General features: G+C 45.8%; 4 protein-coding genes across 8 annotated transcripts; 2 read left to right on the top strand and 2 right to left on the bottom strand.

Annotated features, from left to right (window-relative positions):
• Positions 1 to 16,045: 16,045 nt before the first annotated feature.
• LOC123060424 (PSME3-interacting protein) lies at positions 16,046 to 22,413 on the top strand. 2 transcript variants are annotated; one of them, XM_044483141.1, is made up of 7 exons: positions 16,046 to 16,257; positions 16,392 to 16,466; positions 16,568 to 16,625; positions 17,032 to 17,087; positions 21,050 to 21,112; positions 21,653 to 21,721; positions 21,907 to 22,413. In XM_044483141.1, the coding sequence occupies exons 1-7, from the start codon at positions 16,174 to 16,176 to the stop codon at positions 22,150 to 22,152; spliced, it is 651 nt and encodes a 216-aa protein (XP_044339076.1). In that variant the 5' UTR covers positions 16,046 to 16,173; the 3' UTR covers positions 22,153 to 22,413. The 2 variants fall into 2 exon arrangements, with proteins under 2 accessions (XP_044339076.1, XP_044339077.1); XM_044483142.1 differs by lacking the exon at positions 21,653 to 21,721.
• A 7,870-nt stretch (positions 22,414 to 30,283) lies between these two features.
• Positions 30,284 to 33,261, top strand: LOC123060422 (metacaspase-1). Of its 2 annotated transcripts, none has more exons than XM_044483135.1 (5): positions 30,284 to 30,477; positions 30,544 to 30,678; positions 30,763 to 32,143; positions 32,217 to 32,547; positions 32,661 to 33,261. In XM_044483135.1, the coding sequence occupies exons 3-5, from the start codon at positions 31,771 to 31,773 to the stop codon at positions 33,040 to 33,042; spliced, it is 1,086 nt and encodes a 361-aa protein (XP_044339070.1). In that variant the 5' UTR covers positions 30,284 to 30,477; positions 30,544 to 30,678; positions 30,763 to 31,770; the 3' UTR covers positions 33,043 to 33,261. The 2 variants fall into 2 exon arrangements, with proteins under 2 accessions (XP_044339070.1, XP_044339071.1); XM_044483136.1 differs by having other exon boundaries at positions 30,286 to 30,678; positions 30,763 to 31,310; positions 31,388 to 32,143.
• LOC123060423 (uncharacterized) lies at positions 33,142 to 36,269 on the bottom strand. 3 transcript variants are annotated; one of them, XM_044483138.1, is made up of 4 exons: positions 36,011 to 36,269; positions 34,134 to 34,224; positions 33,782 to 34,049; positions 33,142 to 33,462 (listed from the first exon to the last, which is right to left on the bottom strand). In XM_044483138.1, the coding sequence occupies exons 2-4, from the start codon at positions 34,215 to 34,217 to the stop codon at positions 33,314 to 33,316; spliced, it is 501 nt and encodes a 166-aa protein (XP_044339073.1). In that variant the 5' UTR covers positions 34,218 to 34,224; positions 36,011 to 36,269; the 3' UTR covers positions 33,142 to 33,313. The 3 variants fall into 3 exon arrangements, with proteins under 3 accessions (XP_044339073.1, XP_044339074.1, XP_044339075.1); XM_044483139.1 differs by having other exon boundaries at positions 36,019 to 36,269; XM_044483140.1 differs by lacking the exon at positions 36,011 to 36,269 and adding an exon at positions 35,787 to 35,809.
• Positions 36,270 to 63,440: 27,171 nt separating this feature from the next.
• On the bottom strand, positions 63,441 to 65,285 carry LOC123057991 (alkane hydroxylase MAH1-like). The gene has a single exon (XM_044480843.1). The coding sequence runs from the start codon at positions 65,249 to 65,251 to the stop codon at positions 63,695 to 63,697; it is 1,557 nt and encodes a 518-aa protein (XP_044336778.1). The 5' UTR covers positions 65,252 to 65,285; the 3' UTR covers positions 63,441 to 63,694.
• Positions 65,286 to 71,443: the final 6,158 nt, after the last annotated feature.

The following is a 71,443-nucleotide window of genomic DNA, read 5'->3' as shown; positions in this document are numbered from 1 at the left end:
TCTATCAGATCTCACTTTCGTAAGTGACCGTGAAGGGATTGACAACCCCTTTATTGCGTTAGTTGCGAGGATTTTATTTGTTTGTGTAGGTGCGAGGGACTCGTGCTTGGCCTCCTACTGGATTGATACCTTGGTTCTCAAAAAGTGAGGGAAATACTTACGCTACTTTGCTGCATCACCCTTTCCTCTTCAAGGGAAAACCAACGCAGTGCTCAAGAGGTAGCAGCCACCACGGAGGTGCCTCCCGAGCCTTTGTTCCAATATGGTGTAGGACCCCCTTAGGATCAAGGGTGGTGTGCTCTGCTGGTGTCAGGCAAGTTTCCTTGGCAAGGATCTTGCCGAAGCTGTGGAAGCCACCCCGACAAGAGTCTTGCTGAGGGAGTCCACCTCGCCTTCTTGCTTTCTTTGCGTCTTGGCGTTGCTTTGGTCGTCTTGCGCTCCGGCATCCCTCCTCTGCCCTGCTTAGTGTGGCCGTGGGCGTGGCTCTGACTACCCGTGCACAAGTTAAGGGGTGCAAAAGGAGAGCCCTTTCTTTTTTACACCGACACTGAGTATGCACCGTTGCTACAATTCATCGTGCCGAGACACCACGTGATGATCGGGTGTAATAAGCTCTACGTTCACATACAACGGGTGCAAGCCAGTTTTGCACATGCAGAATACTCGGGTTAAACTTGACAAGCCTAGCATATGCAGATATGGCCTCGAAACACTAAGACCGAAAGGTCGAGCGTGAATCATATAGTAGATATGATCAACATAGTGATGTTCACCGTTGAAAACTACTCCATCTCATGTGATGATCAGACATGGTTTAGTTGATATGGATCACGTGATCACTTAGATGATTAGAGAGATATCTATCTAAGTGAGAGTTCTTAAGTAATTTGATTAATTGGACTTTAGTTTATCATGAACTTAGTACCTGATAGTATTTTGCATGTCTATGTTGTTGTAGATAGATGGCCCGTGCTATTGTTTCGTTGAATTTTAATGCATTCCTAGAGAAGGCTAAGTTGAAAGATGATGGTAGCAACTACATGGACTGGGTCTGTAACTTGAGGATTATCCCCATTGCTGCACAGAAGAATTATGTCCTGGAAGCACTGCTAGGTGACAAACCCGCTGCAGGAGCAACGCCAGATGTTGTGAACACTTGGCAGAGCAAAGCTGATGACTACTCGATAGTTCAGTGTGCCATGCTTTACGGCTTAGAACCGGGACTTGAACGACGTTTTGAACGTCATGGAGCATATGAGATGTTCCAGGAGTTGAAGTTAATATTTCAAGCAAATGCCCGGATTGAGAGATATGAAGTCTCCAATAAGTTCTGCAGCTGCAAGATGGAGGAGAATAGTTCTGTCAGTGAACATATACTCAGAATGTCTGGGTACCACAACCACTTGACTCAACTCAGAGTTAATCTTCCTGATGATAGTGTCATTGACAGAGTTCTTCAATCACTTCCACCAAGCTACAAGAGCTTCGTGATGAACTATAATATGCAAGGGATGGATAAGACGATTCCTGAGCTCTTCGCAATGCTAAAGGCTGCGGAGGTAGAAATCAAGAAGGAGCATCAAGTGTTGATGGTCAACAAGACCACCGGTTTCAAGAAAAAGGGTAAAGGGAAGAAAGGGAACTTCAAGAAGAACAGCAAGCCAGTTGCTGCTCAAGTGAAGAAACCCAAGTCTGGACCTAAGCATGAGACTGAGTGCTTCTACTTCAAAGGAACTGGTCACTGAAAGCATAACTGCCCCAAGTATTTGGCGGAGAAGAAGGATGGCAAAGTGAAAGGTATATTTGATATACATGTTATTGATATGTACCTTATTAATGCTCACAGTAGTGCCTAGGTATTTGATACGGGTTCAGTTGCTAACATTTGCAACTCGAAACAGGGGCTACGGATTAAGCAGAGATTGGCTAAGGACGAGGTGACGATGCGCGTGGAAATGGTTCCAAAGTCGATGTGATCGTCGTCGGCACACTACCTCTACATCAACCTTCTGGATTAGTTTTAGACCTAAATAATTGTTATTTGGTGCCAGTGTTGAGCATGAACATTATATCTGGATCTTGTTTGATGCGAGACAGTTATTCTTTTAAATCAGAGAATAATGGTTGTTCTATTTATATGAGTAATATCTTTTATGGTCATGCACCCTTGATGAGTGGTCTATTTTTACTAAATCTTGATAGTAGTGATACACATGTTCATAGTATTGAAGCCAAAAGATGCAGAGTTGATAATGATGGTGCAACTTATTTGTGGCACTGCCGTTTAGGTCATATTGGTGTAAAGCGCATGAAGAAACTCCATTCTGATGGACTTCTGGAATCACTTGATTATGAATCACTTGGTACTTGCGAACCATGCCTCATGGGCAAGATGACTAAAACTCCGTTCTCCGGAACAATGGAGCGAGCAACAGAGTTATTGGAAATCATACATACTGATGTATGTGGTCCAATGAACATTGAAGCTCGCGGCAGATATCGTTATTTTCTCACCTTCACAGATGATTTGAGAATATATGGGTATATCTACTTAATGAAACATAAGTCTGAAACTTTTGAAAAGTTCAAAGAATTTTAGAGTGAAGTGGAAAATCATCGAAACAAGAAAATCAAGTTTCTACGATATGGTCATGGAGGTGAATATTTGAGTTATGAGTTTGGACTTCATTTGAAACAATGCAGAATAGTTTCGCAACTCACGCCACCTGGAACACCACAACATAATGGTGTGTTTGAACGTCGTAACCGCACTTTATTAGATATGGTGCGATCTATGATGTCTCTCACTGATTTACCGCTATCATTTTGGGGTTATGCTTTAGAGACGGATGCATTCACGTTAAATAGGGCACCATCTAAATCCGTCGAGATGACACCTTATGAACTGTGGTTTGGCAAGAAACCCAAGTTGTCGTTTCTTAAAGTTTGGGGCTGCGATGCTTATGTGAAAAAACTTCAACCTGATAAGCTCAAACCCAAATCGAAGAAATGTGTCTTCATAGGATACCCAAAGGAGACTGTTGGGTACACCTTCTATCACAGATCCGAAGGCAAGATATTCGTTTCTAAGAATGGTCCTTTCTAGAGAAGGAGTTTCTCTCGAAAGAAGTGAGTGGGAGGAAAGTAGAACTTGACGAGATAATTGTACCTTCTCCCTTATTGGAAAATAGTTCATCACTGAAATCAGTTCCAGTGATTCCTACACCAGTAAGTGAGGAAGCTAATGATGATGATCATGAAACTTCTGATCAAGTTACTACCGAACCTCGTAGGTCAACCACAGTAAGATCCACACCAGAGTGGTACAGTAATCCTGTTCTAGAAGTCATGTTACTTGACCATGATGAACCTATGAACTATGAGGAAGTGATGATGAGCCCAGATTCCGCAAAATGGCTTGAGGCCATGAAATCTGATATGGATCCATGTATGAGAACAAAGTGTGGACTTTGGTTGACTTGCCCGATGATCGGCAGGCCATAGAGAATAAATGGATCTTCAAGAAGAAGACTGACACTGACGGTAATGTTACTGTCTACAAAGCTCAACTTGTTGCAAAAGGTTTTCGACAAGTTCAAGGAGTTGACTACGATGAGACCTTCTCACCCGTAGCGATGCTTAAGTCCATCCAAATCATGTTAGTAATTGCCGCATTTTATGATTATGAAATTTGGCAAATGGATGTCAAAACTGCATTCCTTAATGGATATCTTGATGAAGAGTTGTATATGATGCAACCAGAAGGTTTTGTCGATCCAAAAGGTGCTAACAAAGTATGCAAGCTCCAGCGATCCATTTATGGACTGGTGCAAGCCTCTCGGAGTTGGAATATATGCTTTGATAGTGTGATCAAAGCATATGGTTTTATAGAGACTTTTGGAGAAGCCTGTATTTACAAGAAAGTGAGTGGAAGCTCCGTAGCATTTCTGATATTATATGTAGATGACATATTATTAATCGGAAATGATACCGAGTTTCTGAATAGCATAAAAGGATACTTGAATAAGAATTTTCCAATGAAAGACCTCAGTGAAGCTGCTTATATATTGGGAATCAAGATCTATAGAGATAGATCAAGACGCTTAATTGGACTTTCACAAAGCACATACCTTCATAAAGTTTTGAAGAAGTTCAAAATGGATCACACAAAGAAAGGGTTCTTGCCTGTATTACAAGGTGTGAAGTTGAGTCAGACTCAAGGCCTAACCACTACAGAAGATAGGGAGAAAATGAAAGGTGTTCCCTATGCTTCAGCCATAGGCTCTATCATGTATGCAATGATGTGTACCAAACCTGATGTGTGCCTTGCTATCAGTTTAGCAGGGAGGTACCAAAATAATCCAGGAGTAGATCACTGGACAGCGGTCAAGAATATCCTTAAATACCTGAAAAGGACTAAGGATATGTTTCTCGTATATGGAGGTGACAAAGAGCTCGTTGTAAACGGTTACGTCGATGCAAGCTTTGACACTGATCCGGATGACTCTAAGTCACAAAACGGATACGTGTTTTTATTAAATGGTAGAGCTGTTAGTTGGTGCAGTTCCAAGCAGAGTGTTGTGGCGGAATCTACGTGTGAAGCGAAATATATAGCTGCTTCAGAAGCAGCAAATGAAGGAGTTTGGATGAAGGAGTTCATATCCGATCTAGGTGTCATACCTAGTGCATCGGGTCCAATGAAAATCGTTTGTAACAATACTAGTGCAATTGCCTTGCCAAAGGAATCCAGATTTCACAAGAGAACCAAGCACATCAAGAGACGCTTCAATTCCATCCGCGATCAAGTCAAGGAGGGAGACATAGAGATTTGCAAGATACATACGGATCTGAATGTTGCAGACCCGTTGGCTAAGTCTCTCTCACGAGCAAAACATGATCAGCACCAAGACTCCATAGGTGTCAGAATCATTACAATGTAATCTAGATTATTGACTCTAGTGCAAGTGGGAGACTGAAGGAAATATGCCCTAGAGGCAATAATAAAGTTATTATTTATATTTCCTTATATCATGATAAATGTTTATTATTCATGCTAGAATTGTATTAACTGGAAACTTAGTACATGTGTGAACACATAGACAAACAAAGTGTCACTAGTTTGCCTCTACTTGACTAGCTCGTTAAATCAATGATGGTTATGTTTCCTAACCATAGACATGAGTTGTCATTTGATTAAACGGGATCACATCATTAGAGAATGATGTGATTGACTTGACCCATCCGTTAGCTTAGCACGATGATCGTTTAGTTTGTTGCTATTGCTTTCTACATAACTTATACATGTTCCTATGACTATGAGATCATGCAACTCCCAAATACCGGAGGAACACTTTTTGTGCTACCAAACGTCACAACGTAACTGGGTGATTATAAAGGTGCTCTACATGTGTCTCCGATGGTGTTTGTTGAGTTGGCATAGATCAAGATTAGGATTTGTCACTCTGATTGTCGAAGAGGTATCTCTGGGCCCTCTCGGTAATACACATCACTATAAGCCTTGCAAGCATTGTGACTAATGAGTTAGTTGCGGGATGATGCATTACGGAACGAGTAAAGAGACTTGTCGGTAACGAGATTGAACTAGGTATTGAGATACCGACGATCGAATCTCGGGCAAGTAACATACCGATGACAAAGGGAACAACGTATGTTGTTATGCGGTGTGACCGATAAAGATCTTCGTAGAATATGTAGGAGCCAATGTGAGCATCCAGGTTCCGCTATTGGTTATTGACCAAAGACATGTCTCGGTCATGTCTACATAGTTCTCGAACCCGTAGGGTCCGCATGCTTAATGTTCGGTGACGATCGGTATTACGAGGTTATGTGTTTTGATGTGCCGAAGATAGTTCGGAGTCCCGAATATGATCACGGACATGACGAGGAGTCTCGAAATGGTCGAGACATAAAGATTGATATATTGGACGACTATATTCGGACACCGGATATTTATCGCAGTGCCGGAGGGGTTATAAGAACCCCGGGGGAACTAATGGGCCAACATGGGCCTTGTGGGAGAGAGAGGAGAGGGCCCAGGGTTGCCCCCTCCTTGGGAGTCCGAATTGGACAATGAGGGGGGTGGCGCCCCCTGTTTCCTCCCTCTCTCCCTCTCCTTCCTTCCCCCTCCCCCCTTCCTAGTTGGAATAGGAAAAGGGGAGTCCTACTCCTACTAGGAGGAGGACTCCCCCTCTCCTTGGCGCGCCCCAAGGCCGGCCGGCCTCCCCGTTGCTCCTTTATATACAGGGGCAGGGGGCACCCTAGAACACCCTAGTTGATTGTTTCCAGCCGTGTGCGGTTCCCCCTCCACTATAATCCACCTCGGTCATATCGTAGCGGTGCTTAGGCGAAGCCCTATTCCAGTAGCATCATCATCACTGTCATCACGCCGTCGTGCTGACGAAGCTCTCTCTCGAAGCTCTACTAGATCGTGAGTTCGTGGGACATCACCGAGCCGAACGTGTGCAGATTGCGGAGGTGCCGTACCTTCGGTGCTAGGATCGGTCGATCGTGAAGATGTACGACTACATCAACCGCGTTGTCATAACGCTTCCTCTTACGGTCTACAAGGGTACATAGACAACACTCTTCCCTCTTGTTGCTATGCATCACCATGATCTTGTGTGTGTGTAGGAATTTTTTTGAAATTACTACGTTCACCAACAATAATGTAATGCGAGGGATAAGAGTTTGTGATGGGTACTTGGTATGTCTTGACTTGGCGTAGATCTCCCCGGCAACGGCGCCAGAAATGGCTAGTTGTCGGGAGATCAAATCTTGACTTGACTTGGTGCAAATCTCCCCGGCAACGGCGCCAGAAATCCTTCTTGATATCTCTTGAGCATGCGTTGGTTTTCCCTTGAAGAGGAAAGGGTGATGCAGCAAAGTAGCGTAAGTATTTCCCTCAGCTTTTGAGAACCAAGGTATCAATCCAGTAGGAGACTACACGCAAGTCACCTAGTACCTGCACAAACAAACAAGAACCTCGCAACCAACGCGATAAAGGGGTTGTCAATCCCTTCACGGTCACTTACGAAAGTGAGATATGATAGAGATAATAAGATAAATATTTTAGGTATTTTTGTTGTATAGATCGAAAAGTAAAGATTGCAAAATAAATAGTAAACTAGAAAATTGTAGACTGGAAACTTATATGATGTAAAGTAGACCTGGGGGCCATAGGTTTCACTAGTGGCCTCTCTCAAGATAGCATATATTACGGTGGGTGAACAAATTACTGCCGAGCAATTGATAGAAAAGCGCATAGTTATGATGATATCTAGGCATGATCATGAACATAGGCATCACGTCCATGTCAAGTAGACTGGAACGATTCTACATCTACTACTATTACTCCACACATCGACCGCTATCCAGCATGCATCTAGAGTATTAAGTTCATAAGAATAGAGTAACGCATTAGGCAAGATGACATGATGTAGAGGGATAAACTCAAGCAATATGATATAAACCCCATCTTTTTATCCTCGATGGCAACAATACAATATGTGTCGGGTCCCTTTCTGTCACTGGTATCGAGCACCGCAAGATTGAACCCAAAGCTAAGAACTTCTCCCATTGCAAGAAAGATAAATCTAGTAGGCCACACCAAACTGATAATTCGAAGAGACTTGCAAAGATATCAAATCATGCATATAAGAATTCAGAGAAGAATCAAATATTGTTGATAGATAATCTTAATCATAAACCCACAATTCATCGGATCTCGCAAACACAAAAAAGAATTACATCGAATAGATCTCCAAGAACATCAAGGAGAACTTTGTATTGAGATCCAAAGAGAGAGAAGAAGCCATCTAGCTAATAACTATGGACCCAAAGGTCTGTGGTAAACTACTCACACATCATCGGAGAGGCTATGGTGTTGATGTAGAAGCCCTCCGTGATCGAATCCCCCTCCGGCAGATTGCCGGAAAAGGTCCCCAAATGGGATCTCACGGGTACAGAAGGTTGCGGCGGTGGAAAAGTGGTTTTGTGACTCCCCTGGATGTTTTCAGGGTATAAGAGTATATATAGGCGAAAGAAGTAGGTCGGTGGAGCTGTGAGGGGCCCATGAGGGTGGGGGCACGCCGCCCTACCTCGTGGCCGCCTCGCTGCTTCCTTGACATCCACTCCAAGTCTCCTGGATTGCGTTTGTTCCAAAAAAGATCCTCGCGAAGGTTTCATTCCGTTTGGATTCCGTTTGATATTCCTTTTCTGCGAAACACTGAAATAGGCAAAAAAACAGCAATTTGCACTGGGCTTTCGGTTAATAGGTTACTCTCAAAAATAATATAAAAGTGTATAATAAAGCCCATAAACATCCAAAACAGATAATATAATAGCATGGAACAATCAAAAATTATAGATACGTTGGAGACATATCATAATGCTACCGTCATACTAAGCAAAATAAGATGCATAAAAGATAAACATCACATGCAATCAAAATATGTGACATGATATGGCCATCATCATCGTGTGCTTTTGATCTCCATCTCCAAAGCACCGTCATGATCTCCATCGTCATCGGCTTGACACCTTGGTTTCCATCATAGCGTCGTTGTTGTCTCGCCAACTATTGCTTCTATGACTACCGCTACCGCTTAGTGATAAAGTAAAGCAATTACATGGTGATTGCATTTCATACAATAAAGAGACAACCATAAGGCTCCTGCCAGTTGCCGATAACTTTTACAAAACATGATCATCTCATACAACAATTTATATCTCATCACCTGACCATATCACATCACAACATGCCCTGCAAAAACAAGTTAGACATCCTCTACTTTGTTGTTGCAAGTTTTACGTGGCTGCTACGAGCTTCTAGCAAGAACTGTTCTTACCTAGGCATCAAAACCACAATGATTTTTCGTCAAGTGTGTTGTTTTAACCTTCAACAAGGACCGGGCGTAGTCAAACTCAATTCAACTAAAGCTGGAGAGATAGACACCTGCCAGCCACTTATGTGCAAAGCACATCATTAGAACCGGACTCATGAACATGGTCATGTAATGTTGGTCCGGGCCGCTTCATCCAACAATACCACCGAATCAAAATAAGACGTTGGTGGTAAGCAGTATGACTATTATCACCCACAACTCATTGTGTTATACTCGTGCATATCATCTACGCATAGACCTGACTCGGATGCCACTATTGGGGAATGTAGCAAGCAATTTCAAAAAAATTCCTACGATCATGCAAGATCTATCTAAGAGATGCATAGCAACGATAGGGGAGAGTGTGTCCACTTATCCTCGTAAGCCAAAAGCGCAAGCGTTAGGTTAACACGGTTGATGTAGTCGAACGTCTTCATGATCCAATCGATCTTAGTACTGAACGTACGGCACCTTCGTGTTCAGCACACGTTCAGCTCGATGACGTCCCTTGAACTCTTGATCCAGCAGAGGGTCGAGGGAGAGTTCCGTCAGCACGACGGCGTGGTGACGGTGATGGTGATGTGATCCGCGCAGGGCTTCGCCTAAGCACTATGACGCTATGACCGGAGGAGTAAACTGTGGAGGGGCACCGCACACGGCTAAGAGAACAATTGATGTGCCTTTGGGGTGCCCCCCGCCCCCGTATATAAAGGAGGGGAGGAGGAGGAGGAGGCCAGCCAGGAGGGGGTGCGCCAAGGGAGGAGTCCTACTAGGACTCCTAGTCCTAGTAGGATTCCTCCTTCCTATTCTAGAGTGGGAAAGGGGAAAGGAGAGGGAGATGGAAAGGGAAAGGGGGAGCCGCCCCTCCCCTAGTCCAATTCAGACTGCCATGGGGGGGCAGCCACCCCTTGCGGCCCTCCTCTCTCTCCACTAAGGCCCATCTAGGCCCAATACTTCCCCCGGGGGTTCCGGTAACCTCCCCATACTCCGGTAAAATACCCGAATCACTCGGAACCATTCCGATGTCCGAATACTACCTTCCAATACATGAATCTTTACCTCTCGACCATTTCGAGACTCCTCGTCATGTCTGCGATCTCATCCGGGACTCCGAACAAACTTCGGTCACCAAAACACATAACTCATAATACAAATCATCATCGAACGTTAAGCGTGCGGACCCTACGGGTTCGAGAACTATGTAGACATGACTGAGACACATTTCAGGTCAATAACCAATAGCGGGACCTGGATGCTGATATTGGCTCCTACATATTCTACGAAGATATTTATTGGTCAAACCGCATAACAACATACGTTATTCCCTTTGTCATCGGTATGTTACTTGCCCGAGATTCGATCGTCGGTATCATCATACCTAGTTCAATCTCGTTACCAGCAAGTCTCTTTACTCGTTCCATAATGCATCATCCCGCAACTAACTCATTAGTCACATTGGTTGCAAGGCTTATAGTGATGTGCATTACCGAGAGGGCCCAGAGATACCTTTCCGATACTCGGAGTGACAAATCCTAATCTTGATCTATGCCAACCTAACAAACACCTTCGAAGACACCTGTAGAGCACCTTTATAATCACCCAGTTACGTTGTGACGTTTGATAGCACACAAGGTGTTCCTCCGATATTCGGGAGTTGCATAATCTCATAGTCAGAGTAATATGTATAAGTCATGAAGAAAGCAATAACAATAAAACTTAACGATCATTATGCTAAGCTAACGGATGGGTCTTGTCCATCACATCATTCTCTAATGATGTGATCCTGTTCATCAAATGACAACAAATGTCTATGGTCAGGAAACTTCACCATCTTTGATCAACGAGCTAGTCTAGTAAAGGCATAGTAGGGACACTTTGTTTTGTCTATGTATTCACACATGTACTAAGTTTCCGGTTAATACAATTCTAGCACGAATAATAAACATTTATCATGATTTAAGGAAATATAAATAACAACTTCATTATTGCCTCTAGGGCATATTTCCTTCAACATGAACTCCACAAACTACGGTCATCACCAAGAGTGGTCCCGACTAATGTCACTCTGGGGTTGCCGGATCATAACACATAATAGGTGACTATAACTTGCAAGATCGGATCTAGAACATAGATTTAATGGTGATAACATAAACGGTTCAGATCTGAAATCATGGCACCCGAGCCCAAAGTGACAAGCATTAAGCATGGCAAGGTCATGTCAACATCAATCTCAGAACATAGTGGATACTAGGGATAAAGCCCTAACAAAACTAACTAGATTACATGATGAATCTCATCCAACTCCTCACCAACCAGCGAGCCTACGAATGAATTACTCACTCTCGGCGGGGAGCATCATGGAATTGACGATGGAGAAGGGTTGGTGATGACGAAGATCGAAGATCCCCCTCTCCGAAGCCCCAAACAGATTCCAGATCCGGCCTCCCGATGAAGAACGGGAGGTGACGGCAGCTTCGTCTCATGGAACATGATAATTCTTTCTCCCTAATTTTTTCTGAAAAAATAGGATTTTATAGCGTCTGGAGGGGTCGCCCTGGTGAGTTGTGCCCACTCAGGTGCCCCCCTCCGGTGGTTCCTAGCTCCAGAAATTCTTATTTATTATATAAAAAATCCTCGCAAAGTTTCGTTCCATTCCTAGAACTTCTATTTCTGCACAAAAAATAATACCATGGTAGTTCTGCTGAAAACAACGTCAGTCCGGGCTAGTTTCATTCAAATCATACAAATTAGAGTCCAAAACAAGAGGAAAAGCGTTAGGAAAAGTAGATACGACGGAGACGTATCAAAGATCTCGGTGAAGCTGCTTATATATTGGGCATCAACATCTATAGAGATAGATCAATATGCTTAATAGGACTTTCACAAAGCCATACCTTGATAAAATTTTGAAGAAGTTCAAAATGGACCAGTCAAAGAAAGGGTTCTTGTTTGTGTTACAAGGTGTGAAGTTGAGTCAGACTCAATGCCCGACCATTGCGGAAGATAGAGAGAAAATGAAATTCATTCCCTATGCCTCAGCCATAGGTTCTATCATGTATGCTATGTTGTGTACCGGACCTGATGTGTGCCTTGCTATAAGTTTAGCAGAGAGGTACCAAAGTAATCCAGGACTGGATCATTGGACAACGATCAAGAACATCATGAAGTACCTAAAAAGGACTAAGGATATGTTTCTCATTTATGGAGGTGACAAAGATCTCGTCGTAAATGGTTACGTCGATGCTAGTTTTGACAATGATCTGGATGACTCCAAGTCACAAACCGGATATGTATTTATATTGAATGGTGGTGCTGTCAGTTGTTGCAGTTCCAAGTAGAGCGTCGTGGCGAGATCTACGTGCGAAGCGAAGTACATAGCTGCTTCGGAAGCAGCAAATGAAGGAGTCTGGATGAAGGAGTTCATATCCGATCTAGGTGTAATACCTAGTGCATCGGGTCCAACGAAAATATTTTTTGACAATACTGGAGCAATAGCCTTAGCAAAGAAATCCAGATTTCACAAAAGAACCAAACACATCAAGAGACACTTCAACTTCATCCGTGATCAAGTCAAGGAGGGAGACATAGAGATTTGCAAAATACATAAGGATTTGAATGTAGCAGACCCGTTGACTAAGCCTCTTCCACGAGCAAAACATGATCAACACCAATACTCCATGGGTGTTAGAATCATTACTATGTAATCTAGATTATTGACTCTAGTGTAGTGAGAGATTGAAGGAAATATGCCCTAGAGGCAATAGTAAAGTTGTTATTTTATATTTCCTTATTCATGATAAATGTTTATTATTCATGCTAGAATTGTATTGATCGGAAACCCAAATACATGTGTGAATACATAGACAAACACTGTGTCCCTAGTGAGCCTCTACTTGACTAGCTCGTTGATCAAAGATGGTTAAGGTTTCCTAACCATGGAAATGAGTTGTCATTTCATAACGGGATCACATCATTAGGAGAATGATGTGATGGACAAGACCCATCCGTTAGCTTAGCATAATGATCGTTCAGTTTTATTGCTATTGCTTTCTTCATGTCAAATACATATTCCTTCGACTATGAGATTTTGCAACTCCCGGACACAGGAGGAATACCTTGTGTGCTATCAAACGTCACAACGTAACTGGGTGATTATAAAGATGCTCTAGAGGTATCTCCGAAGGTGTTTGTTGGGTTGGCATAGATCGAGATTAGGATTTATCACTCCAAGTATTAGAGAGGTATCTCTGGGCCCTCTTGGTAATGCACATCATAAGAAGCCTTGCAAGCAAAGTGACTAATGAGTTAGTTGTAGGATGATGTATTACGGAATGAGTAAAGAGACTTGCCGGTAATGAGATTGAACTAGGTATGAAGATACCGGCGATCGAATCTCGGGCAAGTAACATACCGATGGACAAAAGGAATTGTGTATGTTGTCATAACGGTTCGACCGATAAAGATCTTCGTAGAATATGTAGGAGCCAATATGAGCATCCAGGTTCCGCTACTGGTTATCAACCAGAGAGGTGTCTCGGTCATGTCTACATAGTTCTCGAACCCGTAGGGTCCGCACGCTTAACGTTCGATGATGATATAGTATTATATGAGTTATGTGATTTGGTGACCGAATGTTGTTTGGAGTCCTGGATGAGATCACGGACATGACGAGGAGTCTCGAAATGGTCGAGAGGTAAAGATTGATATATAGGACGATGGTATTCGGACACCGAAAATGTTCCAGAGGGTACCGAGTACATATAGGGTCACCGAAAGGGGTTCGGGGCACCCCCCCCCCCGGCAAAGATATGGGCTTAATGGGCCAAGGGAGGGATAGACTAGCCCACAAGGGGCTGGTGCGCCCCTCCACCAGGCCGGCCAGCCCTAGGGAAAGGAAAGGGGGATGGCAAGTCCCTCCTTCCTTCCCCTTCTCAAGGGAGAAAGGAAAGGGGGGGCACCTCCCCCTTCCTTCCCCTGGCGCCTATACAAGGAAGGGGGGCGAACCAGGGCAGGAGCCCAAGTGGGATTCGGCCCCACTTGGGGCGCCCCTTGGCCTCTTCCCTCTCCCTCCCACCTATATATATGTGGGGAGGGGGGCTGTAACACACAACATTAATTGTTAGCCGTGTGCGGCACCCCCCTCCACAGTTTACACCCCCGGTTATATTCTCGCGGTGCTTAGGCGAAACCCTGTGTAGATCACTTCACCATCACCGTCACCATACTGTCGTGCTGATGGAACTCATCTACTACCTCGACACCTTGCTGGATCAAGAAGGCGAGGGACATCACCGAGCTGAACGTGTGCAGAACTCAGAGGTGTCGTACGTTTGGTACTTGATCGGTGGAGCGCGAAGAAAGTTCGACTACACCAACCGCGTTGTGAAAACGCTTCCGCTTACGGTCTACGAGGGTACGTAGACACACTCTCCCTCTTGTTTCTATGCATCTCCATGGATAGATCATTGCGTGTGTGTAGAAAAAAAATATTTTCCATGCAACGATTCCCAACATCCTCCTGGACAAAGGTCGCCTTATTGTGTACTCCAAGTCCTCCGGGTCCTTCTCTTGTTGGGCCCATAGGTCGGGCTAACGACTTAGGGCATAAGTGTACTTAGGGGCCTTAGGCCGTCCTACTAAGACCAACTTTCAATATGATAAGGCACCCCTGACCGTAACACCATCAAACATCAATCTACCTTCACCATGTAATGTGCGACACAGATGCATGAAACAAACCTAGGGGAAGAAAAGGAAAAGACTTTCTTATACTAAGAAGAAAAGTAGAAAATGCCAAAAGGCGTTAGTTTTGAATAATTGGACAACACTCACCTTGGGTTGAGATGACCAGTGGGACTCTAGAGACCTAAGTTCCAATCCCAAATAAAGCATGCAATTTTTCACTCAGAATTAATTCATGTACGAGTACCTGCAGTGGCGGAGCTTGGCAAGAATATATGGGGGGGCAATGACAAGACAAAAATTAACCAACCGCAACAAGCTAGAACTTGTAGCCTTCAAGCAAATTTATACTTATCCATATTGATGGCAGCACTTATCTATCAGCAGCCATATTTTACATAACAAAATTTACCGCATTAACCAACTTCATAAGACTGAATACAACCAACGTGTGAGAACTCCACCTAGTGTCCCCAGGTCTTTTAATGATCGAATCTGGTTTGTCGCTGCTGCCCTTAACCATGGTCACTTGATCTGTGTACTCAGGAGAACACATGCAAATTTGTGACCCAAGAAACAAGAAATCCCCAATTAGATCAGATGAACATGCATACTGATTGCTAAATTACCAATCAAACTCATACAGGAAACAACAAGAAATTCAAAATTTTAGTGATGCCCATGTTTTCCTAATTTCACTGTCCTACTCGTACATACGCAACACAATTTATGGGTGGGCGCATCCGCATAGAGCGTTAACAAATTCGTATTGAGAGGGGCGGACGGTGACGACGGGTGGCCGGCTGGCCGGTCGACCGGCCGGCGTGGACGAGCACCAGACCGGGGAGGCCAGTGGCAAAGAGCAGGAGACGACGGTCAAAGGGCTGAGGCGCACCTTGTTCCTCCCTCCTTAACGCCGGGAGTGTTCGCTGGCGGAGCGCACGGATCAGGGCAAGCTGCTAGTGGGCTTCGGCGCATCGAGCGAGTGCAGCGGCATGACGGCAGGTTGGCTGGTTCATGCATGGAAGCGAGCATGGCTGGGGAGTAGATGCGAACAGTGGAGGCGAAAACAGGTTGCCCTCTATGCCTGAAGTGTGTGTGCATGGCTTGATGGGCCTACAATACTACTACCTGGTGAAAAATATTCATCTGGGCTGGGGCCCATAGCCCCCTCAGCTCTCTACATAGCTCCGCCGTTGAGTACCTGGTAGGAAAAACCAAACGTGAACTGGCGCAAAAAAAGGGCAAACGGCACGCCGTGCAAAAAAGCGGGGCATGCAGGCGTGGAGTTTTGGATCTATTCCTAAATGCACACCGTTCGTCAATTACCTTTTCCGTATATATAAGAAAATCAAATACTAGAAAGTAAGCAGTGGCAAATTGTCAAAGTCCCAAGTAAAGAGTGGCAAAAAAAAAATCAAATGCCACTAGTTAAAAATGCAAATCAAAGAAGCCCTGAGATCGACGAGATCGTAATCCAACGGCTGTGAGTGAGACTCGTGATTCGTCTGGTTTTAGGGATCTCGCAGGCTCGCAGAGGCCTCGTCAGCCCGCGCGGCGGAGGAGAAGAGGAGTCGTCGCCGTCCGAATGAGTTGGGAGGAGACGTCGTCGAGCTCCAAGGCGGCTGCTCCGCCGGCCATCCGCCTCGTCAGCTTCGTCTCCGAGGAGCAGGCAAGGCTACAGTACCCTAATCTCCGCCTCTCTTTCGATTGCCCGCCTGCTCACTACCCTAGCGCGTAGAGTCGGATGCGGAAAACCTAGAAAAAATTGCTGAGATTTTGGCGGGGTGGGGAAAAATTTCGCAGCTCGACGAGGCGAAGCGGTCGAGAGGGGAGCGGGTGGAAGACGGCACCGCCCAGCGCGACAAGCCCCTCTTCCAGGTTTTTTTTTTCCTTTCTCGCCTTCGCTCCCATTTGCTTGTGTCAATAATCCTCTACCGGAGACCGTACTGATGGCTAGTGCTTATGTTCACGCTGTGCAGATCCTGCAGGAGAACAAGGATAAGAAGGATGCCGAGTTCAATGAGCGCTTCAAGCACAGTAAGTTATCCACCCACTGCACCACTTCCCATCTTGCGAAAGACTACGAGCAATGTGAAGTTTAATGCCCATTAAAAGGATGCAGTCAGTTAGAGCAAGTAAGAAGTGAGTTGCAATACAAACACTAAGCCTACGGCCCAAAGTGTTTATTGATAAGCAAAGCATGTCTATGCTAGTGTTAATCTACAGTTGGGCTTACCTGTACCTTTTCTGAAACAAAGAGGAGTATATCCTTGTTCTGGCCTGAACCTGGGATAAACTGTAAACATCTTTTGGTCTTGTTGGACAACCTTCTCTAACCTGCTCTCGGCTAGTTGCCGTAACTCCATTGAAAGGGCTAAAGCACAAGATTTAGGGTTTAGTTATTTTTTTTCTTGTTTTCTGATCATTTTATTGTTCTATCCAGGACCCCCAAAGGCTTTGGATGAGGACGAGACAGAGTTTCTTGACAAATTGGCTTTGGTAAGCATTTAACATATTGCTAGCACTAAAAATGATTATTCAAGCTAGAAAGTAGGAGCTATAGGTACATATCGTTGGCGATTTGTATGGCACTCCCGGAAGGGGATTTGGGGAATTTTTGTGGTTTTTTTGCTAGGGTTCTCGAGGGTTTCCGGCAAATGTGTATAGGGAAGAAAGAGACACGCTACAGCTAACTAGACTAGTTTAGCATCTCAATTCTTACTTCTCATTCACAGCCGAATCTATATATATGGTGCGGGTACATTAATCACTCAGATGAGCAGTGTGTAGGAGTAAAACAGTTACATGAATGGTAAATGATTCAAGATTAACCCAGAAGCTTTGCTGATGACACTCTTCTTGTCACACTAAAGGGGACAGCACACCAGTGCTGACGGTATATCTATCAGTTTCCTCTCTAGATTGAAATATTGAACCAATATAGGATTTTCTTTGCTACATTCTCAGTGCATTCATATAGCTGCCGAAAGCCTTTTTGCCCTTGGCCTTGGTACCACCTTAGGGATTGTTAGGTTCTTGGGGTTTGATTCCCCGGATGGAATCAGTACCTACAAGGTTTCAGTTGACCCCCTCGGCTCTCCGCCCGCTTTATATATAAAGCAACGACCAACATACAGCCAACAGTACAACACGCCAACACCACACAGACACCTGAGGCAAGATACAGAGGTGCTAAGGAGCAGCCACAATGCCCCATACAACTCCAAGTACACCACAGATAAACACTAAGCCTCACTATGAAGTCGAAGGAGCTCTCAACTGTGAGCAAGCCACTAGGAAGAGACGAAGCTACACACTGACGACCCATGAGCTCTTCCCCCCCTGGGGTTTCAGTTTCTAATCCGTGTGTAATCCTCCCATTCAAAATTTGTTCGGTTACCGGAGGTCAAAGTGGATTTGACAGTGGCAATGCTAAACAGTAATCATCCATGGCTAGCAATTTGAAAGTGACACCAGTCCAAATCATCCATGACACGTTGACACCTCCAGGAAAGATAAAAATAAGAATAACCTTCACGTTGATACAAGTCACAATTCTACACAACTCCATACACATAATTTGGTCTGAAAAATACGTAAGTTAACCAGAGAAGGGAATCTAGCTTCTCTAGTAAGAACAAAATAAATATCTCTGTCCACATCTATTGAGCTAATTTTAGTGCCAGATTACCGTTGTGCTGACATTTTTTCTGCATGAGAAACTACTGAATTATGTTCAACAAGTGTCAGCAAGATGAAAAGCAACTATATAGCCAAAAGCAACATACACCGCAGAGGTGCCAGGGTTTGAGTTAACTTGTACAACAAGTGAAACAGTTTGTACAACCATTTTGTCACCCAAGACCTTAGCTATGCATGCTTCCTTCCAATGGTAAGTTTTCCTAACCAACTGCCCGCACATTTTTAGTAAGGAGTGTTCCTCAGAACTAGATTTGATAAGATCTGATCTTAGTGAAACCGGGATAAGAAAATCTTAAGGTTCAACAAACTTGTTTTACTCTCAAGGCAGAGAAAGTAGACAAATTAGGGTGACCATACCCTTGCTGTTCTCATATGTAGCTTCTCAGCATCTCCTTACTCAAGGATCTTGAATTAAGTTTGTCAAAGACTTTCAGCTACAAATCATGAAAAATTGGCTCGATTCTTGCCATGCAAAGATAAACATGCAACTAGTGCTTCAAGGTTCGAAAAACTGGTGCAAAAAAGAAAGGAAACAAATGGTTATGGTACCTTTTCATGACCATGTATTGTGCAAACCAAGGATAATATTGTTCCTGAAGCACTTTATTAAATTCTTTTGCCTGGGCTTCCATATTATACTGCCATGATGGTCCAGAAGCCTAAATAAATCCAACCATCTCAATGAGGAAAAGGGATTAGGCAGCAGTAAAGCATATCAAAACAGTAAGCAAGTGGCAGGATCTTATTATCCTAACAAAATGCCAAACAATACATTCCCCAGGGCCATCCCACCTTCAGTTCCAATTTAACAGTTGCCCCAAAGATATTTTACGGTTGCCAAAAATTATTTACCCTTTTCTTCTTGTGACGAGTTACCTCCATGGTTTCAATTGATGAAAGCATGCTACTCTGTAGAAAGCAAGTTAACATTGGGCTCGTTTTGACTTGATGAAATCCTGGCAAAGGCTCCCTTGATTAGAGAGACAATTTCAGCATGAGTAGCTCGAAGATGTGAAATCTGCAATATGTGATTGCAGTACAGTGGCCACTATTACACGATTCATGAAGTGTTCCAGTGCTGTTGTACCAAACATAAACATCTGCATCCAAATAACACAACCATGACCGGGATGGACACAATTGCGGGGGAATAGAGGCTGGATGGGATCCTGAGAGGGATTAACCGAACATGTTTTTAGGTGTGAGCAGGGATACATACCCGGCGGGGCTGATCCTGGTTGACCCATGGGGATTGGGCGTCGATCCCGTCTGATCCCTGGGGATCCGAACAGGCCCTAAGAGGGTTGAGGCACACACGAATTGTGTGGCTGGATCCAGTTTATACTGTATTCTCTGATCATCGTGGTTGGCAGGCTTGTCTATATCTTTGCATCCATTACATATCTATTATCAAGACTATTTATTTACATAATATTGGTGTAGTTTTTTTGGGCATAATGCTGCTTTGACCTTTGCATTGCTTCGGAGAGGTCTGTTCCCCAGGGAAACAAGAGTCCACAACTAGTTGCATGCTTTGACTATCTCAAAACTGAAATAAATTATGGATGTAATTTATAGTATACCACTGTAATAGATAGTATGACCTTTATATATTTCCCCCTTCTGAATGAAAAGGCACTGCTCCTGCCGGTTGCTTGAAAAAAAGCAGTATAACATTATGTATTTGCATGTAAATATAAGATCATGGGTTGTGAAAAAAGGGACAAAATTGTGCACATATATTTACTAATTACTATACTAGTTCTTGAATTTTGTCTTTTTTTGTACAAGTCACAGTAAACTAGTCTGTCAATCTGCATTCCTTTCACCCTTCCTTTTACAATAGAAAGAGGGAAATAGCTTCCTAGCAGTTTTTCAAACCTGCAGGCCTACCCAACTGGAACAAAACTAATAAGAACTAAAAACATAACCATCTTAGATCCTAACTGAACTGAAAACAGGCTTTAGTTTAGAGTGAGACTGATTAAGCTTCATGTCGGTACCATTAGTGCCGTCATTATCCATTCTCTAGTGACCAGGTGTCCTAAGTTTGTGATAGCACACACTACATCAGAGAGCAAACACCTAAGGCACATCCTATATTAAGACAGAAGTACAGGATACCAGCCAACCACCTTAGGATTTAACCCTTTTTGCGTGGTTAGAATTAAACTAGCAACTACATTATTGAAAATAGTATTTTGTTGATCATTTACTGCAACCACAAATATTTCTTGAGTTTCAACATAAATCAACCACATATTCTTTAGAGATGAATTTGGTTTCTAAGACCAATTTAGTATTCACCTTCTTTGGGTAACCATGCTGAACATTATTAAGAAAAGGTAGCATTATTATTTGCAACTTTGGTGAATAATATTACAAGAGACCACGACTTCATTATTTACCTTGGGTACGATTTTGGGTGAAGGAGGTATGGAAAATATGTGCTGCTATTTTCCTCAAGAGGATCCTTCTTTCCAATTCATGACAATAATTGGTCTTCTGACTTAACAATTGTCATATGGAAATTCTTAAAACTGAAAAGTAGTGAATTGTCTGCAGTAAAATGGCTGAGTAGCTTGTTTATCATATTTCAAGTTAGTAGTACTCTAGTGCTGGTCTTTGGCTATTTGATATTTGAATAAATAAGAATTTTGGACATAAAACATGAGATTTCAAGTATGTTAACTGTTAATGTAGTCTGTATCTTGTGCTGCCATGCAACATCTTACTCTATTCAATTTACGATGGTGCAGTCAAGGAGAGAATATGACCAGCAGGTGGCCAATGAAGAAGCTGAACAACTCCGTAGTTTCCACGTGAGTAATATTACTAGTTCCTCTGTTCATTAATATAAGACATTTTTTAGACTTATGGTAAGTCTAAAAAACAATGTACGGAGGGAGTAACAAGTTGTGTGTATTGCCCTTATTTTCAATACTGCAAATGTTTGTGTCTTTCTGTAGAAAATACAATAAAACATGAAATCTGATTTATACGCTTTGACTGGTTGCATATGGGTGCATTATTGTCCGTCTAGCATTCATTCGTTAACAGATAAAAAAGACACGATGTGAATGTGGAGAAATTTTGGTCATGTGGGTATCTAGCTATCATCTGAAAACAGCAGATAGTGGAGCCTTTTATCATCCACACCTGATTCTATGCTTTGTCTTAATAAGCCTGTAATGTTCAGCAGTTGTTTCAACATCACAAGAATGTGGGTAGGCAGGATAGGAAGGCAGGCTTGCTTGCTACAATTAGGGTTGTAACTATACTTTGGTGGTATATGGTCTGCCAAGCGGCCCAAGCGTGACTCACTCACATGGCATACCTAACGAATGTGTTTTTCCCTTTAGGAGGCCGTAGCTGCCCAGTCCACTATTGCTCATGAACTTGGTGAGATGCCTACAGTCTCTATGCCTGAGGTAGGCTACAACACGAAAGCATATTTAATTTCATGCCAGGCGAAAATTACATTTTAGATATTGCACATGTAGCCAGTTGCTATATTTGCATTCCCTATCATGATGGCAGAGGCAAACGAAACATTTCTTCAACCAAATTGTCCTGGTTTTCATCTTTGTTTTTATATATATCCGCTCTTCTTCAGGAAAGCAAGCCTAAGCCACCTCCGAAGAGGAGCCAGCCTGAGTTCCTGAGAAATATTACAGTTTCCGTGAAGCCACGAGCCAAGAAGGCAAAATCTGACTTGGAATGTAAGCCCGCTCCCAAGGAGTTGGTGCCTTCGAATGGGCATGATACAAACCGTGAGCCACAAGGTGACACCAAGAGCAGCGTGCTTGGCTCTCTGGCTGCATACGGCGACGAGGACGATGAAAGTGGCGATGAACAATGACCCAACAGTAATATCCAAGATTTCTAGAATGCTCAGTGTTGCATACCAGAATCTCACTGCAACGCCGCAGCAGCCTGCAAGAGGGTTTTTCTTGGCGAGATGCAAAGGTTGCATCCATGATTCCATTGCAGTGTATGAACGTTTTGTCGAAAACGATGAGTTCTATCTGACAAAAGGATCTAACACCGTAATAGCAAGCGAAACGATTTTTTTAGTGCAATTATGGTACTATGCAATCAGAGTCAGTATTCACCTATCAAAGGCCACAGCCATCCATCTGATCATTGCACAAAAATCAGACTGGAAAGATCGTAGGTGCAGTAATTCCGAATGAAATCCATTCATGAGTGTCACGCTATTTCCTGGCTATTTTTTTTTAGCCAAGCTATTTCTTGCCTACTTTTTTTAGTCGAGGCTATTTCTTGCCTATTTACCCCCCCCCCCCCCAAAGAAATGTGTTTTTCTTATTGATTTTCATTGCCTTTCATCGGTTTATTTGTTTTTTTCTTTTTTCTTAGGTTTTCACGGGTTTTCCTTGTCTTTTCACCCCTTTTCCTTTTTAACACATGTCTACTATTCTTTTAATACACATAGTACATTTTTCTTACACATGTAACATTCTTTTATACATGTCGAGCATGTTTTAAATTACATGATGTACATTTAAAAAAAAGTTACTCTCTCTAATCCATATTAATTGACGCTCCTTTAGTTCAACTTTGTACTAAAGTTGTACTAAGGATAGGACGGAGTATATGTTTTTGAACATTTTTTTGTATACATGTTAAACATTTTTGAATGGCATGAAACTTTTTTCTAAACTATGCGAATTTTTATATTGTATACAGATTTGGAAAAATATTAGAAACAAAATTTTGAAACACGTAACATTTTTCATAAAATCTAATGTACATTTTTTCAAATGGTATGCAACATTTTTTTGAATTATGTGAACAATTTTTAAAATGTCACGGCATTTTTTGGAAACACATGATTTTTTAAATCTCATGTTCATTTCTGAATGGTATCAATTTAGAAATACGAGTAAGAGTAATGAAAGAATAGAAGAAAAAAACACATGCTGGGCAGACCCATTTAGGGGGCGCCTAAGGTGAGTGCATCATTCAGCTCACAGCAGGCGAGAAATAGCAGCGTGCTCTTCGAAGATGCCTTCTCCACTTCTTCATCTCCTTGTTCCATGGTGTGGTTCCTTCCCGATGCTTTCCCAGTGTCGTCATCACAGTACCTAAGCACACATAGAGCTCCGGATTGAAATTGCAACCATGTGTCATTCAAATGTATATGAAGAGCTCATAGATTCAGCAAACTGGACGTGGCGCCATGATGGTCAGCGAGCTCAGGTACAAACCTGAGAATACACCACTCCAGATGGTCAGCGAGCTCATAGATTCAGCAAACTGGACGTGGCGCCATGATCTGGTTCTTCAAAACTTCCTAGCACCGGATGCTGCAGCGATTTTAAACATTCCTTTGCGTACTGGTGGAGGAGAAGATTTTTTAGCTTGGGCCTTTGAGCCATCTGGTGTTTATACTGTCAAATCATCGTATCATGCTCTTGTGAATTGTAAAGAGCGTCTAGCTCGAGAGGAAGGAGCGGATACGGGGACCTCACAGACTGAAAGACAGCTATGGACATCGCTATGGAAACTCAAAGTTATCCCAAAAGTGCGAGTATTTTGGTGGCGAGTGCTTAAGAAAATTCTGCCAGTTGAAGATACTCTCAGGAGAAGACATGTAAAACAGATCAGTAGATGCAATGTGTGTCTTGTGAAGGACGAAGATCTCTTGCATGCGCTAGTGCACTGCTCGCATGCACGGCGTTTTTGGGAGGAAGCGCGGGCTCTATTTGATTTCAGACTTCCAAGGCTACACCCTGATACTTGGTCACGTGATATAGTCTGTGACCAACAGTTTTCTGATTATGAACGAGCAAAAATAGTCACAGCTATGTGGACTATATGGCATTCCAGAAACCGGTGGGTTCATGATCAAGACCAACTAGATCCTGCTACTGCTATGAGAAGGATTAGAGAGGACTTGGCACTTCTCGATCTTCCTCTCGACATCATGCGATAGTACTGCCTGGTCATGGCTGGAGACCACCAGAGGGGCAGTGGATCAAAATTAACTGTGATGGAGCGACAAGCATAGATACAGGCAGGGGTGGTGCGGGGCGGGGGGGGGGGGGGGGGGGGCGTGGCCAGATCTCCCACTTCCTTACTTGGTACCTGGTGCAAATCGTTTGAGGGGGTTCCAGATCCTCTGATCATGGAGGCGGAGTCATCTTTGCCAAGCTAAGAGGGCATACTCATGTCATATTTTAGACTGGCTGCTTGCAGGTGGTGAACCTCTGGAATTCTCGTCACACAGACCGTTCTGTTGTGGCACCTATCTTTGAAGAAATTGGAGAGCTAGCTTCAGATTTTACTGCTTTTGTAGTTCAACATGTATTTTAGGGCAGCCAACTTACCGGTCCACTTGTGTGCTAAACATGCATGCTCACTTATGGTCACCGAGAGTTGGTTGGACTCGATTCCTTCTTTCCTGATCAGTAGCCTGATGGCGGACTGTCCCAGGACCACTTTTGTTGAATAAAGCTTTCAAAATTTTCCCCGAAAAAAAAATTACTTATTCCGCAAAAGAAAAAAGCTATTTTACCAGTTTGTCCTTAAACTGTCTTCCCAACCGGCTTCTCAACAACGCCTTTTCTCTTATTAAAAAAATACAACATAGACGCATACACAGGCTTCTCAACCGGCGCGGCATGCCGCCGCGCCTCCGCCTTTTAGTTTATCTAATCCCATAAATTAAGTGAAAGCACTGCTAAATATTCAAATGGTTATACAGACGCATCACTGTGGATCATATATCTTACAAATTGCCATGTGATGCACACCGCTGTACAAAGAAAAAGTGGACCATATATCTTACAAAATGTAAAACAAAACTGGACTATATATTAGTAAGAAAGAGAAATAGAACAGGGGCTAAGATTAATATAACTTTGGAAACACATATATAATTTGAACCGATAACCTAATGGTAATTTGGTTCTTCTCAAAAAAAAAATCTAATGGTAATTTGCAGTGGCGGAGCTACGTTGGGGCAAAACCCGGCCATGGCCCGCCCAACATAGCACCAAATAGTGAAGATTAAGAGGCTCTTAATAGAAAAATTATTAAGGTTAGCTTTAATCTGGCCTGTTTGGCCCGCCCAAGGATTTTAGCGTAGCTCCGCCACTGGTAATTTGGTAAACAGTTTTGTTCGTTTGAACATGCACCAAAATTACGTGTTAAGAAAAATCTTGCATTAACAAAAAATATTTGTGTATAGATAAATGGCACCTTGCTTTGTCCATCACATTTTTGTCACTTAGCCTTCTCTCTTCCACAACCCCCTCTTTTCTTTTGCCTCTCTTACAATATTTGTAAGTACACACATATTTAGGTCAACAAAGCGCTTCCGCAGTACGCCTCTTGTCAGGTACCGCAACTTCCCCAGTCTCAGCAGATGGCTCTCCGCCAAACATATCGACAATCCCCTGTGTACCGAATCCCGTGTCCTCACTAAGCGCATCTTCAAACGGACGCGTAAGCCTCCCACAACTGCCTGGACCACGTTATCCGGACCGCGGAAGCCAATTCAATACCGACCTATATCGGTCTGCGGAGCGGTTCAGACGCAATGTCTCCTGCAAACCAGGAGGAGGGCCAGATCTAGACGAGCGTGCGATCGAGGAGGCCGTGGCGAACCCAAATTTCGTCGCGGAGCACCGTGCCATCTACGATGCCGTCCGCGCTCAAGCCGCCGCTCGTCTGGAAGCGACAGCCGTGGAGGCGCAGCAACAGGCGATTGTGGAGGAGAACATCGCTAGCTACGCCTGCTACACGCCGCCAACGAACCATTAGCCGGCCCGGTGGGACGACGACAGCCAAGGCGCCACCATTTCCCTCGTGGACCTCACGTCCACCGGCGACGGACAAGGCGCGACTTCTCCGAGGATGAGTAGGCCACATGAGGCGGTGGGGCCTGGTGTCCCATGTGGGCCGGTCTGTCTCTCGTGTTCTACTCTTCCTCGCCGGAGGCCGCACCTTCACTTCATCGGTCTTATCGTCGGTGCTCATAGAGACGGCGGAAGGAGGATGACATGGGCTTGGACGCCGGGCGCCGCCGCCATAGGGGGCAGGTATTTTTGGGTTCTAAATATAGTTAAATCCGCATGTTTGTATGAAATCCGTCATGTTTGTACGAAATCCGGCCGTATTTGCATGAATTTCATCCAATTTGTTGAAAAAAGTTTGAAATATATGCAGCAGCGTTGGATGTCAACCTCCCACATCCATGCCCGCGAACTGATCCCCCGTGTTCGCAGACGGATGCGGAAGGAAATTTGCAGGTTCCCACTGGAGATGCCCTAACATAGCAAGCTTCCTGTCATATCCTATCAGACTGTCCTCCACTTCATGATTCTCTTTATCTTCATTCCCAAAGTCCAATTTATCTAGAACCCCTTCATTTTTCTCTGTCATCTTCCTCGTAATTTGAGATATATGTCTAGGACAACCCTGCAGTTATTGCAGTTCTGGTAGACAAAACCGATTCGTCGCAATTTGTGTTCACCTTGCAGTTCTAAAATTCAGAACTTGTTGAGTAGTGATGTTGTTATTTATAAATTGGTGCAGAACTTAAAGAGATGGATAGAAAGATAAAAAGTGTGCACAAACGCAAGAGGAAGGGGTCATGGCCACAACAAAGAATAGGAGCACCAAAAAGGTTCGACACAGATCCATACCGGGAGGCTACCGCCCCCTCCCCCCGCACACCATAAACCCCGCAACCACCCCCCCCCCTCCCCCGCGCGCATCATAATTATGTTTCTTAGTCTCCATGAATCCCAAAAGCGCAACTTATATTCATGAACACAATTGATAACAAAATTCTTTTTTTCCAGGGTCATTGAGACCATATGAAAAACCAGATGAAAAAGCGATAAACAAAAAAAAGAGCACAACACAATTATATCCTTCTACTTCCTCTACCCGTACCTTTCTTACTCTCTACAGGAATTCTATGAACCCTTACTTCTACTCTACTGAATCTACCAGCGCTATTCCCTCCCAAACAAAAAATAATTCTAATCAAATTGTCGTCGTCGCTATCTTTGCAATCATATTCATGTTCACTGTCTTCAGGTATATCATGCAAAAGAGTACTAGAATTAGATTCTTCTACATCTCTACTACTTTACTGGACATAAATAGATCAATTCTAGATTGCTCCAATTTCCGAACCACATCTACTGTGGTATTTATCTCATTACTATTATATCCTAACTTTAGTCCCATTCTACCAGCTAAATCCACTAACAGTTTGTGAGCAGAACTTGTATAAAGGGATGGAGAGAAAGATAAAGATTGTGCACAAACGTGAGAGAAAGGGGTCATGGCTGCAGCAAGGAATAGGAGCGCCAAAAAGGTTCGATGCGTCCCTGGCACGGGGCGTAGCCTTTATACATTATATGAATTTGGGTCACAACTTAATAGCCCTCCTTAAGCCGCCGGCGCTGGCAAGCCGCCTGCATGGCGTGGCGATGGCCTTGGGAGTGGTCGTGGCGGTGGCGACGGTCATCGCTAGCGTGGTCTGCTGCCTTGTCCGGCACTGTCGCACCCGCCGGGCCCAAGCAGCCTGCGACCACTCGCCCCCTATCGCCGTGCCACGGTCCCAGGTGGTAGTGCAGCTCGCGATGGTGAAGGTGCACAGATGTTGCAGCGGTGAGATAGAGCGTTGTTGCTAGTAAGGTGTGGGGTTGTGTAGGGGTAACTGCACTTAGCCGATCCCCTCAAACTTTTAGAGGAGTAAAAGTTATCCTCTTTGGCCAGCCTAACTCTTATATATACTCAGATGTCCACCCACCATAATAAGTGATCCCCTTCACCGGCGGCCACACCCACCCAACCCCGCGCCGCATGCACTCCGGCCCTAGTTGCCTCCACTGGCCACGACATGCCACCGGCCACCCCTTGTAGCACCCGCCACATTCGTCCCCCACCCCGATTCGGTCGAGTTCTTGTCATTGGCGGCTATAAATCAGCGAATCTACGACCGCCGCCGGATTCGACGCACCTAGTGTCTATTATTCTTTCAATACACATTGTATACTCGTCTTATACACATGTATCATTTTTTGTACACGTTGAACATTTCTAAATTACATGATGTACACTTTTTAAAATATATATTTTTGAACATTTTTTGTATACATGTTAAACATTTTTCAAATACATGTTGAATATTTTGAATGGCATGAGTTTTTTTCATAAACTACGCAAATATTTTTTATATTGTATACACATTTTTTAAAACATCACAAACAAAATTTTGAAACATGTTACATTTTTCAAAAAATATAACATACATTTTTTCTGATCGGCATGCAACACTTTTTTTGAATTACATGAACAGTTCTTAAGATGTCACGACATTTTTTTGAAACGCATGAACTTTTTTTAAATGTCATGTTCATATTTTCAATTATGTCAATTTTTTTATATTGTGCAAATATTTTTTAAAAATGCCACAAATATTTTTTTAAAATGCCACAAATATTTTTTTTGGATGATATCAACACTATTTTTTGAATCATGTGATGGATGATTTTAAAAATTTATAAGAAAATATTTTTTCCGTTTTAGAAACATAAGTAAAAGTAATGAAAGAATAGAAGAAGAAAAACACAGACGGGAGAGCCAGCCCCCCCCCCCCCCCCCTCCCCCTCTCCCTCTCCCTCGTGTGTTGGGCCGCCGCCTAAGCGAGTGCATCATTTAGCTCACAACAGTCGAGAAATAGTAGCACCTCTTCTTGCTGCTCTCCCAAGAGGCCATCTCAACTTCTTTTTCAACTCCTTGTTCATGGTGGGGTTCCTTCTCAATGCTTCCCCAACAGTACCTAGGCACACATAGAGCTCCGGATTGAAATAGCAATCATGCGTCATTCAAATGCATAGGAAGCTCACAGAGGAGTGAATTCAGCTCGGTTTGAATGGCACGTGCATGTGCTCAAGTCATGAGCCCACGTGAGCCCATGGTGATATCTATGAGATGCTCCGCGTCATCAATATCCTATCACAAGACCGTAACCTAACTTGTACTCACTACATCTCTGAAAAGAAGACTTATAACTTTTGGCTGAAGTCAAACAATGCAAAGTTTGACAAAATTTATATAGAAAAACATATCAAGAAGTGCAACACCAAATGAATATTATTATTTTTATATTATACTAGCAAAAAAGGCTCGTGCGTTGTAACGGGTGATCACAATGAACCCAATTGTGATCAATCCCAAGATGATGCACTGATCCACCACCTAACGCACTATCTATGTAGGCTAGTATTAACTGGCAAACTCATGTGGAATCAGTTATCATAGATGGATATCATAATAGATAACGACCAACAGATGAAGAGGTTAAAAATATCACTCTAAGGCCGGCTCCAACACGAGAGCATTTAGAATCCTGAGCAAATTAAGATGCACAATCATACGGCCCTTGCAGCTACATTGCGTATACTTTTTTTAGTCTGACTCTAGGTTATGTGTTGATACCAGGAAAGTAGCCGGGACGATGCAAAATCTACCAGGATTTTATTCCTAGTGCCTGCATTGTACGTGCCCTAACCATGTTTCAAGTGGCAACAATTTTAATTTTCTAAAAAAAACAGATTTGACTTTTCTGAACTCTTCTTGATCATCTACATCCATATGACAGGGAGCCTCCCAAAGCTCGGAAGAAAAGAGCAATCGCGGTGAGGCAACATATGTTTGTTCCGTCGTGGACATCTTCGAGTGTTTAATAATTCATTTAAAGTATTTTACAAAATTACCAAAATATTTGAATTCTAATGATTTTGATTATGTAGTTTTTTTTCTAATGGTAGGTTTGCTCTATTTGGAAGATTATATTTCATTCCCAATATTTTCTTTTTGCACTATTAAGTTTTGGTCCAAACACAAGAAAATATTATAACTCCCGTGCGGCTGAGCGGCCTACATGTACCTACACGTACACCCATCAGGCCCATCACGTGTACCTCCACGGCTCCACCGCTGGTTTAACCATTCGTCTCCATCGCTGGCTTATCCATTCGCCCCCACCAAGATGCATCTGCATCCATCTCTCCTATTCTCTCGCTTCATCTCTCATCCTCTCTCAAATCTCTCTGACTGGTGGACTCCGTGTGGGCGGAGCGAAGTGGGAGCCAAGCCAGCCGAGCCGGCCCCTCTCCTCTTCGCCTTCCTCGCAGCGGTTCGCGACTTGCCCCTTCTCGCTCCATCTCTCTTTCTCATCCCGTGCTTCCACCGATATGCGCAGCCAACGGGATTTAGCGCTATGAGCCGGCTGCTCGGCGAAGTTCGTTCCCAGGTTGCCGACGTGTTCAATCGGGTGACTGCATGCAGGCCCGAATGTGAAGCCTCCGAAGTCGCTGGTGGCCCCCGTTCCACATGAGTAAGCGCGGCCGCCGGATCCCGTCCCGCTCTCTCTCTCATTTCCTCGTCTCGTTCTAATTCTATGGAGTGCATATGCATGCAGGCCGATGTGAAGCCAAGTCGCTGGCACCCCGTTCTAGACCACCAGATCCGGAGTGCCGCCGACAGTTCCTGTACCCATCACGCTCGCGTCAACGACCACCAAGTTGCTGGCACCCCGTTCCAGACCACCAGATCTGGAGCGCCGCCGCCGGATCTCGTCCCCATCACGCCTGCGTCAACGACCGCTGCGGAACCCTCCTCGGCTCCTCCTCAACGATCCATGGCAAGAACCGGGACAGCGCCGTGCCCTTCCCCGTCTCCAACACTGCAGTGCTCGCGCCGTCGGTGCTGTCGTATTTCATTATCATTCGAATATGTGTGGATTTGACCCCTTCGTTGCCTTTCCATCATGTTGTGTTATTCTTTTTTGAGTCTGATTCTCATGCCTGGTGCGAATTCTCTATAAATCGTGGTCAGGATTTGTTCCTTCGTTCCCGATTATAATTCGTTGAATCGCCCCGTAGATCCCGTTTGCGTGCGTGCGTGATGGTTGGGGCGTGACCATGGGTTGAATATATATATTATATTATATATATATATAATATATAGGTAAAGATAAAGATAAAGATCTATTTAGTGTTGTAGTTGTCGATGATGCCTCTTACAAACTTGACCAAACTATGCAGGGTTTGATCTCAGAGGAGGGAGCAGAAAATAACACGATTCCAAAAACTTTTTTATGTGTTCGTATGCCTAACATACCTAACATCGTGAACACAACTGGGCCGAAAGACAGTCTTGACAACAAGATTGGCTTGGTGTGAGACAAGAATCGTATTCTCCCTGAGCCACCCTCAGATGGCAAGAATCGTACTTTCATGCCAAACCACACGTCGAAAGCAGAGCAGCTGACAGGGCCTGCCACTAACTAGTGTTCTCTTGGATAAAGGTAGCGTTGCGTTGCCTCCGACGTTGGCATATCGCCACTCTCAAGGCAGAATGGCCCCATGCAGCATCCCAATCTCCATGTGATAGTTCGGCGACGGCGAGCTCAGCTTTCATCCGCGGGATGGGCAACACCGGGCCGCCGAGGATGGCGTCGTGGTGCAGGCACTGCGGCGCGGGCATCGCGGCGCCGCCGGCGGGGCCGAGCTCCGGCGTCCGGTGCGCGTTCTGCCGCCGCGTGACGCGCGTGGAGCGGCACCGCAGCGTGGGCAGCGCATCGAGCGCGCTCGCGCCCCCGTCGGCGGTGAGCTCGGCCAGGCTCGAGCTGCCGGCCGGCTACCCGGCGTCCCGCGGCAAGAAGCGTGCCGTCCTCGTCGGCGTCAGCTACACGGGCACCTCCTACGAGCTCAAGGGCACGGTCAAGGACGTCGAGCTGATGAGGAACCTCCTCTGCGACAAGTTTGGCTTCCCCGGCGACTCCATCCTCGTCCTCACCGGTAGTGATGATCAAGAAGCGAGAAGTGTAACTGATCATCTTATATATGATCGATGTGTTTGTGCTTGTGGCAGAGGAGAGTGACGACGCGAGCAGAGTGCCGACGAGGGAGAACCTGCTACAGGCGATGCGGTGGCTCGTCGCAGGATGCGACGCCGGCGACTCACTGGTGTTCCACTTCTCCGGGCACGGCGTGCAGAAGCTGGACACGGCCGGCGACGAGGTGGACGGGTACAACGAGGCGCTGTGCCCGCTGGACTTCGAGGACAAGGGCAAGATCCTGGACGACGAGATCAACGAGACCATCGTCCGGCCGCTGGGCCCCGGCGTGAAGCTCCACGCCATCATCGACACCTGCCACAGCGGCACCATCCTCGACCTCCGCTACCTCTGCCGCCTCTCCAGGTACGTACTACGTGCCTACTACGTGCACCCGCAACGTTTCTTCCAGACCGTGCTGTGACTGATCTACTGATCTTGACGACGAGTGAGTGAATCTTTGCTGTGATCCATCCAAGGACCGGGTACTGGCAGTGGGAGAACCACGTCCGTCCGGGTAAGCCGAAAGGCACCAACGGAGGCCTCGCCATCTCCATCAGCGGCTGCAACGACGACCAGAAGTCATCGGAGTCGAGCGTCCAGGGGTTCTCCGATACCGCTGCCATCGGCGCCATGACGGACAGCTTCATCAGGGCCGTGGAGTCCGAGCCGGGGACGACCTACGGGCGGCTGCTGAGTGCGATGAGGGCGACGATCCGCGACAGCCAGGGGACCGGCCGCCGCCTCCCCGGGAGGATCGGCTCCTTCGTCCGCAAGATGATCACTTCCAGCGCCGTGCAGGAGCCTCAGCTCTGCTCTTCAGAGATGTTCGACATCTACCGGAAGCCCTTTCTCCTGTGACTCTGCCTCGCGCCGGAGTTCTTCGGAATCATGTAATTCGTTTGCCTTACCAATGATGCTGTCGTCCTGTCCTGTGCTGCACTGCACTTGTGAGCAAAGTGAACGGGACATTTCAGTTGTACTGCAGTAGAATCAATATCACTGAGTAATATCACATGTTTCCAGAAACAACATTTCAGTTGCTGAACGCATCGAACAGTTGAGGTGTGAATTTTCATAGGGACTACTCGGCAGTTAGGCGAGCTGCCTTTGCCTCCTGTAATGTGCCTAGCTACTTGGGTTTATCTGTGAGGCTCACGAGGGATTTCACGATTCCAGGGCTGATCTTGTCAGCAAGGGCGCCTTTCTCGGAGATCAGAAATGACTTCTCCTTCACAAAGCTTTGCAGCTTCTTGGTGTCGAAGTCCAGGCGTTCTTGATCTGCAACATTGTGAAGAAATGCGATAAGGAATTGCATAATCATTAGTAACGGTCTAAGCTTGCTAACCCTGACCTTCTGTAACAGTTACTTTAAAAGTTTGCATGCAAAGAAAATGTCGCAACTATGACACAATTACGGAATCAGATCACTACTTTTCACCAGGTATAAGGAATTCATGCGGTGAACAGGAGCAATTCAACAGACTTTTGAGTAGACTTGAAATAAACCCTCCTGGATTTTGAGGCTTTGCATGCATCAAACCTACTTTAACAGGAACAAAATGCACCGAATTCATAGATCCATATGAAAAAAAGGTACCTTCTTCCAGAATAGTGTGTGTTGCATGAAACGGAACACGGGCAAAAATATCTGATCCTGGAAACATTAGCCAGGTATGTTCCTTGGGGTCGTGGTTTCCACATGTCGAGCATATCTCCTTTACCAGCTGCTTGCCTGAGGTTCCTTCCATTTCTTTCATTACGACGTCAAAGGGAGATGGAACACTACTTTTGGTTGTCCTGGCTCTTTTCCGGAGGGCTGTCAACGCCTCCCTGTTAGCATTCCTCATCTTGTCATTTTGCACAAGCTGATGCTCACACAAGAACAAACTATAAGATATCAGCATTGATATATGACAAAAATAACAGAATAAATTGCAACCCATACACACCTCATGCCTAGCCAGAAGAAGTTGCTCTGCATCAGTTTCAATGTCAACCAGAGCCTCTTGAAGCTGCTTCATGTTAGAGTCCATGACAAAACTGCAAAACAATGCCAATTCATTTTCCAAATATAAGTAAATCACTTCAGAATACAATCATCTACATACCATACATTCATAAGCAAAATAACACACATAATTTAAAGGTTCCGGTTTCTAGCATGTTGCATCATAGAAGCAACAAAGTGCTGAAAACACACAAACAAAATGTGTTGTGAAGTATCAGATCTTGTCTCTAATAAAACATATCTCAAAATACCCCAAGCTGAATGTCCTACTCCCTCCTTCCATTTATATAGGGCCTAATGCGTTTTTCAAGACCGCCTTTGACTATTGACAAGATTAATAGTACATGACATGCATAATGTGAAAACTATATCATTGAAAGGTCCTTTCACGTACGAATTTGATGATGTGCTTTGTGTAAGTTGCATGTTATATATTATTGCTCTAACATTTGGTCAAAGTTAGCCTCAAAAAACGCATTAGGCCCTATATAGATGGAAGGAGGGAGTATTTAAAATAATAACTAGAAAACATATACTCCCTCCGATCCAAAATAAGTGTTGCAGTTCTGAACTAAGGTCAGAGGGAGTAATAGATACGATAGTTAGTGTTAACTGTTAACAACGGAACAAAAGTAGCTAAAATTAACATATGGCAATCACAATGGAATAGATCGATAAGCATCAGGATATGAAAGAACCTCAACCTGCTTCAGGCACACGTATTTGGTACAATAGTACAATGGTAATGTGATATGAGTATATATGTGGCTCTGTTCTCTGATGTCCTGGTCATTTAATAGCCTAATTGGATATCACGGCAAAATCCTTTTCACTCTACAAAATACTAGTGCAATGGCATGCCCTGAAATTGTGTAATTAGGGAAATATAAAAAAGTACTGCTGCAAGCATGACTTACAAAACAGAACACTTTTTTTTATGTAAAATAGAACACTTTTCTTAATATACAAGAGGCAACTAACCCTGTAACCCATCAGCTGGGCACAAGGCACCAGCAAGTCTTATTTAAAGAGTCAATGTTTCAGCAAGCAAACTAGCTGAGCATCTCAGGTCTACTGAAAACATTTTCTTGCTACTTTTCTAATAATCTAATACAAATCTAAACATTACTCATTTAGCTAAAAACATCTCAACTGATACCCTTGTAACGCAAAAATATCACACTGTCCTCTACTGAAGATCAAGATCGAAGCAATTAAATTTTCAACCTATTGAAGTATTTTTGGTTACAGATCGCAGCTTCATAGTCTATAAGCTAGTGGATTTTCAACCTATTGAACGATCGGAGCACAGCATTCCTGGAAAGAAATTAGTAACTGCTATGACCTCTCGCGTTTAGGTTTCAGAGAAAAAATCAGGAAGTGTCCGCGCTACTGTGCAGTGGCGGAGCCAAAAGCAAACCCATCCAAGAAATACATCACATAACATTTCAAAAAATATGCCCCATGCGAAAACATACGAAATAAAGCCTAATAGCCAAATAAATCATGAATTTTAACTCGAAGCTTAACGACCTAGGAATAGGTAAAAAAATGTCAAAGTACAGATAATAGTACGTTGGATACAAAAAAGTACCAAATCAACTGTTGCTTTAGCTGTGCCTCCCATAACTACACAAAACCGGCGAAAAAGATCTCTCATCTTCAGTTTTATTTTCAACTCAATTTTCTTCTGCATACACTGATACACATAGACACATAATGACATAACTGGTTCTTCCAGTGTGGTTACTGGTTGTGGCAGTTTTCCACATATCTAATCATACACATGCTAAAACTGAAATTGCGTGAGAAAATTACCCAGCAACCTGGCCGGCTGGCACTGGCCCTAGCAAGCAAGTAGTAGTAGGCAGAGGCAGGGGCGGGGGCAGTCCTGGCCCCCTGGGCGGGGGAGAGCCCGGAGAAGGTAGGGCGGCGCGGCGGCACCCGGCCGGAGCAGCGCGGCGGCCGGCGCGAGGCGAAACGCCGGCGGGCAAGGGAGGCCGGGAGGGGAACGGACGGCGGACGTCCACAACTAGGCAGCTAGGTCGCAGAGGGCGGCGCAACCAGACTGCTGCAAGCCTGCGAGACGGTGCGTCCGTGCGTACCTAGGTCGACATGTTGACTGGGCCCTCTGTGCCTGGGGCCTAGGCCGTGTTGGGCTGCTGCATCCCGGCCCAGTACAAAGCCTATAGGTAGGTAGAAGAAAAACATTCCACGCCCTGGGCCTGAGGGCCTGGGGTACAGCTCAATCTGTATTCTAAAATTGTACAGCGTACATTACACAAATGTTGAATGCGAAAATGGCCGCGAACCAATATGTGGTTGGATGGTTAGAGGGACTGTGGTATCTCCAACCCACCAGGGGTCAAATCCTGATGCTCGCATTTATTCCTGGATTTATTTCAGGATTTCCGGCGATGCGCATTCAAGATGATATGACGGCTTAGTCTTTTGGAGGTGCTCATATGGGTAGGGCGTGCGTGTGTGTGTTCATAGGGATGAGTGTATGCGTATGTATATGAGCGCTTGTGTCTGTATTGATGTTTAAAAAAATGCGAAAATGACCAATCTTTTTATTAATAATAACTAATAATTCAATAATTAAGAAAGTAATAAAGGGCTAGCGAAAATTTTAAAACTAGCATCCACAAGGTGGTTAGGTCTAGCCCCGACTCCTTGAACCAGATAGTGTTGGCGGCTGCCGCATCCATCTCATCCCCGTCCCCCACCTTCATCTTCCCGCCTACCACGCCGACACTGGCCTCCGGCTCATCCCGGCCACCCACCTTCCATGGACCGCCTCGGCCTCCGTGTCATCGCCCACATCCTCACGACCCTCCCGACCTCCGGCGCATCCCCGGCGCGCACATCCTCACGGCTACCCCCGACATCCTCATGGCCAAAGGGGTTGGGCAGAGGGCACCGTTACGGCAGCATCAACAAGTTGGATGGAGGTGGTCGTCCCTCTCTCTTCTCTCCACTGCTTCTCTGTACATCGTCCCAACCATTGATAGCAGCGTGGATTGTCGCGGGGTGGTACACTGTAGTTTTTCTGAAGGAAATATGCCCTAGAGGCAATAATAAAGTTCTTATTTATATTTCCTTATATCATGATAAATATTTATTATTCATGCTAGAATTGTATTAACCGAAAACTTAGTACATGTGTGAATACATAGACAAAATAGAGTGTCCCTAGTATGCCTCTACTTGACTAGCTCGTTAATCAAAGATGGTTAAGTTTCTTAGCCATAGACATGTGTTGTCATTTGATGAACGGGATCACATCATTAGAGAATGATGTGATGGACAAGACCCATCCGTTAGCTTAGCATAATGATCATTTAGTTTTATTGCTATTGCTTTCCTCATGACTTGTACATGTTCCTCTGACTATGAGATTATGCAACTCCCGAATACCGGAGGAACACCTTGTGTGCTATCAAACGTCACAACGTAACTGGGTGATTATAAAGATGCTCTACAAGTGTCTCCAATGGTGTTTGTTGAGTTGACATAGATCGAGATTAGCATTTGTCACTCCGTGTATCAAAGAGGTATCTCTGGGCCCTCTCGGTAATGCACATCACTATGAGCCTTGCAAGCAATGTGACTAATGAGTTAGTCATGGGATGATGCATTACGGAATGAGAGACTTGCCGGTGACGAGACTGAACTAGGTATGATGATATCGACGATCGAATCTCGGGCAAGTAACATACCGATGACAAAGGGAACAACGTATGTTGTCATGCGGTTTGACCGATAAAGATCTTCGTAGAATATGTAGGAACCAATATGAGCATCCAGGTTCTGTTATTTGTTATTGACCGGAAATGTGTCTCGGTCATGTCTACATAGTTCTCGAACCCGTAGGGTCCGCACGCTTAACGTTCGATGACGATATGTATTATGAGTTATGTGATTTGATGTACCAAAGGTTGTTCGAAGTCCCGGATGAGATCATGGACATGACGAGGAGTCTCGAAATGGTCCAGACATAAAGATTGATATATTGGAAGGTTATTTCGGACACCGGAATGGTTCCGAAGTGTATCGGGTATTTTCCAGAGTACCGGGAGGTTACCGGAACCCCCAGGGGATTAATGGGCCACAATGGGCCTTGGTGGAGAAGATAAAGGGCCGGCCAGAGATGGCGCCCCTCCCCCCTTGCCCAGTCCAAATTGGATAAGGGGAAGGGGGACGCCCCCCTCCTTCCTTCTCTTCTCTCCTCTTTCCCTTCTTCTCCTTCTTGGACTAGGAAAGGGGGAAACCTACTCCTACTAGGAGTAGGATTCCCCCCCCCCTTGGCGCGCCCTGTAACGCCCCGAGACCGATGTGCTAGGTGTCTTCCAGTTATTCGATGTTGTTGCCTTGTCATTCGCTTGCGTGTTGCATCTTGCCATGTCATCATCCGCTTTGCATCTGCATGTTTTCGAAAACTTGCATCCGTCCGGGTCTTCGAGTTCTCTCTGTTGTCCGTTCTGAGCCCAGACACACTTGCACCCGCCCGTGGCATGTCCGAAATATTATTTTATAAGTGGCCAGAAAATGTTCTCGGAATGGGATTAGAGTTGACGTGGTCTTATTATAGTGTAGATAGACCACCTATCAAGTTTCATCGCATTCGGGGATCGTTTGATGCCCCAACGGATAACTATAGCGGCAGTATAGCCGGCCTAACGTCGGACGTTTTCGGTCTCCGAAAACTGTTGCCGGGTTTTCCCTCTCTTTCCTCTCTAGTCCGTCTGCATAGTCCGCTATCACTGCCAGGCCCCGAAACCCTCTCTGTGCAGTGCATCGAACCCCTCGCGCGCGTCCGGAAGTTGTCCCGAACCCGACCCGGGGAGTCGTCACCGTTGGATCCGAATCATCCCCAAACGTCTACAGAACATCACCATTTTCTCATTTGGACTCCCTAGTTTATTCTCCCGACCGTCTGATCTTGATCGGAGGGACGAGATAGCCCCTAACCTAATCTTCCTGAGATATATATTTGACCAACCCTAAATTTGAGGAGGCTTGTCCCATCATTCCCTTTCGGCCGCGGCCACTCTCCCTTGTTTTCAGCACCACCCCAATCGGCAGCTTCCACCTTGCCTCGATCCAAATCCTCCCACACCACCAAGCTCTTCCTCGCGCCCGTGCACTGCCTCCCGGCCCTTAAGAGCTCAAAGCGCTGCCGCTTCTCGCCGGATCTGCGACTACCCCCTCTGACCTGCTCCGTTCCGGCCAGTCCCCGGCGAATCCACCTCGAGTCTCGCGCCATCACCCGCCGAAGCATGCCGTCGGGCCCCTGTTCGCCCCTGTTTCGCTCGCGCTGGCCTCGTCAGGTCTTAGCGCCCGCAACCTCGCTTGAGGTCCAGATCGGGAGGAACCTGAGCTCCTCCATCTTCGTGCAGCGCCGACGACCTCGAGCACAGCCCCGCCAAGCCCCCTGCAAGCCGTCGCCGACCGCTGCCGCCGGCGCCCGCAGGAGCTCGCCACCAAAGATGAGCACCGCCACGCCCATTCCCCTCTTTCTCTTCTCTCTCTCTCATGCGTCTCTCTTTCTCTATGTTCCGCTGCAACAGGAAGCACGCCAAGCCGCCGCCGGGAACGACCTTCACCGCCTAGGGCCTTCCCTCACATCATCGCCGTCGACCTGCGGAGGGACCCGCCATGGCCACCCTCGTCTTCAAGATGCGTTGCCCGCGCCCGATTTCGGCGCTCTAAGGACGCCCATCGTCGGAGGCCGCCGTCCCGCGCCCTCCATCCCCTGCGCCTCCGTCTCTCCCTCGCCGCCGTTCCCCTTCTTCCTCTGCTTCCTGTACGAGCGAGGAGAACGACCGAGCGCCCCTACGTTGAGCCGCCTCCCTGTTCGTCTGGAGCGCCAGCGACAGATCGCACCCAGGCCTAGCGCGAGGCCCAGCTGCGCACCCCCCCTGTCGGCCTCCCTCTTCCCACCGAACCGGGCCGAGCCCATGGTGAGAGCAGATCCAGCCCGAGCTCCCCTGCACTGTTGGGCCGCCTAAGTTTCGGCCCGCGTGTGTTTTTTCAGCGTCTGCGAATTTGTTCGTTTATCCAGTTAAACAGTTTTGCAGAAAAACCCTCTTACTTCATGCATTTAATAACTTCTCAACCGTGCATCGGATTAAAACAATTTATATATGAAATATGTTTAGTTTTTCATCTAGTTTCATAATATGTCACTTTCACCCATGTTTAAAATGTTTAAATTGCTGTTTGTGTAGATTTGCTCCTTGCCATGCTAAAATGATTTAATTCATAACTAAATAACCATAGCTCCAAATTTAATAAACTTTATATGTAAATGGGGTGGAAAAATGCCTAGTTTAACATGGTGACCTTACTTCGCATGTTTAACAACTCTAAAATTGTGTTTAGGGCAGAACAGTACCAAACCTAATAAGTGCATATGAGGATTTTCCAGATTTCTTGTTTAATGTTCCGGCCTCATTTAAACTTGCCTAGATAGGTAGTTTTACTTTGCTTCACCCCTTGCCATGCTAAACAACATTTAATATTATCGATTTCATAAACGAGATCGAACTAAATAAGTCATGTGGTGTTCCGTCAATATGCAACTCGTTGCATATTGAGCTCCACTTAATTTGTAGAATTGCTTGTGCACTTTGCCATGCCATGCCTCTTTAAACCGGACATGCATCATACTTGATTGTGCATCATGCCATGATTATGTGGTGGTTGTTTACTATGTTGTTTGCTTCTTTCCGGTGTTGCTTCTTCGGGTTGGTTCCGATAACGTCGCGTTTCTGAGGAACCGTTCGACTACGTCCATTTGTCTTCTTCGTGGACTCGTTCTTCTTCCTTGCGGGATTTCAGGCAAGATGACCATACCCTCGAAATCACTTCTATCTTTGCTTGCTAGTTGCTCGCTCTTTTGCTATGCCTATGCTACGATACCTACCACTTGCTTATCATGCCTCCCATATTGCTAAGCCAAGCCTCTAACCCACCTTGTCCTAGAAAACCGTTGTTTGGCTATGTTACCGCTTTGCTCAGCCCCTCTTATAGCGTTGTTAGTTGCAGGTGAAGATGAAGTTTGTTCCTTGTTGGAACATGGAGATGGTGTTCCTTGTTGGAACATGTTTACTTGTTGGGATATCACAATATCTCTTATTTAACTAATGCATCTATATACTTGGTAAAGGGTGGAAGGCTCGGCCTTATGCCTGGTGTTTTGTTCCACTCTTGCCGCCCTAGTTTCCGTCATATCGGTGTTATGTTCCCGGATTTTGCGTTCCTTACGCGGTTGGGTTATAATGGGAACCCCTTGACAGTTCGCCTTGAATAAAACTCCTCCAGCAATGCCCAACCTTGGTTTTACCATTTGCCACCTAGCCTTTTATTTCCCTTGGGTTCTGCAGACTCAAGGGTCATCATTATTTTAACCCCCACGGGCCAGTGCTCCTCTGAGTGTTGGTCCAAACTGTCAGCCGCCGGTGGCCACCAGGGGCAACTCTGGGCTGGCCTACCGGAAGTTTGGACGATTTGAGTGTGCCCTGAGAACGAGATATGTGCAGCTCCTATCGGGATTTGTCGGCACATTCGGGCGGTGTTGCTGGACTTGTTTTACCATTGTCGAGGATGTCTTGTAACCTGGATGCCGAGTCTGATCGGATTGTCTTGGGAGAAGGAATATCCTTCGTTGACCGTGAGAGCTTGTGATGGGCTAAGTTGGGACACCCCTGCAGGGATTTGAACTTTCGAAAGCCGTGCCCGCGGTTATGGGCGGATGGGAATTTGTTAATGTCCGGTTGTAGAAAACCTAAAGTTGATCTTAATTAAAATGCATCAACCGCGTGTGTAACCGTGACGGTCTCTTCTCGGCGGAGTCCGGGAAGTGAACACGGTGTTGGAGTTATGTTTGACGTAGGTTGTTCTAGGATCACTTCTTGATCATAGTTGTTCAACTGTGCTTTGCCTTCTCTTCTCGCTCTCATTTGCGTATGTTAGCCACCATATGTGCTAGTCGCTTGCTGCAGCTCCACATCATACCTTTACCTCACCTATAAGCTTAAATAGTCTTGATCGCGAGGGTGTGAGATTGCTGAGTCCCCGTGACTCACATATACTTCCAAAACCAGTTTGCAGGTGCCGATGATACCGTGCAGATGACGCAACCAAGCTCAAGGAGGAGCTCGACGAAGATCTTGTCCTTTGTGTTGTTTCGTTCTAGTTGATCAGTAGTGGAGCCCAGTTGGGGTCGATCGGGGATCTGTGTAGCATTTGGGGTAGTCTTCTTTTATTTTGGGTTCCGTAGTCGGACCTTGTTTGTATCTGGATGATGTAATGCTTTATTCATGTAATTGTGTGAAGTGGCGATTGTAAGCCAACTATGTATCTCTTTCCCTTATGTATTACATGGGTTGTGTGAAGATTACCTCACTTGCGACATTGCTTTCAATACGGCTATGCCTCTAAGTCATGCTTCGACACGTGGGAGATATAGCCGCATCGAGGGTGTTACACGCCCCTTGTGGCCGGCCAGTCTCCTCCTCCCCTCCTTTACATACGGGGGAGGGGGGCACCCCATAGACACACAAGTTGATCTTTAACCGTGTGCAATGCCCCCCTCCACAGTTTTTCATCTCGGGCATATTGTCGTAGTGGTTAGGAGAAGCCATGCGTCGATAACTTCATCATCACCGTCAACACGTCGTCGTGCTGACGCAACTCACCCTCGGCCTCAACTGGATCAAGAGTACGAGGGACGTCACTGAGCTGAACGTGTGCAAATCGCGGAGGTGACGTGTGTTTGGTACTTGATCGGTTGGATCGCGAAGATGTTCAACTACATCAACCGCGTTACTAAACGATTTCGCTTCCGGTCTACGAGGGTACGTAGACACACTCTCCCCTCTCGTTGCTATGCATCTCCTAGATAGATATTGCGTGATCGTAGGAATTTTTTTAAAATACTGCATTCCCCAACATTTTCCTCATAGAAGGTACTCCGACCACGCATTCTGTTAGTCCCCAATTAAACAGTACTCCAGCCACGCATTCTGCTAGTCTCCAATTGATGATTTCAGTGTATATGCTTTCAGAAATAGTACAGGGAGTAGATGCTTTCAAATTACTCCTTATTAATGATTTACTATTTGTCTCATATTCTGGTTAATAGATTCATATGACAGTAACATCTATGAAATGATATAAATTAGTTCGATAGCTTTCATAAAAGGTATTGTTCGTCGAACCAAACTAATATAAATTTCAGAACTGTTATGAAATAACCTAGTACTGGAGTAGTTGAGCATAATTGATTCATATGCTATATTGTTGTAGCTTTACTGATTTCATTGACTACCTAGGCATAGCTGAAAACATTGAATTGTTTGAGCTTTATTTATGAGTGTAGTAATGTGAAGAATAAATTGAAATGACTGCTTTGATATTTCACTTCAACATCTTACTCATTCCTTTTATGTTGTAACAGGGTCTTGAAATGGATATAGATGGATGTTTTAGTGATTTGTTATGGATGCCTCACAACCAGCACAAAATATCCAAAACTTGGAAAAATGTGAGTATCCTTTAAATCCGCATGTCTACTGTTATACTTAGTGGTTAACTAGACTAATTGTAGTGTGTATTGATGCAGTCTAACATTTGCTTGAATGTACGGTGTCACCATGTTGGTATCCCATTTGATCCTCTATGTACATCAGCTAGGGAAAAATTATAGTGTAGCACCCTGCGACAATGCACACTGCTATCAATGGTTGGGACGACGTATAGAGAAGCAATGGAGAGAAGAGAGAGGGATGACCACCTCCGTCTGACTTGTTGATGCTGCCGCAGTGGCGTCCTCTACTGCAACCCCTTTGGCCCTGAGGATGTGGGCGTCGGGGATGCTGTTGGGGAACGTAGTAATTTCAAAAAAATTCCTACGCACACGCAAGATCATGGTGGTGCATAGCAACGAGAGGGGAGAGTGTGATCTACGTACCCTTGTAGATCGACAACGGAAGCGTTTGGTTGATGTAGTCGTACGTCTTCACGGCCCGACCGATCAAGCACCGAAACTACGGCACCTCCGAGTTTTAGCACACGTTCAGCTCGATGACGATCCCGGGACTCCGATCCAGCAAAGTGTCGGGGAAGAGTTCCGTCAGCACGACAGCGTGGTGACGATCTTGATGTACTACTGCAGCAGGACTTCGCCTAAACTCCGCTACAATATTATCGAGGACTATGGTGGAAGGGGGCACCGCACACGGCTAAGGAAAAGATCACGTGGATCAACTTGTGTGTCTCTGGGGTGCCTCTGCCTCAGTATATAAAGGAAAAAGGGGGGAGGCTGGCCGGCCACATAGGGCGCGCCAGGAGAGTCCTACTCCCTCTCGGAGTAGGATTCCCCCCCCCCCCCAATCCTAGTTGGAATAGGACTGGCGGAGGGGGGAAAAGAGAGAGAAGGGCCGGCCCCCTCTCCTTGTCCAATTCGGACCAAGGGAGGGGGGGGGGGCGCGGCCCATGTAGGGCTGCCTCTTCTCTTTTCCACTAAGGCCCAATAAGGCCCATCCAGCTCCCCGGGGGGTTCCGGTAACCTCCCGGTACTCCGGTAAAATCCCGATTTCACCCGGAACACTTCCGATATCCAAACATAGGCTTCCAATATATCAATCTTTATGTCTCGACCATTTCGAGACTCCTCGTCATGTCCGTGATCACATCCGGGACTCCGAACAATCTTCGGTACATCAAAATGCATAAACTCATAATATAACTGTCATCGTAACCTTAAGCGTGCGGACCCTACGGGTTCGAGAATAATGTAGACATAACCGAGACACGTCTCCGGTCAATAACCAATAGCGGGACCTGGATGCCCATATTGGCTCCTACATATTCTACGAAGATCTTTATCGGTCAGACCGCATAACAACATACGTTGTTCCCTTTGTCATCGGTATGTTACTTGCCCGAGATTCGATCGTCGGTATTCCCATACCTAGTTCAATCTCGTTATCGGCAAGTCTCTTTACTCGTTCTGTAATACATCATCCCGCAACTAACTCATTAGTTGCAATGCTTGCAAGGCTTAAGTGATGTGTATTACCGAGAGGGCCCAGAGATACCTCTCCGACAATCGGAGTGACGAAACCTAATCTCGAAATACGCCAACCCAACATGTACCTTTGGAGACACCTGTAGTACTCCTTTATAACCACCCAGTTACGTTGTGACGTTTGGTAGCACCCAAAGTGTTCCTCCGGTAAACGGGAGTTGCATAATCTCATAGTTATAGGAACATGTATAAGTCATGAAGAAAGCAATAGCAACATACTAAACGATCGGGTGCTAAGCTAATGGAATGGGTCATGTCAATCAGATCATTCACTTAATGATGTGATCCCGTTAATCAAATAACAACTCATTGTTCATGGTTAGGAAACATAACCATCTTTGATTAACGAGCTAGTCAAGTAGAGGCATACTAGTGACACTTTGTTTGTCTATGTATTCACACATGTATTATGTTTCCGGTTAATACAATTCTAGCATGAATAATAAACATTTATCATGATATATAAGGAAATAAATAATAACTTTATTATTGCCTCTAGGGCATATTTCCTTCAGTCTCCCACTTGCACTAGAGTCAATAATCTAGTTCACATCGTCATGTGATTTAACAGCAATAGTTCACATCACCATGTGATTAACACCCATAGTTCACATCGATATGTGATCAACACCCAAAGGGTTTACTAGAGTCAGTAATCTATTTCACATCGCTATGTGATTAACACCGAAAGGGTACTAAGGTGTGATCATGTTTTGCTTGTGAGATAATTTTAGTCAACGGGTCTGTCACATTCAGATCCGTAAGTATTTTGCGAATTTCTATGTCAACAATGCTCTGCATGGAGCTACTTTAGCTTATTGCTCCCACTTTCAATATGTATCTAGATCGAGACTTAGAGTCATCCAGATCTGTGTCAAAACTTGCATCAATGTAACTTTTTATGACGAACCTTTTTGTCACCTCCATAATTGAGAAATATTTCCTTATTCCACTAAGGATAATTTTGACCGCTGTCCAGTGATCTACTCTTAGATCACTATTGTACTCCCTTGGTTAACACAGTGTAGGGTATACAATAGATCTGGTAACAGCATGGCATACTTTATAGAACCTATGGCTGAGGCACAGTGAATGACTTTCATTCTATTTCTATCTTCTGCCGTGGTCGGGCTTTGAGTCTTACTCAATTTCACACCTTGCAACACAGGCAAGAACTCTTTCTTTGACTGTTCCATTTTGAACTACTTCAAAATCTTGTCAAGGTATGTACTCATTGAAAAAACTTATCAAGCGTCTTGATCTATCTCTATAGATCTTGATGCTCAATATGTAAGCAGCTTTACCGAGGTCTTTCTTTGAAAAATTCCTTTCAAACACTCCTTTATGCTTTGCAGAATAATTCTACATTATTTCCGATCAACAATATGTCATTCACATATACTTATCAGAAATGTTGTAGTGCTCCCACTCACTTTCTTGTAAATACAGGCTTCACCGCAAGTCTGTATAAAACTATATGCTTTGATCAACTTATCAAAGCGTATATTCCAACTCCGAGATGTTTACACCAGTCCATAGATGGATCGCTGGAGCTTGCACATTTTGTTAGCACCTTTAAGATTGACAAAACCTTCTGGTTGTATCATATACAACTCTTCTTTAATAAATCTATTAAGGAATGCAGTTTTGTTTATCCATTTGCCAGATTTCATAAAATGCGGCAATTGCTAACATGATTCGGACAGACTTAAGCATAGATACGAGTGAGAAACTCTCATCGTAGTCAACACCTTGAACTTGTCGAAAACCTTTTGCGACAATTCTAGCTTTGTAGATAGTAACACTACTATTAGCGTCTGTCTTCCTCTTGAAGATCCATTTATTCTCAATTGCTTGCCGATCATCGGGCAAGTCAACCAAAGTCCATACTTTGCTCTCATACATGGATCCCATCTCAGATTTCATGGCCTCAAGCCATTTTGCGGAATCTGGGCTCACCATCGCTTCTTCATAGTTCGTAGGTTCGTCATGGTCAAGTAGCATGACCTCCAGAACAGGATTACCGTACCACTCTGGTGCGGATCTCACTCTGGTTTACCTACGAGATTCGATAGTAACTTGATCTGAAGTTACATGATCATCATCATTAGCTTCCTCACTAATTGGTGTAGTAGCCACAGGAACAAATTTCTGTGATGAACTACTTTCCAATAAGGGAGAAGGTACAATTACCTTATCAAGTTCTACTTTCCTCCCACTCACTTCTTTCGAGAGAAACTCCTTCTCTGGAAAGGATCCATTCTAAGCAACGAATATCTTGCCTTCGGATCTATGATAGAAGGTGTACCCAACATTTTCTTTTGGGTATCCTATGAAGACGCACTTCTCCGATTTGAGTTTGAGCTTATCAGGATGAAACTTTTTCATATAGGCATCGCAACCCCAAACTTTAAGAAACGACAACTTTGGTTTCTTGCCAAACCATAGTTCATACGGTGTCGTCTCAACAGATTTAGATGGTGCCCTTTTAACGTGAATGCAGCTGTCTCTAATGCATAACCCCAAAATGATAGTGGTAGATCGGTAAGAGACATCATAGATCGCACCATATCTAATAAAGTACGGTTATGACGTTCGGACACACCATTACATTGTGGTGTTCCAGGTGGCATGAGTAGTGAAACTATTTCACATTGTTTTTAACTGAAGGCCAAACTCGTAACTCAAATACTTTTCTCTATGATCAGATTGTAGAAACTTTATTTTCTTGTTACGATGATTTTTCACTTCACTCTGAAATTCTTTGAACTTTTCAAATGTTTCAGACTTATGTTTCATCAAGTAGATATACTCATATCTGCTCAAATCATCTGTGAAGATCAGAAAATAATGATACTTGTCGCGAGCCTCAATATTCATCGGACCACATACATCAGTATGTATAATTTCCAACAAATCTGTTGCTCGCTCCATTGTTCCAAAGAACAGAGTCTTAGTCATCTTGCCCATGAGGCATGGTTCGCAAGCATCAACTGATTCATAATCAAGTGATTCCAAAAGCCCATCAGCATGGAGTTTCTTCATGTGCTTTACACCAATATGACCTAAACGGTAGTGCCACAAATAAGTCGCACTATCATTATTAACTTTGCATCTTTTGGTTTCAATATTATGATTATGTGTATCACTACGATCGAGATCCAACGAACTATTTTCATCGGGTGTGTAACCATATAAGGTTTTATTCATGTAAATAGAACAACAATTTATTCTCTTACTTAAATGAATAACCGTATTACAATAAACATGATCAAATCATATTCATGCTCAACGCAAACACCAAATAACACTTATTCAGGTTCAACACTAATCCCGAAAGTATAGGGAGTGTGCGATGATGATCATATCAATCTTGGAACCACTTCCAACACACATCGTCACTTCACCCTTAACTAGTCTCTGTTTATTCTGCAACTCCCGTTTTGAGTTACTAATCTTAGCAACTGAACTAGTATCAAATATTGAGGGGTTGCTATAAACACTAGTAAAGTACACATCAATAACATGTATATCAAATATACTTATGTTCACTTTGCCATCCTTCTTATCTGCCAATCACTTGGGGTAGTTCCGCTTCGAGTGACCAGTCCCTTTGTAGTAGAAACACTTAGTCTCAGGCTTAGGACCAGACTTGGGCTTCTTCACTTGAGCAGCAACTTGCTTGCTGTTCTTCTTGAAGTTCCCCTTCTTCCCTCTGCCCTTTTTTGAAACTAGTGGTCTTGTCTACCATCAACACTTGATGTTTTTCTCAATTTCTACCTTCGTCAATTTCCGCATTACGAAGAGCTTGGGAATCGTTTCCGTTATCCCTTGCATATCATAGTTCATCACGAAGTTCTACTAACTTGGTGATGGTGACTAGAGAATTATGTCAATCACTATCTTATCTGGAAGATTAACTCCCACTTGATTCAATCGATTGTAGTACTCAGACAATCTGAGCATATGCTCACTAGTTGAGCGATTCTCCTCCATCTTTTAGCTATAGAACTTGTTGGAGACTTCATATCTCCCAACTCGGGTATTTGCTTGAAATATTAACTTCAACTCCTGGAACATCTCATATGCTCCATGACGTTCAAAACGTCTTTGAAGTCCCGATTCTAAGCCATTAAGCATGGTGCACTAAACTATCAAGTAGTCATCATATTGAGCTAGCCAAATGTTCATAATGTCTGCATCTGCTCCTGCAATAGGTCCGTCACCTAGCGGTGCATCAAGGACATAATTCTTCTGTGCAGCAATGAGGATAAACCTCAGATCACGGATCCAATCCGCATCATTGCTACTAACATCTTTCAACACAATTTTCTCTAGGAACATATCAAAATAAACACAGGGAAACAACAACGCGAGCTATTGATCTACAACATAATTTGCAAAATACTACCAGGACTAAGTTCATGATAAATTTAAGTTCAATTAATCATATTACTTAAGAACTCCCACTTAGATAGACATCCCTCTAATCCTCTAAGTGATTACATGATCCAAATCAACTAAACCATGTCCGATCATCACGTGAGATGGAGTGGTTTCATTGGTGAACATCACTATGTTGATCATATCTACTATATGATTCACGCTCGACCTTTCAGTCTCCGTGTTCCGAGGCCATATCTGTATATGCTTGGCTCGTCAAGTATAACCTGAGTATTCCGCGTGTGCAACTGTTTTGCACCCGTTGTATTTGAACGTAGAGCCTATCACACCCGATCATCACGTGGTGTCTCAGCACGAAGAACTTTCACAACGGTGCATACTCAGGGAGAACACTTCTTGATAATTAGCGAGAGATCATCTTAAAATGCTACCGTCAATCAAAGCAAGATAAGATGCATAAAAGATAAACATCACATGCAATCAAAATATGTGACATGATATGGCCATCATCATCTTGTGCCTTTGATCTCTAACTCCAAAGTATCGTCATGATTTCCATCGTCACTGGCATGACACCATGATCTCCATCATCTTGATCTATATCAATGTGCCGTCACATGGTCGTCTCGCCAACTACTGCTCTTGCAACTATTGCTATCGCATAGCAATAAAGTAAAGCAATTATTTGGCGCTTGCATCTTATGCAATAAAGAGACAACCATAAGGCTTCTGCCAGTTGCCGATAACTTCAACAAAACATGATCATCTTATACAACAACTTATATCTCATCATGTCTTGACCATATCACATCACAACATGCCCTGCAAAAACAAGTTAGACGTCCTCTACTTTGTTGTTGCAAGTTTTACGTGGCTGCTACGGGCTGAGCAAGAACCGTTCTTACCTACGCATCAAAAAACCACAACGATAGTTTGTCAAGTTGGTGCTGTTTTAACCTTCGCAAGGACCGGGCGTAGCCACACCCGGTTCAACTAAAGTTGGAGAAACCGTCACCCGCTAGCCACCTTTGTGCAAAGCACGTCGGGAGAACCGGTCTCGCGTAAGCGTACGCGTAATGTCGGTCCGGGCCGCTTCATCCAACAATACCACCGAACCAAAGTATGACATGCTGGTAAGCAGTATGACTTATATCGCCCACAACTCACTTGTGTTCTACGCGTGCATATAACATCAACACATAAAACCCAGGCTCGGATGCCACTGTTGGGGAACGTAGTAATTTCAAAAAAATTCCTACGCACACGCAAGATCATGGTGATGCATAGCAACGAGAGGGGGGAGTGTGATCTACGTACCCTTGTAGATCGACAACGGAAGCGTTTGGTTGATGTAGTCGTACGTCTTCACGGCCCGACCGATCAAGCACCGAAACTACGGCACCTCCGAGTTTTAGCACACGTTCAGCTCGATGACGATCCCCGGACTCCGATCCAGCAAAGTGTCGGGGAAGAGTTCCGTCAGCACGACGGCGTGGTGACGATCTTGATGTACTACTGCAGCAGGACTTCGCCTAAACTCCGCTACAATATTATCGAGGACTATGGTGGAAGGGGGCACCGCACACGGCTAAGGAAAAGATCACGTGGATCAACTTGTGTGTCTCTGGGGTGCCTCTGCCTCAGTATATAAAGGAAAAGGGGGGAGGCTGGCCGGCCACAAGGGCGCGCCAGGAGAGTCCTACTCCCTCTGGGAGTAGGATTCCCCCCCCCCCAATCCTAGTTGGAATAGGACTGGCGGAGGGGGGAAAAGAGAGAGAAGGGCCGGCCCCCTCTCCTTGTCCAATTCGGACCAAGGGAGGGGAGGGGCGCGCGGCCCATGTAGGGCTGCCTCTTCTCTTTTCCACTAAGGCCCAATAAGGCCCATCCAGCTCCCCGGGGGGTTCCGGTAACCTCCCGGTACTCCGGTAAAATCCCGATTTCACCTGGAACACTTCCGATATCCAAACATAGGCTTCCAATATATCAATCTTTATGTCTCGACCATTTCGAGACTCCTCGTCATGTCCGCGATCACATCCGGGACTCCGAACAACCTTCGGTACATCAAAATGCATAAACTCATAATATAACTGTCATCGTAACCTTAAGCGTGCGGACCCTACGGGTTCGAGAATAATGTAGACATGACCGAGACACGTCTCCGGTCAATAACCAATAGCGGGACCTGGATGCCCATATCGGCTCCTACATATTCTACGAAGATCTTTATCGGTCAGACCGCATAACAACATACGTTGTTCCCTTTGTCATCGGTATGTTACTTGCCCAAGATTCGATCGTCGGTATTCCAATACCTAGTTCAATCTCGTTATCGGCAAGTCTCTTTACTCGTTATGTAATACATCATCCCGCAACTAACTCATTAGTTGCAATGCTTGCAAGGCTTAAGTGATGTGTATTACCGAGAGGGCCCAGAGATACCTCTCCGACAATCGGAGTGACAAAACCTAATCTCGAAATACGCCAACCCAACATGTACCTTTGGAGACACCTGTAGTACTCCTTTATAATCACCCAGTTACGTTGTGACGTTTGGTAGCACCCAAAGTGTTCCTCCGGTAAACAGGAGTTGCATAATCTCATAGTTATAGGAACATGTATAAGTCATGAAGAAAGCAATAGCAACATACTAAACGATCCGGTGCTAAGCTAATGGAATGGGTCATGTCAATCAGATCATTCACTTAATGATGTGATCCTATTAATCAAATAACAACTCATTGTTCATGGTTAGGAAACATAACCATCTTTGATTAACGAGCTAGTCAAGTAGAGGCATACTAGTGACACTTTGTTTGTCTATGTATTCACACATGTATTATGTTTCCGGTTAATACAATTCTAGCATGAATAATAAACATTTATCATGATATATAATGAAATAAATAATAACTTTATTATTGCCTCTAGGGCATATTTCCTTCAGATGCAGCGGAGGTCGGGGTGGTCATGAGGATGTGGGCGATGACGCGAAGGCCAAGGCAGTCCGTGGGAAGGTGGGTGGCCGGGATGAGCTGGAGGCCAGGGCCGGCATGCTAGGCGGGGAGATGAAGGTGGGCGACGGGGACGAGATGGATGCGGCATCAACCATCACTATCTGGTTCAGGGAGTCGGGGCTAGACCTAACCACCTAGTGGATGCTAGCAAAAATAGCGCCCAGGCTGGGACGCTATTTGCGTCAGTTGTCCGTGTTGGGACGCTATTGTCCTTAATAGTTTTGAAATTTTTGCTAGCCCTTCATTATGTTCGTAATTATTGAATTATTAGTTATATTAATAGAAAATCTGGGGCTCATTGGCTCCCCATCTATCTGCATTCATGCCCCGCCTGCTGCTGCTCTGTCTGAGGAACCGACTCCTGCTTTAAAGCCGGCTGCCCCACCCCCAATCATACACATCCCATTTTTTCCCACACTTTTGTAACCACCGCTACTCATAGTCGATCTCCCCGTTGTCCGCCGTCGCATGGTCTGGAAGCAAATCACCTACAACATGATGGTCCGGTCGAAGCATCACGCCGAGGGGTCCTCACCGCGGATGTCTGACACATAACCTGCATTTCAGGAGGCCAACTTTCAAGTTCTCTGAAGACGAGCGATAGGAGGAGAAGGATGACCCCAAGGTGCTCTTGGCGGTCCAGGAGGAGGAGGAGGAGCAGCAGCCAATGAAGGAGGAGTTGATCTCAGTTGACGACGTGGCCGACAGAGGCAAGGTGGCTGATGTCGTGGCTGAAGGGGAAGATGCCCCCTTCTCCATGGCGGAGCACTACATGGCGAGGCACAATTCGAGGCGGAGCACGCGGATGCCTTAGCTGTGGTGGCGCTCCTCACAGATCTAGACCTCATCGTCGAGAACCGGGCGGTCTACGCGTCCGTGTAGAGTGCCCACACAATCGAGCACGAGCGTTGGATCTACAACGAGGACATGCGGCGAGCTATAGTCTTTGCGGATGACACAACTGGCGATGGGGACTATGAGGCCACCGCTCATCTGTAGCCTCCGGGTATGTCGGGATGCCATGGATTCAGCCCGCCACCAATGAGCGTTGAGGTTATCGTCCCGATCTTCGACGATGAGGGTTAGGATTTAGAAGTATTGTTTAGATGTGGTGTGCATTTTAAGAAAACAAAACATATCTACCAATGTTGCATGGCTTGCATGGTCCGGGTTTCACCTAGATTTTTAGGGGATAATGTTGGATGACCGACATCCGTCTGAATGTTTCTAGACATGTTTGAACATCTTCATGAACATTTAAAAGTGTATACTTGATGCTCCACATTGGAGATGCCTGAGAGGCTGAGACCTCCAAGGGACGTCGGCGGCTAGGGAATGCAAGTGGTGCCCTGGTGCACATGGATACACTTTAAATTGGCTCACTTTTCTTTAGAACAAAGACGTCAAAGGCGTCCAATTTTAAATTAACAAAGCCCTTACATAGGCAGAACACATATGATCCATAGAAAACGAGAAATAAAAACAGGTAAAGGTCCAGTTTATTACAAGGCTCTCAGCCCGGACAGAGCACGTAGGTTCGGAGGAACAAAAGTTGCCACTACTCTAAGAAGCAACAGGGGACGCTGACGATGCCATTGATATGACAAAGTCTAGAAAGCATAGTGCATGTATACAACATGCATAAAAGAGAAGGGCATGAATGGACACATAGGCATATGAGCCCATTTTCAAAAACTTATTTCTAAATGCCAAAAAACTGTGAAAAAAGTCTCAAACATACATCTTCACATTCTTGTGCACGCAAAAAGTTTCATGAAAAAACAACTTTTTATTTGGCCTGTGCAAAAAAGACACAAAAAATTGTGTCGTAAAACGCTATTTAGAAGCACTGAAATTTATCTTCTTTGTGGAGCAAAACAAAAGGAGATTTTTCTCACAACTTTGTGCCACGCCCACATATTATGAAGATGTGTGCGTGAAATTTTCTTTTGATTTTTTTTTGACATTTTAAAACGTCTTTAAAATGAGATTTTTTAGAAGTGCGTTATTATGCCCATGCGTGGAGGACGTGCCCTCTCATGCATAAAACCAGTTCGCTCGGTGGCCAAGCCCTCCCAAAGTCTCAGCGTCGTGTACTCGCCTGAATCACATATATATTCACATTTTATGAATGAGCCATCTACGTCTGATCAATCAAATCATATGCAGGCTGTTTTCGTATTTATGTAGCTTACGATTGCACCGTTCGCAAATCGCAGTCGCCTAGCTAGCTTTACGTAAGCTATCTGAATGGGATTGTGCGGGCAGTTGCATGCGCACGTAGACACATTGCTTTTTTTTTTGCGGGTAGCACGTAGACACATTGCAGAAGATAATAATTCAAAATGGCCTCAGCTAGCGTCTGGTGCCTTTGATTTGATCAAATATATTGAAGAAAGACAGACATATAGCAACCACTGGTACTGTACGTGTGTATAGATTGAGCTGCCACCAATGCGTGAACTGCTTAATTTGGTTGATACCGTTGGTTACTGTACAGAAGATAGAGTGGTTTGGAGAAGCGACTCTTATAGATGAGAATCCATCAGTACTGTTCAGAGAGTTGTTATAAAATGTGTGCAGAACTATGCTAATTGTTGATTATGTGCAAGTTGGTACAAAAATAATAGTATTCAAATTAGAAATAACTCTTTCTATGGCCCATTTTGCGGTTGCTGTATTGGAGTGTGTTGTGATTATTTTATAATGTGATGCGAAAAGTAGTAATAGCCATAAAATAGAAAAAAAAATGTGAGCTCAACAAATGCTAGAATATAAAGCAGGTGGGACAAATAAGATTACGAGTATTGATCGCAATACTAAATAATCGGTTTTACAACCATCTGACCAAGACCTTTTATCCTTTTTGTATATGTATGACTCTAGATGTTAAGATTGAATGGTTATTAACATTGACGAATCTTTAGAAATGAAGATCAGAGTTGTGCTACTAAGGGCATCTGCAACCATTCCTTTTTCTATATGTTCGGACACGTTTAGGCCTCCAACACGGTCGTTCATTTGGGTTGGACCAGTTCGAACATTCGACCTACCCCAGTCCGACCTCAAACCGGGGGTGGTCTAGGGGAGCCCAGACATCCACCATGTCGGATTCTGACGCCCCGGTTCCACCCCAAACCCTTCCCGACGCTTAAGGTTTCGCACTACTCTCCACATTCATGGAGGATCATTGGCTCCCCACCTACACATTCATGCCCCGCTGGCTGCTGCTTTGTCCGAGGAACCTACTCCGGCTTTAAAGCCGGTCCCTCCCCCCCCCCCCCCCCCCGCTCCAAATCGTAAGCGTCCCATTTTTCCTCTTTCCCACACTTTCGTTACCACCGCTACTCGTAGCCGATCTCCCGGTTGTCCGCCGTCGCCATGGTCTAGGAGAAAATCACCTAGAAGATGATGCTTCTGCCGAAGCGTTGCGCTGAGGGGTCCTCACCGCGGACGTCTGACACATGACTTGCACTACAGCAGGCCAACTTTCAAGTTCTCTAAAGACGAGCGAGGATGAGGACGACCCCATGGTGCTCTCGGCGGTCTAGGAGGAGGAGTACCAGCCAACGGAGGAGGAGCCGATCTCGGTTGATGACGTGGCATAGTACTATAGTATTTTTATATGCTATTGGGAAGGCACAAAAATGAAGTCACCAACATGAAATTCACTAAGAGGCAGGTGCAAGAATTAACGCCTTTTGGGACATATCAATCTGAGGTCTTCTCTTTGTCCGAGCCCCGCTTAGTGGTTGTTTGGATACAGAGAATTAGACGTGGGATTTTGGAAAACTGGTTTTTAGAGGATTTTTAGGAAAATCAGTTTTTGTTAGTTTTTCTGTTACGACGAGTCTATACAATTCCTTGTTTGGGTGGAAAAAGGGCAAAACACGATCACGCAGTTGCCGTCCGCTCATCCCAGAGGCCATGGCTCTTCGCTCACAGCCTTCCTATGCATGTTTCTCTCGTCCTCTTCCTTGCATGCTGCATGGCACACATGTATGGCTCTCCTGCTAGCTAGCTTATAATGTGCACGCGGCAGGTCGACGTAGCAGTGGCAGCGATGCCTGTCCATGGGCGGGTGCACGCCGGTATGAAGCAGGACGCTGTCAACGGTGCTGCCGGCCGCGCCCGAGCTGAGAATGGCGGAGATAACATGGCGAGCCGGACAAGCCGTTGCCGGCCGACGTTGTCTCGGCAGAGGACGAACATCGCGGAGTTCGACACCGCCGGTGTTACGGTGCCGGTGTTGGACGGCGGCGGCGACGATCGCCGGAGCTACCAGCAAGGATGACATTTGGACGCAAAAGTAGACGGCAAAGAATTAATGAATACGTAGACGATGAAGCTGAACCCGCCGACGCATTCAAATAGCCAAATAGACCGTGCGGTAGAGAACGCGTTTGTAGAAAAACGATTAATAGTCGTTTTTCTATAAACTGGCTTTTTGAGATTTTATAAAACTCAGTATTACTTATCCACGGATTAGTTAGATATCCCAAACAAGTTTTTAGGTGGTTGTAACAGAAATCACGTTTTTAGAGAGCTGGTTCTCTGCAAACTCTTCATCCAAACAATCTCTTAATAGTGTATGTCATGTGGTTACGAGTGTTAGGCTTGATGAACGGTGTGCTTCGCCTTTTCCTAGTAAACCAGTAATATATGATATATAGACACGGTCCGGAATAAAAAAAAAAGAAGACATTTTCCTCCACTCCACCCCATCCGAGGTGAGAACCTTCGCATTAGTCGATTATTATTTTCATGCTCTCCGGTTCTTCCCTCCTCCAATGCATGATCTCTTCGACATTGCGGGGGATGCATTGGTGTCATCCTGTAGATACATGCATTTGGGGTTAGGGTATCACGGTTGATGTGGCGTCGGCCCTTCGTATTATCGTCAATTATTCTTTTTCCTGCATATTCATGCATGCATGCATGCATATTATGCGTCTACGTGATGGATTAGTGTGTAATAAATGGAGAATAGAAATACTAGCAGTACCTGCTTGGTATCTATTCTATTTGTGTTGTATGTGTAGTACGGTAGTATAGTATTTCATGTTGTCCTTTTTAGTTCGCATATAAGATTTATCTAAAGTCAAACTTCATAAAGTTTGATCAAAATAGAAAAATATGGAAGATTGAAAATCAGATGCCAAAATAAAAAGCACGCGCGAGGGGCTCGGTGACCCCGCACATGCGTGCCAAATATCCTCTCACATATCCATGCTATGCTTGTTAGATGTTTTCTTTCCAAAATTTCTAAGTGAGCCAATATAGGTCGAAGTGCACCAGGTGCACCAGGGTGCAAGCGCATTCTCTAGCCGTCGACATCCCTTGGACATCTACTCACAGGAGAGATGCATGGCTCATGTGAGTCTTAGTGCTGTTTGGCTTCTCTCTCTCTCTTTGCACATAACCACGTACGTCCCGCGCGTGGCTCGGTCCCGATGGCATTTGGTACCCACCTCGGACGCCTCCTCCTCAATCGGAGTGCAGGGCGAAACGGAATTGCGCGGTTCCGGTAGGTACCGGCAACCCCGCTGTGACAGTGACACCTCGTATTGACTCTTGTTTTGTACTATATAAAAGGTTTTCACTGTTTATGAAATATTGGTATTTCACTAGCTGATCCACCACCAGAGTAGTACTTTTGTCAGTGCAACAGGTCCGGGGTATTATTTTTTATCAGACAAGGAGGCGCATCATTAGTCACTTCTCTCTCCCTTCAAACAAATCCATAGACTTTATTTCATCAGAGCAACTCCAACGGGCTGATCTAAACGGACGATGATTTCGTCCGTTTTTTGTCCGTTTGGGTCAGCCGCCCGTCCGGTGTCCGTCCTGTTTTTATATGGATCGGCAATGCACCGACCCATATGTGCAGGCCTGGCCGGCTGGCCGGCCAATTTTACATTACATTTAACATATCGTGAAATGAAAATTTAACAAGTAAAATAGTTTAGCCGCCCAAATAAGAGTATAGTTTTACAGGTTAAATAAAAATAAAACAGTTTTGTTAAAGCACATCTAGATGTGCCATAAGTATTGCACATCTAAGTCATGTGTCATTGATCTTACATTAAGATTCGTGTGAATATTTTCTTTATTTTTTATTTTTTTCTCTTTATGCTTGATTCACTCACTTAGATGTGCAATAACTAGGGCACATCTAGATATGCCCTAGACACCCAAAATAAAAATGTTTCACATAGTTTTGCAAACGAATAAAAGAAGATACATCTATTGGTTGCCAACATGAGTCCACATATGCTCAACCAAATCATTTTGCAGTTGCACGTGAGTTTCCTAATCACGCATGTCTTCAAGAAACTGAGTGAACTGCTCAAATGTTGCCGCTACTCCATGCTCAGGCACAACATTCTCACCCTGAAACTGAAAGCCTTGATCGTACAGATGTTCCGGGCGCTCGTCTTCTACGATCATATTATGCATGATCACACAAGCAGTCATCACCTCCCATAGTTTCTGCGTGCTCCAAGTATTAGCAGGATACCGAACGATGCCCCATCGAGATTGCAAAACACCAAAGGCACGCTCGCCATCCTTTCTAGCACTCTTTTGCTCTTGGGCAAATCTTTTCCTTTTCTCTCCGACAGGGTTGGGTATTGTCTTTATAATAGTGGTCCACTGAGGATAGATACCGTCAACCAAATAATACCCTTTGTCGTAGTTGTGGCCGTTGACAGTGAAGTTCACCGGTGGGCTGTCGCCTTCGGCAAGCCTAGCAAACACCGGCGAGCACTGAAGCACGTTGATATCGTTGTGTGATCCATCCATGCCAAAAAAAGAGTGCCAGATCCAGAGATCTTGAGACGCCACGGCCTCTAGTATGACAGTGCAAGCCCTGACATATCCCTTATACTGCCCTTGCCAAGTAGAAGGGCAGTTCTTCCACTCCCAGTGCATGCAGTCTATACTGCCAAGCATCCCCGGGAAGCCCCTGCTAGCATTCATTGCCAACAAACGGGCTGTATCTTCAGCTGCCGGCTCTCTCAAGTACTCAGGGCCAAACACAGCAATCACAGCCTTACAGAACTTATACAGAGACTCTAGGCATGTAGACTCGCTCATACAGACGTACTCGTCAATGAGATCATCGGGCACTCCGTATGCAAGCATTCGGATGGCGACAGTGCATTTCTGATAAGAGGAGAAACCAATCTTGCCAACGACATCCTCTTTGCACTCGAAGTAGTCATCATAGCCGACCACTCCCTCTCTAGTACGGTTGAAAACATGCCTACTCATACGGAACCGGCGGCGGAATTTGTGATGTTTGAACAACGGGTTTGTTGTATCAAAGTAATCCTTCAAGAGAAGGAAATGCCCGCTCTCCCAGTTACGATTCAACGCCGGAAGGTGGCCCGAAATGGAGCCACGGAACAACGGCCGCTGGTTGTTGAGGTGGTGATGGACCAACACGACAGCCAATATCTCCTCCTCGTCGTCGGACAACGAATCGTCGGAGTCGAAATGAAATTGTGGAAAAAGAACTCGTCGGCGGAGTCCATTTTTGTACCTTGGCAAACTGTCGAACAGCTTGCGGGCGTCGAAGAAGGAGACGGCCGGCGAGGGGAGACGCAGCGCCCACAGACCAGCTAGCTGCCCTGCCGGAGTCCGACGAGTGTGACGACGTCGGACGAACGTGCCGGTCGTATGTGGCGGGGGCGGCGAGGCGTCTTCTTGGTCGTGGGTGGCTGGGCGGTGGGGGAAGCGGCGGCGGGAACCAGTTTGCTCCCCGGCGGCAAAACGACGACGGCCGGCGACTGGGGCAGGGGCGGCGTTGCTGGGCGGATGTGGAGGCGGCGGCAGCTCGAAGAGTCGCCGGCAAAAATTGGCGGCAGCGTCGGTGACGGAGGAGGCGGGGGCGAGGGTTGCTTGTTGGTCGGGGGGAGGGGAGGCCAATGTGCCACAGACCAGCGGGCCCGGGGACAGGAGTAGGCGAGCGCGCGTCCGTCGCGTGTCCGAGCCGACGCAAATCAGACTAAAAAAGGGCCCGGAAATGGGTCGCCCGCGGACGAAAAACGGACGCGCGTCCGTTTGGGTCGGCGTGTTGGGCCGCCTTTTCTGTACACGCCGACCCAACCGGACGTCCGCGGACGAAATGGGTCGGGAGTTGCTCTTAGCAAATTAAAAACACTCATATCTTTTGAACACTAAGTTCCTATTTGAAATAATTTATATATTTAAATTCTTGACGCTAAGACATTTAAAACTAGACCAATCTTGGATACATTTCAAACACATTTAAATTTCAACATTTCACATTTGGTATGTGGACTAACACATTTCACTTCAGAAAATGTGAAACAAGCCAATAACATATTTCAGAATTGTGAAATAATAACTACATAAATTTAAATTGTAATATACGATTGTAAAACTGATTATTTAAAAATGTGAGCAATGTAATTCACTTTCTGTGCTTACTATTTCACAATTCAGAACCAACATTTCACTTTTGACTCGCTTCTTTTGAAAAAATAACACCTATTTCAATTGCACATTTCTCAAATAACCCATTTCACTCTTTTGTAATAAATTGTTTCTGATTTTCAAATAATATGTTTCACAATGATATATTATAATTTCACTTTGTGTGGTTACTAGTTCACAATTCAGAACCTACATTTCACTTTACATTGGCTTGTTTCACAAAAAAACATATATTTCAACTGCACATTTCTCACATAAACTATTTCACTATTTTGAAATAAATTGTTTCACATTTTAGAATAATCAGTTTCACAAATGATCCATTATAATTCACTTTCTGTGGTTGCTACTTCACAATTCAGAAGCTATATGTTTCTTTTCACTGGCTTGTTTCACAAAAAGCACATCTATTTCAGTTGTTCATTTTTTAAATAACATATTTCACTCTTTTTAAATTAAACTATTACACATTTTTAAATAATCAGTTTCACAAGTTGACATTTCAGTTTCATTTTTTTTACTTTCAAAACCAATATTTCAGTTCCACTGTCTTGTTTCACAAAAAACACATTTTTCAAGTCAAATAGATTTGTTTCACATACGAAATGTGAAACATTAAATTTAAACTTCTTCAAATTTATGTCTTAAAAGATATAAATATTTTAAATTGGTCAAGGTGAAAAAAAATCCATGAATTTGTTTGCATCGGAGAGAGAAGAGACACAGATGCATACGTGTGTGAAGAAAGAGAGAGAGTGAAATGTTACATCCATGCATGTGAGGTAAAACAACTCTTCACTTCAGAGCATCTTCAACAACGGCGCCATAAGACACGCTTGGCACACTCAAGCGGCGGCGGGAAACTAGCGCGCGAGAAAAGGCGGCAGCGCACGCTAGATTTGACGCATCGCTTCGAGCGCGCCTATAAATTGCCGCGCTCGCCACGCGGCCTCCACACTACCACACGCGCTCTTTTCGTTACTCTGTCGCCGCTTGCTCGCCGCTTCGTCGCCCCCGCCACCACTGCGCCACCATGCCGTCGCGCCGTCGTGGATCATCTGGCTACCGCGACGTCCGCGAGCGCCCCGGCGGCACCTACTACACCGAGGTCCGGTCCGGTGACGTCCGGCTCGGCCTCGGCACGTTCGGGACCGCGCACGAGGCTGTCTGTGCGTACGACGCGGCGGCGTGGCGCCTAGAGAGGCCGCCGGCGCAGATGAACTTCCACGACATCTTCACGCGCGAGCAGGCGCAGAACGTCGCCCCTCCGCCTCGTCTTATCACGGACCAGGACCGTGCGGAGCACCGTCGGCGGCAGCGCCGCCTCCTCGTCACCGAGGAGGACGAGCGAGCCATGGCGGAGTGGCGCCGGCGCCACCCGAAGGACGTCGCGGCAGAGCACGCCTTCTGGGCGAAAAGGACGACAAAGCGCCGCGCGGAGCGGTTGGAGAGGTGTCGGCGGAAGGCCCTGGCGATATCGCAGTGCGATATCGTTGAGGCAGGTGGGGTGTCGATCTTTGTGGATAATGATCCTCGTTGGGAGGACATGTGGATCGATACCTCGGACAACACCAATCCGGATGAGGACGAGGACGACTCGGAGTAGGATGTAGTTGCACCATAGTTCATCTAGTTGCGCCGTAGTATGTAGTTGCACTGTAGTTTTATCTATCTATGTTATCGATCTATGCTATGAACTATGTAAAATATCTATGTATCGTTTTTATTATCTATGAAATATGTATCATTTTTATTAAAAAAATATGTATGCAATGTTTCGTGCGATAGCGCATGCTGCATTTTTGCGCGTCTACTGGAGCTACGCGCATGTTAAATTTTAGCGCGTCTGCTGGAGCCAGCGCTGTTCGCTGCTTTTTTTCAGACGATGGACGTGCTGCAAAGTATTTTTTAACGCGTCGCGGGTTCCGCAGCTGTTGGAGATGCTCTCAGTGGTGAGATGGTTGCCAGCACCTGTGGGAACCACGCAAAAAGACATTGCGGAGTACAGGGCCGTTGGGAAGCACACGCAGGCAGACGTTCCACCACATTAGGAGGTACTACAGTAGTGCTACAAGTCTAGCTTTCAGTTGCACTGCTCATGCACCCTCAAAAAAAAAAAAAGTTGCACTGCTCATGCATGCATTCATATCCCAGTTGATCAATCTGGGCACCAGATCAGACTGCATGCATGCTGGATCATTATTCCACGTACGCCATTCTGTTCCAACCATTTTTCGTAATTTTCCGTTTCCTTCTTATTTCCATATGTTCCGTTGGTATACACATTTATTTACTTATTCCTTTGTATACAGTACATATTGATACACACACAAACAATAACCTCACACGTTTACACACAATAATATCCCCGTCCCACGATATAAGACGTTTTTACAAGCCAAAATGGCTTGCAAAAACATCTTATATTGTGGGATAGAGAGATTACACGTATATGGATTGCCATGCAATGCACATGGACACAGGACTTGCGAGCATCGACGTAAGTGCGTATGTATAGCCCTAGCAGGCATCGTCTTGCCTCTTGTAAACCCTCACCTTGAGCCCGTCCTTCATGTGGAGTATGATGGACAGCTTGGGCCTCACCACGGCACCGGCGGCGACCTCCACCCGGAACCGCGGCAGGACGGCGGCGACCACGCCCTTCATCTGCGTGAACGCCAGGTCCTTGCCCAGGCACGTCCGGGGCCCCACGTTGAACGCCACGAACTTATACGACGGCTCGTGCCGGAGCCGCCCCGCCTCCGTCAGCCACCGCTCCGGCCGGAACTCCAGGCAGTCCTTGCCCCACACCGACTCCATGCGTCCCATCGAGTAGAACGACACGATCACCCTCCTCGACGGCCGCACGGCCGGCCCGCTCGGCAGCGTGTCTGGCTGCGCTCCCGCCTTGTGCTCGAACGGCACCGGCGGGTACAGCCGGAGCGACTCCAACAGCGCCGCGTGCAGGTACACCAGCCGCTTCAGATCGGCGGCGCTGGGGTGGCCGCCAGACGACAGGTTCTCGCGGAGCTCGGCGAGGATCTTGGCCTCCACGTCGGGGTGGTTGGTGAGCAGCCAGAAGAACCATGTCAGGGCGGAGCTCGTCGTGTCGCGGCCGGCGACCATGAGGTTCAGCGTCGTGTCGCGCAAGAACCGATCGAACTCGCTTCCGCCCTTGCCTATCTCGTCTTGGCATGCCATGTACAACGTGAGAAGATCAGCGGCGTCGCTTCCGTCGGCGTTGGTGTCGGCGGCACTGGCCGCGCGCTCTCGCCGTAGCGAGACGTACTCGGCGATAGACGCATCCAGCACCTGCTGAGCCCTGGTCATCTTCTTGTGATGGCCGATGTTTAGGTAGGTCTGGAGCCTCAGCCAGGCAATGGGCGTCACGTGCCTGTAGAACAGCACCGCCTCGGCCTCATCCATGGCCGCGGCGAATGGCACTTGCGGGAAGTCGGCGGCCAGGCAGCCGGGGTCCGTACCGAATATGAACATCGCCGTGAGGTCGAACGTCAGGCGCATGAACACGTCCTGCAGGTCGACGACCGTACCGCCGGCAGCGACGCCGTCGAGAAGCGGCACGAGCCCCTCGTCGAGCTTGCGCGCGGTGCTCACGGCGACGGCGGCGCGGAACCTCGCGTCCGAGAGCACCGCGTGCGCCTTGCGCCGCTGGAACGCCCACGAGTCCCCGTCGGCGTTGAAGATGCCGTTGCCGAGCACGTCGAACAGGGCCGCGAACTCCTCGCCCTTGGGGTAGTTGCCGAAGTTGGTCGTGAAGACATGCGCCACGTCCGCCGGGTTGGCCGTGATAAGGATGTCCACGGGCGAGCCCCACGGGCCCCTGGCGACGTGCGACATCCCCGGCGCCACGCGCAGGAACTCCGTGAGCCATTCGTGCACGCGCCCGGCGTTGACGGTGATCGCCGGCACCGAGCCGACCAGCGGCCAGTTCGTCGGCAGCCCGTCCCGCCGGCGATACCTGAAGAACAGCAGGAACAGGAAGCAGGCGAACGACGCCATGATCTCCGGGTACTTGCCGAGGAAGCCTCTAACCCACCACCATGACACCGCCTCCATTTCTTTTGCGTTTGTTTACGCTATAGCCGGTGAAGTGTTCTTGTACAAGTGAGCTAGACAGAGCTAGCTTGGCTTATTATATAGTGGAATGTGAGGTGAGGGGTTTGGGTTTAGGTGTAGACATTTGGCGCCGGTGAAGTACTCTTGTTTCTATTCTACCCCAGAGACCATATTGAATCACCATCAACAGCTAGTCTACTTCAAAGGTGCAATTAAATGGACTGCCCTCCGAATCTCTCGTCATCTCTTCCTCTCGGGTCGACCAGTCGACGTCATCAAAGGCCCACCATGGATATCGCCTCATGCAGATACTCCAGCCTTGTCTCTTTCAACGTAGATGCTGGGATGCATTCTTCTTTTTTGAAACTCCACAATCTTTATTAAATCAAAATATTGTTACATCATCCTCCAGCCACCTAACAATTGATGCCGGTGGTTCCTTTATCCATATAGAAGGTGGAGTCAAGGTCGCTAGCCTAGCTAATTCGTGAGAGACAACATTCGTCTTCCTAGGACAGTGGATAAAAGATATCAAAGTATAACTAAAAGATAAAATATTACAATTAGCATAAATTGCAGCCGCTCCAGATGATGTGTACCCTCCAACATCCATTGTGTCTATCACCTTCATGCAATCAGATTCCACAACGAAGTTACTAATCCCAAGTTGTTGTGCTAGTAAAAGTCCATGGTGCAATGCATAAGCTTCTGCAGTAGGTGCGTCTGACACATGATCCAGTTTACCATTCGATGTTGCGATGTATCCTCCCTTATCGTCTCAGAGAATAGCCCCAACCGCTCCTTGGAGTTCTTCAGACTGGAATGTTGCATCAACATTTAGTTTCACCCAGCCCTTCGTCGGTTTAACCCATCCTCCTCTCTTGATGCTTAAATTCTTTTTTATGGTCTTGAAATAGTTCATTGTTAGAGCATCTCTAACAGCCGCGCTAAGTGCCACGCGCAAAAAACCTGTTTACCGCGTGCGCTGCGGCTGGTTTTGCGCGCCCGCCTGTGCTGCCTCCAGCAGCCGCGCTATAATGCAGCGCGCGCGCCGCTCCAGCAGAGCGCAAAAATACAGCGCGCGCGACTCGCCGGGCATTTTGCATATATGATATTTTGGAAAAAAATGAACATGTGAAATTTGACACAAACAAGTTGATGAATAAAAGTTCATGCCCACAAGTTCAAAATCATGCCCACAAGTTCATCCAACCAAGTTCAAATGCAAACTAAAGTTCAAGACATGAAAGACACATCAATCTTCATCTTCCTCGTCTTCGTCTTCGTCCTCATCTTCCGAAGACGACTCTTCCGCCTCCGAAGATGAATCTTCCTCCCTCTCCTCATCACGCACTGCATCACGCACCGCATCATGTGAAGCTCCGACGGTGTTGGCAAGATCTTCAACGGCATCTTTATGGGAATGTGTGTGAGAAGGCACATCGAAAGACATTGCACCCATGGCGGCCGAAGGTGCACCCATGCTTCCCATGAGAGAAGCAAAACTCATGCCTCCCATGGCGGCCATAGCGTCGGAGGGTGCTCCAAAGCCACCCATGCCTCCCATGGCGGCCGGAGGTGCACCCATGCCTCCCATGGCGGCCGGAGGTGCACCCATGCCTCCCATGGCGGCCGGATGTGCACCCATGCCTCCCATGGCTCCGAAGCCACCCATGCCTCCCATGGCGCCGAGGCCACCGCCACCCATGGCGCCGAAGCCACCGCCACCCATGGCGCCGAAGCCACCGCCACCCATGGCGCCGAGGCCACCGCCACCCATTGCACGAACCAAGGCTCTTTTTTGGATCAAGACTTCTTGTTGGGCAAGATTGACATACTCTTTTTGCGCCGCATTGAGGTTAGATGGGTCCAAGAAGAATAAGTGCTTCTCCCATTCCAACAACTTAGCTCGCTCCTCGTTGCTCACTTTCCTCTCCTCCAAAGCCACCTTTCTCTCCTCGGCCGCCACCCTTCTCTCCTCGGCCACGACATCTTGGTTCCTTGCCATTTTCCTCACCTCATTGGCTTTGACCCTTGCCTTCACAATAGCTTCCATAGCATTTTTGAGCTCATCATCTCCTTTCCTCTTCTTTTTTTCGGTTTTGTCTTTCTTGCACCCATCCGGTCGTTTTGGCTTCGAGTATGAAACCGAGTTGGGAGTGGGGCTTCTCTTGCCGTCATCACTTGATGCATCATCCTCCTTCTCATCATCATTCATCTCAATTGCTCGCTTCCGTTTGTTGCTCAAATGCAAATCCTCCAAACCATCACACTTCTTCCATTTCTCATCATCCTTTAACACTTCATAGCAATGAGGCAAGGTAAAGACCCTACCTTTCTTGATCTTCCCCTTCTTGGTTGTCCTTGTCTCTTCTTTGAACAAGTTTTGTGCAATGTTGTACTACAAGAAAAACAAAACAAGTTAGCACTTCGGTCATCAAAAACAAGTATGATGAACATATATGAGATGCCACTTACTCGATCATCCTCATTTGTGCCACTTGGGTTAATCTTGTCAACTGCCTTTTGTACGGCCGCCCACTTTTGACAATCCGAGTTGATTGTCGACCATCGGGACCGAAGTGATCTCTCGGAGCGGTCAATTCCACTCAAGTTGTGAGCATCAAAGTGTTCTTTCATTCGCCCCCAATACGCATCTCTACTTTGATCACCTCCAATGGATGGATCCCTCGACACTTGCAAATAAGTATGGCATAGTAACTTGTCATCGTTGGTTGAGTAATTGCCCGCTCTTTCTTTCGGCGCCTCGACAATTCCCTCACCCTCCTCGTCCACCTCAAACTCATGGTCTTCGAAATGGATGTCATTGGTTTGAGACCAATGCGAATTGTTGGACCCAACACCCATAGTGGACATGTATGCATCATCGTTGAGACTACAAAGTTTTTTGAACAATGCAATCTATATGTGATGATGATGCATTGAAAAAATAAGAAGAAAAAAAAAGTTGAATTTTTTTCACCTTGGGGGCATTTCGTCGAACACGTGGTGCGCGTCGGCGGCCGGCTCAACGAGTGAGCTCGCCGGCGCTTCGGTAGCCGCCGCGGCCGTCGAACGCCCTGCAAGCTTCTTTCCCCTCGCCTTCGTGATGCCGGAGCCGTCCGCCGCCTTGTTTTTCTTCACGGATGTTTTGCCCTTCTTCGTCCGCGCCGCATTGGGGACCTTCTTCGACGGTGCGGCGGCGGCACGGGACGACGCCGGCGCGACGCCACCCGGCGCCAAGAAGAGGCTGCGCGCGAGACCGACGCTCGGCGGAGCTCCGGCGGTGGCGACGCCAGCGCTTCCCGCGCTAGGGTTTCCGGTGGCGGCGGCGGCGTGGGGGGGGGGGGGGTCGCGGCTGTACAGCGGGGTGAGCGGGGCGCCGGTGTGCGCGTCCATGGGTGGGTGGCAGGGCGCCGGCGCCGGCGCGCGCAGGGCGTAGGACGAGGAGAGGAGAGAGTGCGGCGCGAGCGCTCGAGTGTGCCGCGCGCTGTAGCTGGCGCCCGAAATACGCCGCGCGGGTAAGTGCTTTCAACCGCGCGCTCAACCCGTTATAGCGCGCGCGCCGTTTTTGCGCGCCCGCTGGAGCGACCCGCCGCGTTGCGCGCGCGCTAAAACGGCCTAATTTGCAACGCGGCGCTAGTTTAGCGCGGCTGTTGAAGATGCTCTTAGAGCACATATAGACATGGCAGAATCAAATCCGCCATGGATATTGCCTCATGCATATACATCCTCGTCCCTTTCAACGTAGATGTTGGGATGCATTCTTCTTGATGCGTCTTTTCGGGACTCACGCGACGGCCAGAGCAGGTCATTGTTGATATTCTTTTTAATGTGTCTTTTTGCATGCACGTAGGATTTTGATGTCCATCCAACGGAAATCAACCTGCATAAAATACCCTTAAAGTGGGACTCATCTGTCATTGGGTCATAGCTTCTTCAGCAAATCCCTCGATTTGGTGTGGCGTTGAATCCGGCAGCACATCGTCTGATTCAGGCCAAGAAAGAGTGATTTTGGGCACATCAAGGTCGATGGAGCCCGTGGCGGAGGCCAATGCACGGAGTTGACGACACCAGTGGCGACATAGCATTTGTCACATCTTTGGCAGACTTGTCGATAACAAGGGCCCTGTTTGGATACTCTAACTTAGTTAGAAGGTTAGAGTTAGATTCTAATTCTGAATTAACTCTAATCAAGGAGGTGTTTGGATGGCAGGGTTAGATGGAGCGCGGATACGGCGAGGCGCCTTCACGGGCGGTGCGAGAGGGAGGGAGGAAGAGGACGAAAAGCTTCGATGAAGTGGGGAGGGATCTGCTGCGGGAAGAGCGAGCGAAAAAGATGTTTTTTAGTGGTCCCGAGAAGAACTAGCCCAAATAAGCATATCTTGGGTGGGTTAATTTTTTGGGGTAGGTTAGATGCATCTAACCCAAACTAAACCTCCTGTTTGGATACTTTTGAATTAGTTAAGTTCAAACTAACTCTAACCCATGAATCCAAACAAGGTCAAGATGGACGGGGTGCTGGCCTGGGCGGTGGCAGGTTGCCGTCGGGGTAGGCAGAGGAGCATGAGGCATACCAGGCGGCGAAGTCACGGGTCCACCTTCAAACTGAGGGAACAAATGCAGGGGTCGAGGTGGACTTCGTGGCATCGTCAACGTGGATTGCGGGCGGCTAGAGGGGTGCTATGATGGGAGGCCGTCATTCTTTGAGAGAGAGAAAGAGAGATGCACATGCATTCACATATGCAAAAACACACTTAGATGAACATATGTAACTTTGTAAACCCTGACTTGCTAGCTTCTTGTATAACTGGGGTTTCAATTTAAATGAAAATAAATGTGCGCTATTTTTATTTGGAAAAGCACAACATGGACTCGGATGCTCACAAACATGTGCATACATCCATCCGTATAAACGCATGCACACACACCGACACCTTTGAGAGACCGATCCGTGAAAAAGTCACTATAGATGTCTCGGTATCGCTGAAAACGTAGCCTCTCACTGAAAGAATATTTCATCTTTATGAGACACCAAATCGTCAAACATAAAGTTTGATCCCTGATTGGCACCAATGCCCTCCTAACCATCCAACTACAATTGGTTGTCAAAAAAAATGTGTGTTCTGACTTTGTTGTGTTGATGCATCACCAATGTCCTCCTAACCATCCATCTATAGTTGGTTCTCAAAAGAAATGTGTGTCCTGACTCTGTTTGTGTTGATGCATCTACACGTGAGAGGATGTGGAGCACGTGTAATCTCTATGCAGAACTACTCTACATGCTAGAGATTCCGTCGGCTCCTACTTCCCGTAAAGGCAACTCCAACACGATTCATCAAAATGGATATATCAAATGTTTGTAGACACATATGGTATGTGTGGTAAGAAACTCATATTTGAAATTGAGTTGTGATGCTTTTGGTGGTAAAATAAAAAAGAAAAAGTCAAAAAAGAGGTTTAGACAGATAGTCGTTGGATGAAAGATGGGTATTGGACACTCGAGGGCTAAAATCCTCAATACTCGTTATGTGAAAAATATTAAACACTACTTTGATAATCCTGAGAAAACCCCATTCAACTTGATAATGGAAGACACGTTGGATCAACGTGAATACTTTAGGGATTACCGCTTGACTCAAAAAGAAAAACTCTTATGGGATCAAATTGAAATGTTGCAATGGTATGCTTAAAATTTATGCTTGAGATATGATTATACTTGTTGCTCTAGGATGAAGGCTCGACACCTGGAGGGTCACTATTTCAATTGAAATGTTGCAATCAGATGTTTTATACTTATGGGATCAATAGAAACGTAAATATTTTAGGGATTATACTTATGGGGTCAAATTGAAATGTTGCAATTGGATGTTTTATTTCAATTTGTGCGGCTGAACAACGGCTGTACAATAGCTGCATTGTAGCTGAACAACGGCTGTACAATAGCTGCATTGTAGCTGAACAGCGGAGTTCGTGGCGTCGTCAACAGATTGCGGGCAGCTGAGGGGTGGTACGGCGAGAGAAGGAACGCATACATTCTTTGAGAGGGAGAGAGAAAGAGAGATGCACATGCATTCAAGTCTGCAAAAACACACTTCAGGTGAACATATGTAACTTTGTAAACCCTGACTTGCTAGCTTCTTCTATGACCATTGTGTGAATTTAAATGAAGAAAATGTGTGCTATTTTTTT

The sequence above is a fragment of the Triticum aestivum genome, chromosome 3A (assembly GCF_018294505.1).
Source record: "Triticum aestivum cultivar Chinese Spring chromosome 3A, IWGSC CS RefSeq v2.1, whole genome shotgun sequence".
Lineage (NCBI taxonomy): Eukaryota > Viridiplantae > Streptophyta > Magnoliopsida > Poales > Poaceae > Triticum > Triticum aestivum.
The sequence above is the reverse complement of the archived record's forward strand: the minus strand, read 5'-3'. Positions and strand labels throughout refer to the sequence as shown.

Coding starts and splice junctions, on each gene's coding strand:
- LOC123060424 (XM_044483141.1), top strand. CDS start 16,174: ATGAGTTGGGAGGAGACGTCGTCGAGCTCCAAGGCGGCTGCTCCGCCG. Junction 16,258..16,391: donor GCTTCGTCTCCGAGGAGCAG/GCAAGGCTACAG, acceptor AAAATTTCGCAG/CTCGACGAGGCGAAGCGGTC. Junction 17,088..21,049: donor TTCTTGACAAATTGGCTTTG/GTAAGCATTTAA, acceptor ACGATGGTGCAG/TCAAGGAGAGAATATGACCA.
- LOC123060422 (XM_044483135.1), top strand. CDS start 31,771: ATGGGCAACACCGGGCCGCCGAGGATGGCGTCGTGGTGCAGGCACTGC. Junction 32,144..32,216: donor CTCCATCCTCGTCCTCACCG/GTAGTGATGATC, acceptor TGCTTGTGGCAG/AGGAGAGTGACGACGCGAGC. Junction 32,548..32,660: donor TACCTCTGCCGCCTCTCCAG/GTACGTACTACG, acceptor GATCCATCCAAG/GACCGGGTACTGGCAGTGGG.
- LOC123060423 (XM_044483138.1), bottom strand. CDS start 34,217: ATGGACTCTAACATGAAGCAGCTTCAAGAGGCTCTGGTTGACATTGAA. Junction 34,050..34,133: donor TTCTTCTGGCTAGGCATGAG/GTGTGTATGGGT, acceptor TGTGAGCATCAG/CTTGTGCAAAATGACAAGAT. Junction 33,463..33,781: donor ACACACTATTCTGGAAGAAG/GTACCTTTTTTT, acceptor ACAATGTTGCAG/ATCAAGAACGCCTGGACTTC.
- LOC123057991 (XM_044480843.1), bottom strand. CDS start 65,251: ATGGAGGCGGTGTCATGGTGGTGGGTTAGAGGCTTCCTCGGCAAGTAC.